Source organism: Chenopodium quinoa, unplaced genomic scaffold, assembly GCF_001683475.1.
Source record: "Chenopodium quinoa cultivar QQ74 unplaced genomic scaffold, ASM168347v1, whole genome shotgun sequence".
Taxonomy (NCBI): Eukaryota; Viridiplantae; Streptophyta; class Magnoliopsida; order Caryophyllales; family Amaranthaceae; genus Chenopodium; species Chenopodium quinoa.
This window is the reverse complement of record NW_018742441.1, coordinates 3,910-75,998: the sequence shown is the minus strand read 5'-3', so window position 1 is coordinate 75,998 and position 72,089 is coordinate 3,910. Positions and strand designations below refer to the sequence as shown.

The 72,089-nt window shown below is 36.4% G+C and overlaps 3 protein-coding genes and 1 pseudogene across 4 annotated transcripts in view; 3 read left to right on the top strand and 1 right to left on the bottom strand.

Annotated features, from left to right (window-relative positions):
- LOC110716168 (F-box protein At3g54460-like) overlaps positions 1 to 6,497 on the top strand; it is a 7,616-nt gene extending 1,119 nt beyond the window's left edge. Inside the window, exons 2-9 of one of the 2 annotated variants that reach the window (XM_021894795.1) lie at positions 651 to 3,194; positions 3,281 to 3,494; positions 3,619 to 3,876; positions 3,964 to 4,023; positions 4,170 to 4,300; positions 5,337 to 5,451; positions 5,811 to 5,953; positions 6,222 to 6,497. In XM_021894795.1, coding sequence (XP_021750487.1) covers positions 651 to 3,194; positions 3,281 to 3,494; positions 3,619 to 3,876; positions 3,964 to 4,023; positions 4,170 to 4,300; positions 5,337 to 5,451; positions 5,811 to 5,951 — 3,463 coding nt within the window. In that variant the 3' untranslated portion in view covers positions 5,952 to 5,953; positions 6,222 to 6,497. Of the gene's footprint in view, positions 1 to 650; positions 3,195 to 3,280; positions 3,495 to 3,618; positions 3,877 to 3,963; positions 4,024 to 4,169; positions 4,301 to 5,336; positions 5,452 to 5,810; positions 5,958 to 6,221 lie in introns of both variants that reach the window. The other variant, XM_021894797.1, reaches the window with a different exon arrangement.
- A 5,418-nt stretch (positions 6,498 to 11,915) lies between these two features.
- LOC110716160 lies at positions 11,916 to 26,004 on the top strand (annotated as a pseudogene).
- Positions 26,005 to 39,638: 13,634 nt separating this feature from the next.
- On the top strand, positions 39,639 to 41,457 carry LOC110716140 (two-component response regulator ORR9-like). Its single transcript, XM_021894773.1, has 5 exons — positions 39,639 to 39,813; positions 40,050 to 40,123; positions 40,212 to 40,289; positions 40,435 to 40,505; positions 40,907 to 41,457. Exons 1-5 carry the CDS (start codon positions 39,717 to 39,719, stop codon positions 41,118 to 41,120), a joined length of 534 nt encoding a protein of 177 aa, XP_021750465.1. The 5' UTR covers positions 39,639 to 39,716; the 3' UTR covers positions 41,121 to 41,457.
- Positions 41,458 to 49,866: 8,409 nt separating this feature from the next.
- On the bottom strand, positions 49,867 to 51,448 carry LOC110716149 (two-component response regulator ORR9-like). The gene is made up of 5 exons (XM_021894783.1): positions 51,060 to 51,448; positions 50,690 to 50,745; positions 50,509 to 50,586; positions 50,342 to 50,412; positions 49,867 to 50,161 (listed from the first exon to the last, which is right to left on the bottom strand). Exons 1-5 carry the CDS (start codon positions 51,154 to 51,156, stop codon positions 49,966 to 49,968), a joined length of 498 nt encoding a protein of 165 aa, XP_021750475.1. The 5' UTR covers positions 51,157 to 51,448; the 3' UTR covers positions 49,867 to 49,965.
- Positions 51,449 to 72,089: the final 20,641 nt, after the last annotated feature.

Genomic DNA, 72,089 nt, shown 5'->3' with positions numbered 1-72,089 from the left:
TTTGATCACGAGTTTCAAGTACTACTGTAATATCCGAAGACTTTAACCAAATAAGCTACTTGTTCATTTTATATATTGATTATTTTTATTAGATAATTAGTTTCTTGATGATTATTGCTGATTAATTTGAAGGGTTATAGGACGCTCATAATTGCTTGATCGAGTGTACTTTCGAGTTTCGTGGTGTTCGTCTGGTGCTTGTATGACACTTACCATGGCTTGGTGATATTGTTTATTTACGTTTTCACTCAATATTGGACTTTGTATTGAAGTGTATTTACGTATTATGTTTATTTACGTTTTCTAAGCTCGGATTTTGTTTTTGTTTTGAGGTATTTCTTCTTAATTGTACCGTGCTTGTTGAGTAATCTTAAATCTGTATGTTTCTTACAATACTCGATGCACAGATTGTTTTACGCTTTTACTTTTTTTTATTGACTGTTATTTTGAGTTTCAAGACCGTACCATGATTGTTGAGTAGCCTTAATTCTGAATGGCTAAGCTATATGAATCTTTTCTTTGACTGGAAAATTGAATAAATTTACATTTTCACTGGCTAGATGATGTAAAATTGTGCTGAATTTCAACATTTTAACTTTTAAGCACCTGTTTTTTTGGGAGGTATACTTAAGTTAGTTATCTTTTTGTAGTTGTGATTGGCGGGAACGGACTTTGATTTTAAAGGATGGATATTGTAATGATGTGGTTGGAGACGATAAGGGTTTATGGAATCTATCTGACTGTCAAATTCTTGGATGTAAGCAGCATTCTGACATTTCTGATTCTTCTAAGAAAAAGGGATTTGAGTTTCATGAGATATTTAAGAGCTTGCCTAGTTTGTCTGGTGACGTGAAAACATATTCTTCAAGAATAATGCCTGAGGATATGGCATCTGCATCTGGAATTTGGGATCTAACTGATGATATTGTGGAAAAGATTATCTCTCTTCTGCGTCCGATAGATATTGTGAGGGTTTCTGCTACATGTCGTCATTTGAGGATCTTGTCTGTATCGATTATGCCATGTATAAAGCTCAAGCTTTTTCCACATCAGCAAGCTGCTGTTGAGTGGATGGTGCAACGTGAGCGGAAAGTTGCTACTTTACGTCATCCTCTGTATTTGGAGTTCTTAACTGAAGATGGTTTTGCGTTTTACATTAATATTGTGTCTGGTGAAATAGTCACGGGATTTGCTCCAACAATAAAGGATTTCCGTGGCGGAATGTTTTGTGATGAACCTGGACTTGGTAAAACTATTACTGCTCTCTCTCTTATTTTGAAGACCCAAGGAACACTGGCTGATCCACCTGAAGGTACTGAAACAATTTGGTGCTCACATAATGGTGATCAGAAATATGGCTACTATGAGTGCAGTACTGGTAGTAGATACACTAATGTAGTTGTTCCATCCTCAGAACAAAAAAGTGCGAGTCAGGGTGATCGAAGAGGCCAGTTTTCTCCTGATGAACTTATTCCAAAGAATCAATTTACTCCAAAGAGGGCTAGTTCTGGTGGGCTGAGTACATCATCCATGGCTCAAACATCATCTGTGCTTTCACCCTCGACACTGACGACTTGCTTTGTTCCCTGCACCAGGAGCTTGAATCGTGTTAAGAGAAATCTTATGCATACATATGAAAAAACTTCCTCTTATCCTGTAGATAATAATACAGGTTCAGGCAAAAGACATAGAACTTCATATCCTTCTCCAATTGCTAGCAAGAGGCGGAGGAAAGTTTCGGAGGATCAGTCTGTGATATCTAATGAAACTTGGATTCAGTGTGATGCTTGTCAGAAATGGCGTAAACTCTCTGATGAAAGTTTAGCTGATTCCACAACTGCATGGTTTTGTAGTTTGAACTCTGACTTTTTGTATCAGAGTTGTGATGCTCCTGAAGAGTCATGGGATTACCAGCAACCTGTTACTTATTTGCCTGGATTTTACGGCAAAGATTCTACTGGAGAATTGCCTCAAAATGTGGCGTTCTTCACTAGTGTGTTGAAGAAGCATTATGCTTTACTCAATTGTCAGACCAAGAAGTCTTTAAAATGGCTTGCTAAACTTCCATATGACAAACTCTTGGAAATGGAAACCGTTGGATTGGCTGATCATGGTCAGCTGAGTTCAAAACATAATAATGTATTCATTAAAATATTTCTAGAATTTGGTCTTGTGAGGAGGGTGGTGCAGGGTGCTTATCGGTGGTTTTACCCCAAAGCCCTAAAAAATTTGGTCTTTGATTTGCCTGCTCTCCGAATTGCTCTTTGTGAGCGGTTAGACTCATTCAGAATGTACTTGTCACGGGCTACACTCATTATCGTTCCATCAAATTTGGTTGATCACTGGAATTCGCAGATTCAGAAGCATGTGAAACCCGGGCAATTGCGAGTATATGCCTGGACAGATCTTAAGGAAAAGAAGCCTTCTGTTCACAACCTTGCATGGGATTATGATGTTGTCATAACAACCTTTAGCCGGCTCAGTGCTGAGTGGAAACCGAGTAAGAGAAGTGTCTTGATGCAAATTCATTGGATGAGGATCATACTGGATGAGGGACACACTCTGGGAAGCATAAACTTGACCAATAAAATGCAAATGGCTGTTTCCCTGTGTGCTTCAAATCGTTGGATATTAACGGGAACTCCTACTCCAAATACTCCCAGTGGTCAGATTTCTCATATTCAATCTATGTTGAAATTTCTTCATGATGAAGTATATGGAGAAAGTTGCAAGAACTGGGAAGCTGGTATCCTGAAGCCTTTTGAGGCACAGATGGAGGAGGGTAAATTGCGTTTATTGCAACTATTGGAAAGGTGTATGATTAGTGCTCGTAAAGCGGACTTACGATGCATCCCTCCTTGTATTAAGAAAACAACTTTTCTTGAATTTACAGAGGAACATGCAAAAACTTATAATGAACTCGTTGTTACAGTTCGGCGAAACATTTTAATGGCAGATTGGAATGATCCTTCTCATGTTCAAAGTTTGCTGAACCCGAAGCATTGGAAATCAAGGACTAAAACTATAAGAAATGTTAGGCTTTCTTGTTGCGTGGCTGGGCATATGAAAGTATCACATGCTGGTCATGATATTCAAGAAACAATGGATATCTTAGTGCAAAATGGTCTTGATCTTCTTTCAGAGGAATATTCTCGTATACGATACAACCTTTCATATGGTGGTAACTGCCAGAGGTAACAGTTTGCTTTTGATCTGTATTGATATTAAAATTTTAAGTTATATTCAGTCTGATATATATTTTAATTGTTTCTCCGTGTAGATGCAATGAATGGTGCCGCCTGCCTATTGTTACACCATGTAGGCATCTTTTATGCCTTGATTGTGTTGGTTTGGATAGTGAAAGATGTGCTTTCCCTGGTTGTGGCTATTTGTATGAGATGGAGAGTCCTGAGATACGAAGTAGACAAGAAAACCCAAATCCAAAATGGCCTGTCCCAAAAGATCTCATTGAGTTACAACCTTCATATAAGCAGGCAAGTATTAAAATATTTAAAGTCTATGATCATTGAAATTTCAAGTGAATCTTGTTTGAAATATCGTCACTTCTCTTTGTATTTCAATTGGATCTTATTAGAAGTCATGCTTCTCTTTGTGCAGGATAGCTGGGATCCAGACTGGGAATCAACTTCTAGTAGTAAAGTCACATACCTTGTTCAGAGGCTTAAAGAAATTCAAGGTGCTAATAGACAAAAGGATAGATCCATGACTGAGGAAAATTATGCAGAAAGACCTTGTGACTTCATTATATCTCAAGGACCGTGTTGCAAACCAAGCATTGGTTCTTCTGAGGCTCCTTCTGAGAAAGTTATTGTATTTTCCCAGTTTCTTGAGCACATAAATGTAATTGAACACCAGGTATAAGTTGTGATATGTGTGCATCTTGTGTAGTTTATGATTTGATGAATAAAGATGATCATTTTACCCTTTTTTCTTTGGTGTCAGCTGGCTATCGCCGATATCAAATTTGTAGGATTGTATAATCCTTTGAATCTCTTTAAAAAGGTAATTAATATTCATCTTTTACTGTTACCTTAGTCCCAAAACATTGTCAAATTGTGCATTTTGTATCCCTTTGAGTCTATTATATTGGGATAAGTAAAGGATGGTGTCCTAAATGTTTTCATATATTTTTTTTTATTTAATTGCAGAAGAAGGCACTCACCAGCTTTCAATATGATCCAAACTGTACGGTGCTTGTGATGGATGGAAGTGCTGCACTTGGTCTAGATTTTAGCTTTGTTACCCATGTGTTTCTAATGGAGCCAATTTGGGATCTAAGGTAAATTTCTTTTTGCGTAAAAAAGGCTGTTTGGTTAAGTCTTCAGAATCAAGCAGTTAGTTTTATACTTTTGTCTGTTACTTGTATTTCTATTAACTTTTACAAGCATCATTGGCTAATGCTCTTCTTTTTTTTTTCAATTATTTTGTTATTGTTATTGTTATGATTATGGTTATTGTTATGGTTATGGTTATTGGTCTTGGTCTTGGTCTTGGTCTTGGTCTTTGTTGTTCTGCCTTATTTTTATTATTTATACTCCGTAGCCTTTTCGGTTTGCTTATCTCAATGTTCAGCTGCTATGTACACATTTGATTTATCTCGTTAGGCTATAATAGGCTTAGTGATACGAGATGGGGGAGGGTGGGAAGAGAAATTGGTAGTGGAAGAAGGGAAGTTGAGAGGGAAATGAACGTAATCTTTAATGTCTTATGGGTTTGGTTGATCTTGAATTTGTCCAATCCATCAGAGGTATTAAAGGATTTCAACATGTTTTACTCATGTCTTGATTGATCTTTTTAATCACTTTGGGCATAGATTTCACTCTTAAGTAGCTTTATAGAGTTAACTTTGTGCATTGATGGCACAGAGTGAAAGTCACAGATTGCCAATGTGCATGTTCATTTTGAAGGAAGAGCCATTTTAACTAGCTATTTGTAGATGTGCTGTTATGGTACTTAGTGAAAGTTGCAGATTGCCAAAGAGTACAGTCAATTTGGAGTGTGCAAAATAGAAAGTAGGCCTATTTTTCTTGAACTGGGGGTGTGATTTTTATTATTTTGTGCATTATCTCAACCGTAAATCTTGTAACTTAAGGAGTAGCTGTTTAGGTAGGTCAAGCTTTACAAAAGTGCCGAACTCCTTACGGGAAATTTTCTTGATTTTTTAATTGAGTAAAGCATAGACCCTGAAATTCTCGATACATGCCCATTTACAGTCAGGATTGTCTTTTATTATTATTATTTTTTTATTGGATATTTGTTATTGTTTATCCCATTTCTTGGTGCAATTAATAGTCTTCATTGCATATTTGTTGCAGTATGGAGGATCAAGTGATTAGTCGCGCTCATCGTATGGGTGCAGTGCGTCCTATTCATGTTGAGACCTTAGTGATGCGTGGTACTATCGAAGAGCAAATGCTGGAGTTCTTGCAGGTCAATACCCTCACCCCTTTCTAGGAAGCACCTTCACTGTTCAATCTAGGTTTCCATTCTCTAAATGGTCATTGTGTTGGCATTAGTTTGATGTTGTTCATACTACCAACATGCAACTTTAATTTGCTTAACTATCTTGCATAAGTAATTAAGTACAGCTTTCTTTCCCTAGAATTTCAATATTACAGATCAGAGTTTGTGTATGTTGTTTGTAGCCTTTGTGCACTTCTTTTTTTTTACCTAGAATTTCCTCCCATAATGCAATAGCCTTTCATAAGCATATATTTTTAAGGGTTGTCCATCATAGATGATACTTCATTGTTCAATGAACTTACCTAATTTGCTTAACTATCTTGCAGAATGCTGATGAGTGTAGAAAATTATTGAAGGAAGACCATGAGAAAACTGAACATGAAGGAGCTCGAGCACACCGATCAGTACATAATTTTGCGGAGAACACTTATTTGGTTCGCCTGAGCATGGTGCGAACAAAGGATTAAATGTAAGTACGTATATCTATTGCCACTATTGGTCTTCTCTTTGTTCCTTCATGCCTTTATCATTGTTATTGGATTTCGTTTTGCTCACATTGTACTTCTCCAAAGCTGAAATCTTAATTGTATGATTGTTATAATCAAAGCTAAAAAAAACACATGAATTAAGAGAGAACTAAATTCTTGATTATGTAGAGAGAGAGAGAGAGAGAGAGGGGGGGGGGGGGGTAAGCCGTAAACGTATACACTAACGTTGTACTCTTCCATTCATGGTAGGTTCTCATGCCCAAGAAGGAGAAAGGAGCTTGGCGATTGTTCCTGATGTAATTGAATTTTTTTCGGATTTTATTTTTAATTTTTGTAGAGTTTTGATTCTTTTCAGAGCATAATGAAATACTCTTTTCACTCTGATAATTTGATTTATCGAATATCGATTTGTCTTGTAAGATTTTGGTAGTTTGAGAATAATTTTGTATATAAGATGGTTCCCTGCCTTATGGCTTTAGGTAGGATGAAATTCTGATATTTTGTAGATAAGATTCCCCTCTGTTATTATATACTTCATCCGTTTTCTTTTAGATGTAACACACACTTTTACACGGTATTTAAGAAATGTGGGTTCCATGATATAATACACTTTAAAATGGGATGAGTGGTTGTTAGGAGTGTAATTTAGTGGGCCATGTGCTTTAAATAAGGGAAATAATATAGTTTTCCCTAAAGTAACTTTCCTTTTACAGTGTGTTGCAAGGATTGTGACATTTCCTTTTTAGGGAAGTGTTGCAAGTAAAAGAAAACAGAGGAAATACTAGTATAGAATCCATGCAATTGCACAACTTCAAAAGTTCAAATACTAAATCTTTCAAAATTTAAAACTATAGTTATTAATTTAATCCACGATAGTAAAAGCCTATATTATTCATTTACTTTAAAGCAATAATGTGTATTCATTTATCACAATATTCAAGGAAAAATTGATAAAAATAATACTTTTAGTCTTTCGTTCAAAATAATCTTAACTTTGAATTATTGTTAAATAATTTGAACCTATTGGATAACTTTGATCAAAATTCTGATTAAATGAGGTATGTAGTTAAAATTTCAAAAAGAAGGTTATCGACTTAACATTATTGTTACAACGCACTTTACATAAAGTGTAAACTTGACACTTTTCTTTTTATATGACTCCTATTACCAATGGTGTGTATGCCTAATGGTGGATAGATGAATTAAAAAACGACAATTCAACTAATAAGTTATGTTGACTTGATTGATTAGTAGATTGTATGAAAATTCTTTGGGTCTTTAACCCTATTGTTTCAAGTTCTCCAAAATTTAAACAAAAACCATGTGTTGTAAAACAGAAAAGGTATTTGTTGTCGACTACTAAGCATATTTTAAGTATGATTTTCTCCGTTTGCTCGTTCAAATTGAATGCACAAGTTCAAGAAATAAATTTTTTTAAAAAAAAATAGAGAGAATTTAAAGAGATGATATAGTCAATTTGTTACAAAGACAACATAAAAAACAACGCTTTTGTGGTGTTGCGTTTTCCGGCAAACTCACATACACCAAAGACACTGACCATGTAACTCATGATTAACTGAGTAATCCTTGATTGATCGAGTAGCCTTAACGATCGAGTAAATCCTGGGTGAGTAACCTTGACTAACCGTGTGACAATGAATCAATTATATATATTGTTTTATCTTATCTAGTTCGGTTTTTTTTTTATTATTATATATATTTCTTTTTTATTATTATTGGCTTAATTAAGTCATAAATCCAAATTAGAGTATCACATGACACCAACAAACATGCTAACATCACAAATAGGGATGTCAACGGGATTGGACGGGCGGGGCGGGGTGGGGCGGATGTTAGCCTTCCCATCCCCATCCCCAACAAACATTTTCATCCTCATTCCCATCCCCACAGCGGGTCCAAAATTCATCTCCATCCCCGCCTCGGCGGGTACAATCCAAAAACCATCCCCACCCACCCCCACTTAGATATACACCCCCATCTAATCCCACCAGAGACCCGCCTAATCCCCATCCAAGACCCACCTAATCTCCTGTCTTCGCCTCTCAAATACACAAATAACACAATCCTACATAATTAATATAAGGCAGTGTTTGGGAATCAATATTTGATTTCAAATTATTCATTTCAATTCTTGGATTTGAAATTCTAGTATTTAATTCCAAATATGGTGTTTGGAAAATTACTGGAATTTTAATTCTAGAATTTCAAATTCATTATATTATTTGGATAGACTTGAATATAAATTTCACAAATCCGTCAAAAAAAAATTACAATTGTAGTTTTAATTGATTTTTTAAACAGTAAAAAAAATCTAAATGATAACAATGCAACTCTGTCGTACTGTTGCCGCCCCTTTCAAGAACTCCAACGACAGTTCAACAATGGTGATCGACAATGCGAACTCAAATGCAATACTGAGAGCTCCAATAGCACTTCAATAATGGCGACAAAGTGTTGTATGATTTTTTTTTTTTATAATTGAAAAAAAAGGAAATCTAATTTCAATTGAACTCCAATAATGGCGCTAAGACAAGCAACAATCTCTTCTTTTTCTTTAATGCATCATCATCGTCTTCTTCGGTGAAATTTAAGTTAAAGGTTCATCTCATCATTGCTTCGTCGGAAAGTGGAAATCCTAGTTTGTTCCGACAACGAAGGTTGAAGCGATCAAGCGATGGAGCTATGAAGGAGATCGTTCATATGGTAGAAGAGAGGGGAGAGAAGTTGAAAGTGAATAGACAGACATCACTTGAAATTGAAATGACATATTTTAAAGATGGATTTCAAATTCTTTGGTGTTGGCTATTTTTGATAAGCATGTGGAATTGATTCAAATTCAATTCCAAATGATTCCAATTAGCTTAATTGGGACAATTCCAAGATTTGAAATGAAGTGACAATTCCCAAACAGTGTAAGGAAATTTTGATTTTTACCACCTCTAAAAAAACGACTTATTGACTTTTACCACCTACATAAAAAAAGTTTTGGGTTTTTCTAAGTTATACCCCCAAGTTTTTCGTTTTCTATGTTGTATCCATACATTTTAAAAGTTATAAGTTGTGTCTTTCACCTCACGATATTTGTCAACAATACCCTTTGACAGCCATATTCGTTAATGAAAGTTAAGTTATTTTATCAACAATGGTGTCATAGCATTATTAATTTGACACGTGTCCCACTGTCTCGTTCTAATTGGTTAACACTTTTAAATTTTTTAAAAAATCAGAAAATAAAATAACAAAAAATGTTTATTGCTAACGTCAAAGGTTATTGTTAATAAAAATTAGTGAGGTTGAGGGCACACTTAGACGTTTGAAAAGGCATGGACACAGCTTAGAAACTGAAAAAGTTTGGGGGCATAACTTAGTAAAACCCAAAAGTTTTATTTTACCACCAACAAAATTTCCAAAAATTAGATTTTACCACCAACTAACGGATTTCGCCCATAAATTCGTTAGTAGGGCCCACCTTTTTGACGTTTCTTCTTCATCTTCCCCGATCTTCTATGTCAACCAACTGGCAATGAAATCAACTTACCTTGGTTGGTCGGAATTTCGTGTGGGGCTAAGGAGGTGCCGGAATTTGGTGTGTGGGCTAGGGAGGTGGTCGGAATTAGGTGGTGGCTAAGGTTTTAGGAGTGCGATATTTGGTGGTGGCTAGGGTTTTAAGAGTGGTCGAAATTAGGAGGGGGCTTTTATGGGTGGTCGGAATTCGGTGGCTAGGGTTTTGAGGTCGAAAATTGGTGGAAAGGGGGTCGAAATTTGGTTGGTGGTGGATGTGCGGTGGCCGTTGTGTGGCGAATAGGTGGTGCGACTGATAGTGGTTTGGTGGTGGGGCTGGTAGCCGGTTCGGTGATGGGGTAGTAGCCGGTTCGATGGTGGGGTCCTGACGGGGGCAACAACCGCCGGTTGATGGTTGGGTTTTTTTAATTATTTTTTGTTTTGTTTTGTTTTGTTTTTTTTATAATTATCTTTTTTTTTTAAAAAAAGTTACCCAATAATTTGGTGAGGCGTGTCAAGGTAGGCCCCACTAACGGATTTATGGACATAATCCGTTACTTGGAGGTGATTGGTGGTAAAAGCCAACTTTTTTTTTATTTTTTTTATATTTTTTTATGTGGTGGTAAAATAAAACTTTTTTTTTTTATGTAGGTGGTCAAATTAAATAAGTCATTTTTTGGAAGTGGTAAAAGTCAAAATTTTCTTAATATAATTACAATTAAAAAAAAAAGACATTCCTAATATTACACATTTTTTTTGTTTATGATATAAGTGTATTACAAAGTATTATAATTAATATTTTATATAATTATTTTATAATATAGTACAAAAGTATATTATTTTGTTTTTAAAGATATGTAGATGAATACGGGTATGAGGTGGGAATGGAGCGGGTACGAAGTGGAGCGGATAGGGTGGGGCGGGGATGGGGCTAGGTTGTTCGCTCCAAATCCGATTCAATCTGAAATATAATTCAGTTTTCAATTGTCCAATCTGATCCGCTCTGAATTTCCCCCAGTCCAATTCGAATTAAACTTCGGTTATTTGGATCAGATCCAAAAATCTGAATTATAATATATTTTTTTTAGCATCTAATACAATTATAAAAATTAAGCTTTAATATAAATACAAGTCTTCAAAATTATGATTAAAATGAATAGCTCAACATCAAGTCATTAATTAAATAAGACAAAGTCTTCCTAATTAATTTTATTTAGTAGTTAGTATTTGAGCTAAACTTCAAAAAACAAAGAAATCCATATTTATACAAGATGGGGGTTTGTTTGGCATCACTGCGGTTTTCTGTTTTTTTTTTTTGTTTTTTTTGTTTTTTTTTTTTTTAAAAATTTTAAATCATATGATATATGTTATATAATGAATCAAAAATTAATCAAACTTATTAAAATCATGATAATTTTGAAAACTGACAAAAGAAAAGTGAAACACACATTTTCCTTGTTTCCTAAAAAATTGAAAACTGAAAACAAAAAAAAATGCCAAACAAGCATTTAATTTTACAACTCGGTTTTTGGTTTGGATATGATCCAATTAGAGTCAATCCGATCCAATCAAAAATCAGAATTTTCAAAAGTTCTCATTCCTATCCAATCCTCTTTAAAGTTTGGATCCAATCCAAATTGATAATTCGATTTGGATAGGATTTCGATTTTAATCCATATTATGGACACCCCTAGATGGGGCAGGTATAACCTAACATCCACCCTCGCCCCATCTCCCATGGCGGGTATGGTTTTCTTCCCCATCCCCGCCTCTACCCGCCCTACTAGGATGCGATAGGGCGGGTCTCCTACTTGACTTGCCCCACTGACATCCCTAATCACAAAAGTCCTTCTTTATATTTGGTAATATGACATATTTTTTTTTCGCAACAACAAACACAAGATAAGAAAATCATTATGTATTTGGTTTAAAAACAGTGAAACTAAGTTTACAAACATTATCATGTGCACAATGGTGTATGATCTCAATCAACCTTGAGTAGAACACATTATTGGAAGAATAGGCTAATTTTTCTTATGTCCTAAAATTTCCCATTCTAGTCTTCTTCCCATTTTCTTCAATTATCCATTCGTTTATTCATCATGCAAATTAGTTGATTAGGTGCTTTAGCTATTGCAAAGAGGGGACTAGTGATTGCTGCTAGGTGAGACGGGTATTCAAGAGTAAAATTGTTATTTAACCATATCAAACTTACTAAAAATACCTTAATTACAACTTACAAGTAACAAGAGATTTCCATTTTAGGAAAATATAACAATTAAAATAAAACGACGAAATTATAAGTATAATTCTACCAAGTATAAGATCACATACCCTACACATAACAAGCTTGCAACAAACTTTTAAGTAAAACCCTTCAAAATAATTAACTATAAACAGAATCAAAATAATAACTAAAATAACTAAATCAACTAGTATTAGTCTAATCTAATTGACTATTATTAGTTTATTACTACTACTAATACTAATTATACTTAGCTGAATCACCTCGTTCTTTTTCTCTCTTTCTCTCTCCTCCCAACATTTTTTTGACTCCTTCCAGTAGCTCAAGGACCCATCTCTTTTAACTCACTGTTGATACTTCAAAAAAAAAAAAAAAAAAAAAAAATTCTCTTTTCTTGTTCTTTTTCCTTTTCTTTCTCTCTCCTCTCAATTCTTCCCCAAATTCTTTGATACTCTCCACTTGCCTCGAATTTCTTCGCTTACGAAACCCTAACTTCATTCATCATATTCTCTTCTTCAGCTTCATCGATCGAATTTTAGCCCTAATTTTCTGCTTTTTGGTGTAAATTTGTACTATTCATTTTTGATTTTTTTCCAGTGATTCTTTTTTTTTTTGCGAATTTCTCCATTTTTGAGCTGTAATTTGAATGAATCTGAAGCTCAGTGAACTGTTTGTAGCACAAAATGTGAGTGTTTTGATGACTGATTTTGAGTAGAAAAACTATGGCGGAATTTGCGGTTTTAGAGAGAGAAAGTGGTCGGTGAATGGTGATTACTGTTGTTGGAGGTAGACTACCATGAATGCCGATCAAGCTAGAGCTGGACCTGTGGAGAGAGATATTGAGTTGGTAATTTCACTTTTTTATTATTTGATTTTAATTTTTTATATTATTTTTGATTTTTTTGGATGATTTTTCATGCATTATTTGGTACGGATTTCTGCGTACTAGATTCTCAATCATATTGCAATTATTCTGATAATTTTTTTGATATAATATTAGTATTATTTTTGTATGAGAAGAATTATTCGTTGTATTTGAAGAAATTATTTGTTTCTATATATATATTTCTGCTAAATTTGGGCGTACTAAACGACATCTAGATGCTGGCACGTTTACTTGTGATTTTGAAAATGTTTATAATTTGAATATTTACATTCTCAATTATTGTCTTCAATTTGCCACGGTTAACACGTTATAATGCTTTCTTATGGTTGTTTGTTTGAAACTGGAGGCATTTGGAGCAGTCATTTAACTGTTTTACTAAATTCGAGCCGCGGCATCTCGTGAGGTCGTTGTTTGATGTAATATCAGAGTGAATGATTTGGAATATCTGGAAAATGAACCTCGATGATTATAACCCTATGTGAAAAGACATAGTTATGATTGCTGACTCTAGTTTCCGTAAAAAATGGTTCACATTTGTAGCATGAGGATGATTTAGGATTTTAGCTAATCTAGATTGTCATCATATCATTTCAATATCATATATGATGTTCTTAGAATCTTAGGAACATATTTGTATTATGTAGCTTTATCATACTGCTGATGTTCACCTTTTGGACCGCCTACCTTATGGATCAACTAAAATTGTGGAAAATTTGAACCTCATGACATCAAATGGCTGGAGGATATGGATGAGTTTGTGGAAATCAATTTAGTCTCGTATTGACATTGTGCCCACAAGTACCCATACCACCCAGACCTTGCATGAGCTTGTTCATGTTTTAACTCATTCCACCAAATGTAACTGATGGACAGCAATTAGCAAATGATGGAGGTTAGTGCATCTTAGGGGATGGTTTGCGTCAATAGTATTATTCTCTTCGGTCGGTTTGATCTTATACATTTTCTTCTTTGCGTCTGCTGTTCATACGAGGACCAACAATAGCAAAGAGGTCATTTTTGTAACAGGGGATGCCCTGGTGGGATATAATCCATCAAAAGTATGTTATACAGTGTTAATTTCGTTTCTACGTGTCACTACTCACCGTTAGTAAAATAAATGATTTGTTTCTATAACTGCCAGTAAGAAAAAGATTGCTAAAATGCATTCTTGTATTGATGTGTTAAAAAATGAGGGCAACCAATAATGGATGATTTGTGTTTGCTAGCTTAGAGAGTTGACATTTCCTAATCTTGAAAACTTGAAGACTGTCTAACCGGAGTAACTTTATTTTTCATTTTTTTTTAATAAATTTTTAAGCATTCATTCATTGGTAATGTTAAGCTCTTGTTCTGCACTGATCCTTTTCTCCTTGCTAAATTTCCAAGTTTCTAAAGAAAGCCACTTTACTTGTTTATCTATTGTAGGCAATCACTGCTCTGAAGAAGGGAACAAATTTACTGAAGTACGGGCGTAGAGGAAAGCCGAAGTTCTGCCCTTTCAGATTGTCTAATGTAAGCTAATTATATAGAACTTCTGTAAATTTAGTTCATTTCTACATCTTATTGGATGGTTAATATTTTCTTTGTTATGAATTGCAAATCTTCACTTTCACATTTTCATTTTCTTGCACTATGTATGATGTATATCTTGGTACAATGGATGCATACATTTCTTGAACATAGGTTGTTTATGAACTGATACATTTTGCTTATCGTTTTCTATACAAAATTTCTGCAGTTTCTTATTTAATTTTATGTGTTTTGACTTTGTATCTTAATTGAAATTATCTTATCATTTTATCAATAATTATTTGTTCTCTTGTGATTCTCATAGAATATTTTCTTTCCTTTTATTTTAGCTAGTTTATTTTTAGATAATTCAAAGAGACATGATTTCATATACAATCTTTGTGATGGTTTGGAAAACCACATGTTATTTTTACGCATTAGAGTGCCGCTTAAACTTGTGAGCACGTACAGAATCAGCATGGCAGCATGAATGGCCTTGGGCCTTTTGATGAATACTTTCCTGTAATTCTGGTGGTGGTAATGGAAATCTCGATTCACAAATTGCTGCTTATACTTTATGGAGTGCCCTTCCTTTTACTTCTGAGCATGTAAATGCAGAATCAACATTAGTAGCCTTAAACGTTAAACCTTTTGATGGATACTTCCCCTGTTAACTAAGGTAAGCCCAACACTGTGACAACTGACAAGCTCGGGAAGATGGGGAATTGGGACACATAGTGGGTTTGAATTTTTACTTTGTAGTTAAGAGTCATGATAGAGATTGTAGGTAATTGATAATATTTGACAAACATGAGTTACACATCTGCGCACAAAATGGCTAGTCCTTGTGAAGGCTTCTTGAGGCAAACAAGAGCTACTGCTTGTGATTTGAAGGCCCGCATGTTTGGTGCAAGTTTCTGCATGTCAGTGCAGATGCTACTGGCTTCATGATGTGTTTTACTTTGCGGTTTTGTGGTATGCTTGCAAGTTGCAAATTTCTCAGTTCTGATTGCATTGGGAACTAGATGATTTCCTTATAATAAATTGATTAGGATACAGTTTTATGTTCTAATATATATATTATACTAGATATTTTTAGATGCTGGAATAGTTTCCAAAGTTGATTAATGGTCTAGGATTTCCATCCTCTAATTAAAGACTAAAGAGGGATTGGAGATCTTTTTCTTGTGTGCCTATCTAGAAGAAAACAATTTTACTCTAAAATCGGTGTGAATTACAAATACCATGAGATAGGGAATTGTAATTGTGGGCGAGCTGTGAGAGGTCCCTAAAGGGAGTTACTCCTCAAAAGTTGATGGTTTTTCCTCTCTTTTGGCAAGGGGAGGCTTTTTTCATGTAAAATTGCATTGTTGTGTACTTGTTCGCACTTTTGATTGTTCATATCTTATTTATTGTTGGTTTTGCTTCCACTAATCCTTACATTCACTGAAATACTAGTGGTACTGATGTCATTACATTATAGAAGAATATTTCTTTTTTTTTTTTTGAAGGGAATGCTTTTCCTTATACACGTGGACATGATTTAATCACTAAAATCTATTATTAATTAACATATAACATAAAGTGTCAATTCAAGATGCTGCAAAGGTTAAGATTTAGGCTCTATTATATTCCCTGCACTACCTTTCCCCCAATTTCTCATTTTTGGCATTGTTTGGTGCAGCTGCATCTCCCATGTGAATAAATAGTCGTATAAACACCAGTGAGAAATGTTGCAATGATTTCTACAAGAGCTTCCATATCTTATAGATTAAGCATTTCATGTGTGAAAGTAGAATTTTGTGCTTGAAAATTTCAATGGTTCAATTAATTGAAAGTCCTTGTGATTTAAAATTATTTGCTGAGGCCTGAAGGTCCTGATGGTGTTTTCTCTAATCCTCCTTTTGTGCACGAATGCTGCTGTACTTTTTGGAAAATATGTTATCTTCATAGTCATTTTTAATCTTTACATGATCTGTCTTTTGTGGATTGTGTAGCTCAGTAACATGGGTAATCGTTCTGTTATATGATTTAATTTCTTTCTTTTTGTTTCCCTCATCAATTGATTTGTGTTGCATTTGTCGGTGAACTGAAGAATAGTAAAGAGCATTGTGTAACTTTTGTAGAAGAAGGCAAAATGTAAAATTCATCAGTACATTTAATCCTTATGACTAATATATCTGTTCTCATACAGTTTCTCCTTTAACCTAAATCCTTATACAACAAAATAATATACATTTCTCACGTGTTTTACCTTTCAAATTAAATGCTATCCTGATTTTGAGCTGTAGAAAGATGAATCTTTTGTATGTCTAATGCTGTTGTTACATGATTTATAATCTTGTATATTTCAGGATGAATCTGTTCTAGTATGGTACTCTGGGAATGAGGAGAAACATCTAAAGCTCAGTCATGTATCCAGAATAATTCCTGGACAGCGCACAGTAAGCAATTTGTCACCTTGTCATCATCTTGAATGTTATGGCCTACTTTGTGCTGTTGTTTGCAAATTATCAATGCTTTAGTGGTACTGGTTAACCTCAAGGTAGTACATTTTTTTTAACTAGTGCAGTATTGCTTCATTCTAAAAAAGTTTCTCATGTATATATGCCATTGACTTTTACGGAATACCTCAAGCACAAATAAATGGATACTGTGTAAAATGGGGTGGGTTAAAGCTAATTTGTGATAGATCATTGAACTTTAGGATGAACTGACTCTCAAATTTGAATAATACGTAAGTGGCTAAGTCGTTTCTAATTGCTGAAGATATTACCGATGTTATTGTGTTATCTGCAATCTGCTTTATTGTCCCAGCCCTGGACACTTACTTGGATTCATGCTTTGTAGAGATATTGTTGCGTATTTGTATCTAGCTTCTGTAAAGTATTGTCCAAAAAATTTTATGCTCATAAACACATTGGTGTTAGGAAAAGGAAAGGAGAAGGGTTTGAGGGAGTTTTCAGCATCAATATTTAATACTTATGCATCTTTCAACCAATAGGTGTAGAGTTTTTATTCCCCCCTATTCTTGCTTGCTTACTGGAAAACAGTGTGCTGGGTTAACAGTATGTCAGACTATATATCACACTTTATCTTGCGATTTGGGAGGTTTTCTATCCTCCCTTACCACCATCTATAATTTTTACTTGGCTGGATGTCAAGACAAGACACATGTATTGATTATTTCATGAATATATTACAGATTTAAGCTTATACTGATAAAAGCTCTGTTATGCAGCCTATTTTTCAGAGATATCCTCGACCTGAGAAGGAATATCAGTCATTTTCTCTTATATACAGTGATCGTTCTTTGGATGTGGTGAGTTATCTCCATTAATTCTGTCTTTGACCTTTTGTTTTAGATGAAAGCAACCAAATTACTGAACTCCTTGAGTGGTCATATACATTTGTCTAATTCAATCTGCCTGTCAATCCTATGTAACTTGGTAATTAATAAAGAAACCAATAATTTTTTTTTATTTTATTTTTAATTTATTTTTTATTTATTTATTTTTTTTTTTTTTTTTGGGGGGGGGGGTGTGGTGAGGAAAGGGAACATTAAAAGAGAGATTGGGAAGAGAGAAGCAAACATAAACATAAATAATCTATCCTATGTAACTTGGTAACTAATAAAGAAACCTATACATTTTTTATTTTTAATTTGGGGGGGGGGGGTGGTTGTGGTGGGGAAGGGGAACATTAAAAGAGAGCTTGGGAAGAGAGAAGCAAACAAAAACATAAATAATCTTCTGATCCTATAACCCGGGACCTCTGGAAAATCCTGCTTTATTTCTACTCTTTGAACATGCCACACATTGATCTAAACCAAGTTATATAAACAATTTTTTTTACCCCTTCACAGCCTGGTAGGGGCTACCTTTCTTCCCCCTCCACCTTTTTTCGTGCCTTAACATTGTAAATGTACTGTGAAAAATCAAGATATGTTGAAACTCAAACTCCAATATTTTTTGGAGTGCTTTCCAGAAATTTGGGCATGTAGGATTTTCAGCAGCTTAATATTGAGAAATATTGATGCTGGACATCAGTAGTCATCACAAGGTTCTTCCAGGATGAAGTTGTGGATCAAATAACTTTAATGGGTACTTAATTTCTGCATCTTGCACAAAGTTATTTTCCGTCGTTAAAATTTAAGACAAGAAGCTGGGATGGTTAAAGGAGAAACCCAACTGTGTTTAGGAGTTTCATCTGTATTTGGTCTGATTTACCCAAATGTTTTTTTTGTAACGTAAGGTAGAAAAATAAAGCAGTTAAGTTGTGACTAGTTGCATCCAGGTGTCTATGGTACCTGTTAGAGTTGTTACGGGCCTTTGATCTGTTCTACTATATGGATGGAATGGTTCTATCTCTAATCTGCATCTTTCTATCTGCAATACTGCGTTGATTTTTTGATGTATTTTGCTGGCTGCTTGAAGAGTTGGTATGGTGGCACCACTGGCATCAGCTCTATTCCACTCTTCTGGGACCATGCACTGTTGTCATAGCCTCTAGTTGAGGAGGCTGGTTCCGGCTTCCTCTTACCTTTTATGTAGGTTGAAGAACAAAGAATAAAAAATATGGTATGTTCATTTGCAGATTTGTAAGGATAAAGATGAAGCTGAAGTCTGGTTTACTGGCCTAAAAGCACTAATATCACGTTATCATCGAAGACCAAGAGTAGATCCAAGAAGTGGACTTTCGTCTGAAGCAAATAGTCCAAAAGTTCAAACCCAGAGGAGTTCTCCCTTAAGTTCTCCCTTTGGTAGTGGTGATGGTTCACAAAAGGTGGTCTTTTGCAGTTTCCTAATTGCTGATCACCTAATTGAATTTTGACTATCTGGTGATAATAACGAGATCCGTTTTTTTTTTTTTTTTTTTTTTTTTTTGTTATTTATTTATCAGGATGGATTGGATCCCCTTTATCCCTACGAGAGTCCTCAAAAAAAATGGCTTGGAGACTGCACTGTCAGATGCAATTTTGTATACAGTACCTGCAAAAAGTTTTATGCCCCCAGAATCGGCATCTAGCTCTGTCCATTCCTTTTCTTCTGGAGGTTTTGATGGCTTAAATGGACGCAGCAAATGTAATGGTGCTGATACTTTTCGTGTGAGTCTTTCAAGTGCTGTTAGCTCATCGAGCCATGGCTCTGGTCATGATGATGGTGATGCTCTAGGAGATGTTTACATTTGGGGGAAGGCTCCGGAGATGGTATTCTTGGTGGTGGAGCCTATAGAATTGAAAGTTCTTTGGGTGTGAAGTTGGACTCATGTAGGCCTAAAACATTGGACTCGGCTGTACTTCTTGATGTTCAGAATATAGCATGCGGTGGAAGGCATGCTGCCTTGGTGACAAAACAAGGAGAAGTTTTCACATGGGGAGAAGAATCAGGAGGCAGACTTGGTCATGGTGTGGATTCTGATGTCTCACATCCAAAGCTTGTCGATGCTCTTAAGAGCACCAATGTTGAACTTGTCGCTTGTGGAGAAAATCATTCCTGTGCTGTATCACTTTCTGGTGATTTGTACATATGGGGTGGCAGAAAATACAGTTTTGGTCTTTCTGGACAAGGTGATGAAATGAGTCATTGGATCCCGAAGAGGTTGATTGGACCATTGGAAGGCATACATGTCTCTTCAATTTCCTGTGGACCTTGGCATACTGCCATCGTAACCTCAGCTGGACAGCTGTTCACTTTTGGTGATGGAACCTTCGGTGTCCTTGGCCATGGGGATCGTAAAAGTTTTTCTGCTCCAAGAGAAGTTGAATCTCTAAAGGGCTTGCGAACGGTACGTGCAGCTTGTGGTGTGTGGCATACTGCTGCAGTTGTTGAAGTTATGGTGGGAAATTCAAGTTCAAGCAATTGCTCCTCAGGCAAATTGTTCACTTGGGGTGATGGGGATAAGGGTCGCCTTGGACATGGGGATAAGGAAGCAAAACTTGTGCCTACCTGTGTTGCAGCCCTGGTTGATCCCAATTTTTGTCAGGTTGCCTGCGGCCATAGCTTGACTGTCGCACTTACAACCACTGGCCAGGTTTACACAATGGGTAGCCCTGTCTATGGTCAATTAGGAAATCCTCAAGCAGACGGGAAGCTACCTGTTCGAGTAGATGGAAAGCTTGTAAAAAGCTTTGTCGAGGAGATCTCTTGTGGGGCTTATCATGTTGCTGCTTTAACTTCAAGAACTGAAGTTTACACCTGGGGAAAGGGCGCAAATGGTAGATTAGGTCATGGGGACACAGATGACAAAAATAGCCCGACATTAGTTGAAGCATTGAAAGACAAACAAGTCAAAAGTATTGCATGTGGAACAAATTTTACTGCAGCTGTTTGTCTTCACAAGTGGGTATCAGGTGTTGATCAGTCTCTGTGCTCTGGATGCCGAGTAGCTTTCAATTTCAAGAAAAAAAGACACAACTGCTACAATTGTGGCCTTGTGTTTTGTCACTCATGCAGCAGCAGAAAGTCCCTTAAGGCTTCAATGGCACCTAATCCTAATAAACCTTATCGTGTCTGTGATAATTGCTTTGGAAAACTAAGGAAATCTATAGAAAATGACTCATCTTCTATCTCTTCTTTGAGTAGGAGAGGAAGTATGAATCAGCGAGGTAACCAGAACTTTGACAATGAGGACAAAAATGGTCCACAGGCCCTTGTGCCGCTAGGTAAGTATTCTCCAATGGACTCCTTCAAGGAAACAGAAAGTGTGTCTTTCAAGAGAAACAAGAAATTAGAATTCAACAGCAGTCGTGTGTCCCCCCTTCCAAATGGATTCACTCATTGGGGTGCACTTAGCACTTCCAAATCTGGGTCATCAAAGAAATTTTTTTCTGCCTCTCTTCCTGGGTCACGCATAGTTTCTCGAGCAACTTCACCAACATCAAGACGTTCTAGCCCTCCTCGAGCTGCGACACCAAGTCCAACTATGGTAGTACTTTCTTCACCAAACAAAGTTTTGGATGATGCTAAGAGGACCAATGATCATCTCAGTCAAGAAGTTCTGAAACTTAGAGCTCAGGTACACGTGATTATTAATTCTCACTTAAACTGCTGTTATGATTCTTCAGCATGCAGCCGATGCAGGCCATTTCTTTTTTCTTTGCCCCTTTTAAGGTCAAATGACCTTTGAGAGAATGTAGTTTCCCAACTAAAATGAATCTCCCCCCCCCCCCCTGCCCCTTTAAACATAGCATAGGCATGCAATACACGTGTCATGAGAAATTTGGTTTGAGTATTACATGCCCATTTTGTTAGATACAAAGTTTATTGTAAAAATTGGTAAAAAGTTTTATTTACTTTACTATGGGAAGGTCAACTTATATAAATCTTTGCTGTACACAAATAATTTTCCAAGGGGAATGTATTCCTGAGCCTTTTCTCTTCCTCTTTCTCTGTTGTGAGTTGAGACTCTGAATGCCAGATGTTGTATTTTCTGTTAAAAAATCTAGCTTATATGAAGTAACATTTACTCTTATCTCACAATGAATTTCTCCTATCGTTATATTTTTGACTTTTTTCTTTTTACATTTTCAATATCTAGTATGTCAGAGGTATTAGCTATTCGGAGAGCACCAGATTGCATCCTTGAAAGTATTGGGACTCTGGAACTTGTATTGTAGTCTGTGGAACCTACAACTTGATGTGGCTGTGTTGTAGGAAAATTAGGTGACCTAGATGCAACTTGGTTTATAGGCCTCTTTAAGGGGCCCAAGTTTGGGATCTTTGGTTTTAATGATTAGCTATTTGGTGTTGGGAGTTCTTTTGGTGGTTTCCTACAGAACCTTATCCCCTTAGTTGATAGATAAAGATCCAGCAAAGGAGCCCGTTGTTTTGGTCGGAAGCACACCCTTCTAATAGTTGCACAGATGTTCTGGTGAATGAAGAAAGCTTAGGCTGCTTTGCCCTATTGTTATCTTGGTCATTTCCAGATTATTGTGTTGACTTGTAGGAGGAATGAGTTTGAACCTCTTTGGAGGTGCTTCTTGGGGAATTATGTGGATTTTTGTAGTTTACAAAGAATGACCTTAGGTTTGCATAAATGACTACATTTTTTGCTACTTGGAATTCGATAGTTTTCCCACTTATCTTGGGAAACTTTTTTTTTTTTGGATATCTTGAGATATTCTTTCAATGTGGATGGTATGCTCTTTCATCTTAAGGATTTATGTTGAGATGACTCTGGGTCTCTCTTGTGACAATTTTTTTTTTTTTTTTTTTTGTGTACTGATTGCATCCATTTTGACATTTGCCAGAATTCACTTGTCTAACTTTGTCCAATTTTTCTACTAATATATATTTCCTATGTTCTTTTTTAATGCAGTATTTGGAATTTTACACTCTTTTTTATCGTCTTTTATGATTTATACGTCTGAAATAATGTAGTCATGTGGGATCTTATTAAATTCGTTTCGATATATACTTTCAAAATATTACCTTATAAGTTGTACTAATGTATAATTTAAGATTTTAATAGAATTTGCATTGCAAGTGTGAAGTCCCCAACATTGCGATTGAAAACATAGGGTTTGTCCGTATATTTTCAACGTGTCTAATTTCTATTTACCGATGATTTCATATATAAAGGGTCAAAGTCTTGCATTGGCAAATGTGTAGGTCAAAATGGTGCAACTATTTTGAAACAAAGGAGAATATTGCAGCAATGCAATCATATTCTAATATAAAATGTTGCATTTTTTAATCACCTTTTCTGATTCATAATGCAGGTTGAAGAACTTACACGGAAAACACAACTTCAAGATGTTGAGCTGGAGAAAACTTCAGAACAGTTGACGGAAGCTATAGCAATAGCAGGAGAAGAGACTGCAAAGTGCAAAGCTGCAAAGGAAGTAATCAAGTCACTTACAGCACAAGTAAGGATTATACCATCTAAATGCAAAAATGCAATTTATACATTATCTATCTATCTAAGAAAAAACAGCTGCCTTTTTCTATTACTCATAGTGCATAAAAATATGATATATGTTTTCTGACATGGTTATTGATTGATGGATGTTTATAAATTTAGCAACATCTTCAATTTATATAATGCAAAGTTTCCGAATAATTGATAATAATCTAAAATAAACAGTGCTACTCCTTCTGTATCCCAGTAAGTTAATGTCATTGTTGTTGTCAGATTATTCATGTACTTGATCATATATGTATGCAATTAATTGATAGGGTTGAATTATACACCATCAGCTGCCCTTTATCGGTTGATGGTTCTACGGGGGGTTCATGCTGGAATCTCAAGTAACAGCTTAGAACTATTACATCTAAACCAGCACCGTACCTTTGATGCTGGGCTTTTTACTGACTATATTGGACCATTAATATTCTGCAGATGATAATAATCTAAAATAAACAGTGCTACTCCGTCCGTTACCCGACAAGTGCATCAGTTATAACCTAAAAATGACCGTACCTATATAAGTACATCACTTTCTTATATGTGGATAAATCTCTCTGTATTTATTATGTCTCTTACCTCCCACTACCCCACTTGTATTCTTTATCATTTCTCTTTCTTCCGATGGTCCCTGCACATACTCACATTATCATTTTTTAATATAACACTCTCCCACTCATCTTTTATTAACATATATAATTCTCAACTTCACCCACTTACCCATTAAAAATACTCACTTTAGTTTACTTGCATAAAACTTTCTCCACAATCTAGTGATGCACTTAAATAGATGTGGAGGGGAGTGTCTATTTAGTGCTTCTTCTGTTTAAGATTATGTGGCTAATTAATATTTCATCAATTACAAAGGATTATCTATAGTTTGGCTCAAGATTTGACAGGAGAGTTAAGTACAAATAATGCCTCAGTTTGATGAGCCCAGCTGATGAGGTCTGTATGATCAAAACAGAAAATGCAAAAGCAAGACAAGCCAGATTAGACGCTGGAATTACTGTATATAAGTAAAACTAGTGAGATGAGAAATTATCATTTCCCGTCCTATTCATATCATAATTTGTAACACCCCCCCAATCAAAAAAAAAAAAAAAATTTTTTTTTTTGGGGGGGGGGGGTTGTAGGATTATTTATACTACTACTCTGATCATTTTTTGCTTTCTCTGGTTTATTTATTCTATTTTGATCAATTTTGCTTTTCTCTGGTTTTAGTTGAAGGAAATGGCTGAGAGGTTGCCTCTTGGAGCAGTAAGAAACAGCAAGGCGTCTGTACCAGGTTCCCCAGGGCCAAATCTGTCAAATGATGTTTCTAATGTAATGGATCGACTTAACAGTCCAGTAGCTGTACATGAAATTGGTTTGAATTGGTCAAATCGTCATGATTCTTCAAATGGATCGACTACTCCCAGCAGTCGTGCCTCAAATAACCTTGTAACAGGTCAGTTAGAGGCTTCATGCAAAAATAAGAACAGAACATCTGATAGCGAAGCGAATTATGGATCTGAATGGGTTGAGCAAGATGAGCCTGGTGTGTACATCACCCTTGTGTCAATGCCTGACGGTATTAAAGATTTAAAACGCGTCCGCTTCAGGTAATTTGTTGATCGAAATATTCTTATATGTGGAACAGCTAATTTTCTTGATTAAGAATCTAAGTTAATCCAGTGTTAGGTATATATGCACTTAATGTACAATTGTACAAATAAACTTATTTTGCTGTCTGATTGGTATTATCATAAAACTTCCTTCTGTTGCACCATCTCTGTGTGTGTGCGCGCGCGCGCATGCATTATGAATTTCACTTGTGTTGACCTGATATCTGCTGGCTTGCTACAATGAACAGTAATGTTGATCAACTCTGATTATAAAGGTTCTTAGAGTGTTTGTTTTTGTTTGTGGAGCTCTCTAGTAAATATTTAGGTATTAACAAGAAGGCTAGGTTCTATACTTGCAGTGCTCATTTGTTGCAGACATCTTCCAACCATTTGTTTCGCTACCTTAGTGTTACGTTTAATGCTTCCAGATTAATTACACTGTCTGAAAATTTAATGTGCAGTAATCAATAGACAAAAAAATACAGTGCTTCAATTTAATCATCTTAGGCTCGTTGAAAGTTCCAACCTGTTTATTTTATATTCTGTGAGTTTTCTTTCCCCTAATTTACAAAGCTATTTTTCCTTGCTGTAACGCAGTCGAAAGAGGTTTAGTGAAAAGGAAGCAGAGCAATGGTGGGCTGCTAACCGAGCTCGAATATATCAGCAGTATGATGTTCCCATGGTTGACAAGGCTGGTATTGGCATTGGAAGGGAAGGCATAGCACATTGATATAGAGGAAAGCTCCGCTTAACCTTGACCCCATATGGCTGAAAATTGGCAGATCATATATCCTATGAAAACAAGGATTAAAGCTTCAGGAACGGTTTGTGGTAACAAATTTAGATTTAGAAATTTTATATTAGTAGAGCAATTGGTCGACCATGCTTAATCCTTGTCATTTGCCCTTTTCATTTTTGCTCATAACAAAGTGTGCTTTCCTTCCTCTTTCTTCTTTTCTAGAGGGAGTTCAGAGTTGCTCATCTTAATGTTAGAAGGTAGAAATTGTATATACTCGAGAGTAGGCTGTCAGTTTCGAATATGGGATGCTATTCTTGTATATTCATTAGCCAAATCATATTCGAATTGTACATCTAATGTTGAAGATTGAATCAAGTTTCCGAGCTCCATTGTTCTTACCATTGTCTCCATCACATTCTTGAGGCTGCGATACTTGTTCTGCTGCATAGTACTGCTGATGGATTATTGACAGCAACGTTGTGATTCCAATTAACTAGTTTTTGTAACAGCTAACCCAGATCATATATTGTTCAAAATTTGTTGTCCAAGAATATGTTTCAACACAATATGATATGGGAAGGCAACTCTTAATACTAGTATTTGTTTTGATGTTTTAACACAGTTCAATACTAACATCTATATTTCTGAACTACTACTATGATAAAATACTTTGTATAATTTCTTGTAGATTCCGCAACCTATTTCAATCTAAAAAGATCGGATCAATACATAAACCTTTTCACTTTCTATTCAAAAACAAGTCATACCTGAACAAATAACTACTATGAACATTTGCGTGTTTGTTAACTACATCCTGGGTAATCTAAAGTTCAGCCAAAATTAGAGCAACTGCATAAAGGAGAGTATCCCGAGTCTTGTTAGAATGAGATGATTATTTGCCAAGTGATATCATCCATAGATAAGCTTGTAACCAATGCAGGCAATGTTGAGAAGTATTAGAATCCATCGAAAACACTGAAGGCTGAAAGCAAGACGTGTAAATCGCTTCTTTAATGTGTTCGCCGATTCAACTGAATCTGCATAGCTCCATCCTCTTGGAGCAAGAAAACGGTCTTCATTTAATACCGCCACTGCATTTGCAAGCAACAATATGCCCTGAGATAACCTTATAACTGACCCTACAACGCCCATTCCTGCATAGTTCCAAACTCACAAATGTAAAATTGGACAAATATCTGGACATCACTATATCAGTAGTATCACATCCATTTTGAAACAAGAAAACCGAGCATCACTGCTTAGAATATTCATCACTAATTCATCTATCAATATACCTTGGCGAAACAAAATAATTTTTTTGATAAATTGCTCTTTGTAATCAAAATAATTTTTTGATAAAACAATCATTCGCGACATCAAACTAATTCAAGAAAATAATGCACGAACACATAAGCTTAAGCTCGGGTCAAGATTGAATCGAGCTTTTCTTTCCCTTTAACGACTTAATACCAATTAAACTCAAAGTAAAGATTTCAAAATTATGTTTTACAACTTGTGAATGACCCTAAATTCACATAAGCTTAATTTCATGGCTCGGGCCCGTTCCCGAGCCAGGGCAGGAGGGGCAGCCGCCCAGGAGAAAAGGTCCAGTATCATAGTTCCATTCTAGCGTTAAAGGGTTCAACAACACATTAGCAACCGATGCAATTATCAAATTTGGCTCCAAAAATTACATGATTTTAGGTAAAAAAAAAAAAAAAAAAAAGTTCTGATATAATAGTTTCATTCTAACATTAAAGGGTTCTGCAACAATTTAGCAACCAAACTTGATTCAATTATCAGATTAGGTTCAAAAAATCACATGATTTTAGGTTGAAAAGGCCCAATTTCATAGTTCCATCCTAAGATTAAAGGCAAAGTTGATTCAATTATCAAATCAGACTAAAAAAATCACATAGTATTCTTATCTAGCAACAAAATCGCTAGTTATAATCTTCATAACCTTCGTATTATTATATTATAAACACTAGTTCAAGAATCAATCAAGTTCAATAATCAGCAATAGAATAACCCTAAATTGAGTACACTAACAATAAAATTAACAATAAAACCTACATTGTTAAATTGATATTTGATGAATACAAAAAAGAAACATCATCTTACCTCAGAAACTGCTGGGGTTTCTGAGTCGCCTCAATAAAGAACGTGGAGCACGCTTCAATGAGAAACCGAGAGAGAGAGAGAGCAGAAAATTGAGGACAAGTAGGTTTACGTTCTTAATTTTTTATTTAATCATACGTTCTTAAGTTTTAAATTACCCTTTGTAATTTTTTTTTTTTGTTAAACTTACCACCAATAAACGCAAGTACTAAACAATTGGTTATCCTAATATACTCGTTCTTCTTTCAAAAAAAAAAGAAGTTATTCTAATATTTAGTAGCACCCATCTACAATAGGTGGTGGGTAGCAATATTAAACATATTTAGTAGCAATTGAATTAAAAAAAAAAAAAATGCAAAGTCACTAAAGTTTGGTCCAACAAAGGTCCTTAATGTCGGTTTGATGTTAGCTGAATACTTTCCAGTTTGAGGTGGATAATTGGTAATCAAATGCATCCCAATATATTCCTATTTTAGGTTGTGCAACCTAAAAAATAATTATACATGCTAATCAAATCCGAAATATAAATTAACCTATCATATTTTTGACCCATTCTAAAAGTCAACTTTTAACACTATTCATTAAGCGGATTGAGCTCCTTCCATGGACATAGAGTTGGGCCTTATAAGCCCACCTTTTGTAATTACATTATTAATTTTTAGTGAACCATAAGGACGTAAAAGTAATTTTAAAGATGGAAAGCAAAAAATCACTAGCTCTCTATTATCTCTCTCTTCCATGAAGAAGTGAATGAATCATTGATTAAATGATAAAAGGAATTATAATTTCAAGAAGATAAGGTATTGTGTCAGTTCGGACTGACAAAATGCAAATTTTTTATATCCTCAATTGGCGGGATGATATCCTCTATTGGTTGGATGATATCTACTACTAATTGGATGATATCCTTTATTGTCTATAATATCCTTTATTGGTTGGATGATATTTCTACTGGCTGTATGATATCCTCTATTGACTGGATGATATTTCTATTGACGGGATGATATCCTCCATTGACTGGATGATATTCTCTATTTTGCTGGATGATATCTTTTATTGGCTATATAATATCATTTATAGACTATATAATATCCTTTATTGGCTGGATGATATCCTCTATTGGCTGGATGATATCCTCTATTGGTTATATGATATTGTTATATTAATATCATATAACCAATAGAGGATATCATCCAACCAATAAAAGGATATCATAGACACAATCATAAATTATATCATATAGTTAATAGAGGATATTATTGAGCCATGATATCATATAGCCAATATATAATATCATCCAACCAATTTATATGTATAACTTGTTTGAGGATATGTATAATTTTTTTTGATAAAATGTATAACAATGGTGAAACTCCATTGAAGTGCTTGTTCTAAAGGTCATGAGTATAACATAACTTTCTCAACCAAAATACATGCATGTGTTATCAAAATACTTACAATTCAACATACAACGATCATATGGGACAATCAATTTCAACAATTATACATCACATAAGAAAACCCAATTCGATTTTTGGGCTTTTTAAAAAAAAAAACCGAGAATCTCAAGCTTTATCTCTCTTCCGCCATGGATGACCTTGCTCCTCTCCTTCGCCGTAACCACTACCAACTTGTCATCGGGTTGAAACTTGTTCTTCATCACAAGAAGATAACAATGATTTGATACTTTCTCGAGGCTCGACTGACGAAACATTGGGTGCGGCCCGCACCCAATATTTGGTTTTTCAAGAAAAAATACAAATTTTATCCTACACCCCCTTGTAGGTACAACTGCTTACACCCCCCTTCCCACCATATCTCCCTACACTTCATCGCACTACATCCTTTCCTTAACAATCAAATTTATGTCATTTTAAACTGCTTATAATTTCTCTCTCCTCCTTTCTCTCTCCAAAACCCTAGCCTCCATTGTTGAATTTTGAAGGGGCTTCCATCGATTTTAATCGGTGGAAAGCCCCAATCATTGTTTCTTTATTGTTTTTTTAGGTTTATAATAATACTTCCTCCTTTTGGGAGGAACTTTTCTCCCTCGAAAGAAAGGGTTTCCGATCTCCTTCGAAAGACAAGGGTTTTTCGACCTCCTTCGAAAGACAAGGTTATCTCCTCTTTTCGAGGGAGAAATTTCTTAGTTTTGAATCCATGGTAGCAGATCTAATGGATTGTCGTGAAATTATTTCGTTGGTGAAAAAGTTATCAAGTTTTCGAATACGAACAGATGAATCAGAAGGAAATCATCCTCACGGCTACAAAGGATCGTTAGATTGTCTCTCCAACAAGGCTGTAATTTTCAGCGATATAAGCGGGAGATGCTCCGCAGTGCAAGATCTACTCGACGATCGTAGTTTTTATGAAGGGAAATTTTATTTGATTCAATACCTTATGTATCTGTTAACGTCGAATCTCTATTGTAGATGTCGTATGACTTTTAATTAATGAAATATTTTTGCTATTCAAAAAAAAAAAAAAAAAACTGCTTATAATTTTTTTTTTCCTTTTTTTTTACTTCTTTTTCTGTTACATATGATTTTAAAGCCTGAATTTCTTTCTCTTTCAATTAATTTTCCCATTTTCTCTCTCCTAACATTTTTTCTCCTAATTTCTTTGATTTTATCGTCATTATTAATCAACTATTTTTTTTCTCTCATTTCAATTCTTTTAGTTGTGTTGCTTTAACAGATAATACTTTGATTTCCGATTTTGATTATGATTATGAAGTTGTGTTTCTATCTAGAATTGAAATTGTAGTTTCAATTGTTCATCAATGTGAGACATTATGTTCTTATCTTTGATTTTTTATGATTTTTTTTTCTTTAGCTTTTAATCTTTGCTTTATGATTTTGATCCTAATCGCAGTAATTATAATTCACAGGCAAAATGCAAATTTGTTGTTATATTGTGGTGGCTGCGATGAAGGCGAGATAACATAGATTTTTGTGGCAGAGGTGGTAGTCTATATTTTGTGGCAGCGACGGTGGTCGATATTTTGTGGTAGCGGCGATTGGTTCTTTTGGTTGGAGTTGAGGTTGGGTTAAAGGAGACAAATGAAAATGATTGAGAAGGAGAAAGAAAATGGTAAAGAATGAAGTTTAAACCACCACTGATAAAACTTGCTTATGATTTTAATGAGAAATTTATAATTTTAAAATTTTTTTTATAAGCAGACTCGTATAAATTTATAATTGAACATATAATATTTTTAAAATGAACATATTTATTTAATAGCTGTAAATGAATATACAATTATTTATAATAGAACAATAAAATGTAATATTTCCAAAATGAACATATTTATTTAATGGTTGTAAATGAACATACAATTATTTATAATTAAACATATAATATTTCAAAAAGGAATATGTTTATTTAATATTTGTAAATAAATATACAATTATATATTTGTGAATGAATATACACTTATTTATGATTGGACATATAATATTTTAAAAACGAAAATATTTATTTAATAGTTGTAAATGAACATACAATTATTTATAATTGAACATTTAATTAAGAAGCATTATTATAGATGAAAAATGTATAAAATTTATAATTTTTGTACTTGTTATTGAAAATTTGAAGGTAGCACGCACTCCTTATTGTAATGTAAGTCTCATTTCCCTAACATCTACAATGTAGCACACACTCTTATTGAAAATCCTTATTAAATTTGTAAAAATAACCACTTCATGATGTAATTGAGTGCTTTAATTAGTAGTATAGAAATGAACTTTTAAGTATATGTACATTTTCATTTTAAAATCAATGCATTTACTTGTTAAAAATAAAATGATCATGAATAAGAATGAAAATGAACATTTATCAATATGTTAATTAACATTTAAATATAATAAAAATTAATTTATCTTTTGAAATTAATAAGCATACAAAACGTATACTATGTAAAGAGGGGGGGTTGATATATGTTAATTTTCATCTTATTACACATTCAATAGTTAAGATGTGTAATAACTAATAATGTACAGTAAAAGCAGTATCAGATCCAATATATCACTTGATGAAGATATTCATCTTATTGCTAAGGTGTTTTTTTCCTATTCCTTTGCATTAATAAATATAAACTTCTCGATCATTCAAATTTGAAGAATTCAAGCACGTGTTATTTGTTCATATTGCTTGGCGATTCCATGCCTTCTTTATTTTTGCCGTCTTACTTTTTTCCTTGCCATTGTGTGGTTTAACTCATTATATCTAGGATTCTTTGTTTAACTAACCGACAAAAAAAATATAAATTACATTATTAGATTTGAGCAAGAATAAGTGTTAGAATGAACCAATTTTCATATGAATATGAACATGGATGAGTTTAACAATTGACATGATTGATATGGAAATGAACATCTATCAATATAAATGAACATGTATTAATATATAAATGAATTGAACATATATTAGTGTAGAAATGACTATCTATTAATATGAAAATCAAAACCTATTAATACATAAATGAACATATTTACGTAATTCAATATGGAAATGAATATCTATTAATATATAATTGAACATTTATTAGTTTGAAAATATGAAAGATAACAATCGATGAACATGAAAAATACACTTAATAATTAAACTCTTGAATCTATTAATGTTTGATTAACCATATATCCATATATATAAAAAAAACATATATTGAAATTCAAAATTGAAATGAACGTGAATATTTGAAGAGAATGACTAAAATATGAATATTTATCAAAATTCGAATAATTGTATAATTATATGTGAAATTGTGAATGATCATATACTTATATATGATTAAATATCTACCAAAATAAATGTGAACATTCATCAAAATAATATTCCAATCTAAACTATGAAAAAGGACGAATATTATTACATAAATGACTATGTACTAATATATAAATGAACATATATATATTTACTAAAATGTGAATGACGTTATACTAATATATAAATGAACATTTAACAAAATGAAAATGAACATTCAAAAAAAAAAAAAAACTGCGAAATATAATCTTTGTTTTTCTTCTCTGAAACAGTTTCCTTTTCTTTACAAACAAAACTGAAGAATGTAATGATATAATTTACTAGTTTTTCAATAAAAATTACTAAGATTATAGTATAACACTTACGTTGATATACATTTTTCATGGTTGATGTTTTGATTACATTTTCGAAATACATCACAACAAAAAATTAGTAAAACCTAGGGTTTACTCTCTTTTTCATTCCAAATTTAAACAAAATAACATTTTTTTTTTCAGATTTCATGCCTTGTTTTATTGAATTTCATAGTGCTTGAAGATTTTTTGTGATAATTTAAAACAATTTTGCAATTAAAGTTTTTGATGAGAGAGAAACTTGTAGAAAAATGGGTGTGGAGAGAGAAAATGTAAAAAAAGGGTGAGGAGAGATAAAATGAAAGTTAGTGGGGGTGTGGATAGTACTCTTCACGGCGTGTTTAGATGGGGTGTAGATGTCCTACCTACACTAGGGTCTAGTGTTCACTAATTAAAGAAAATAGATCTTACGAATAACAAACCAATACTCTATGTTGGCCCAAAGAAACATGGTCCAACAAGTCCAACCACAAAGTAAGCCTACGCATGAGCCAGCGTTTCGGTCTTTCTAATACATACTGTTTGACGTTTGTCAAAAATAAAATAAAAAATAAAAAACAAACAAACAAACTATGTTATCATATTTTAGTACTTACTAAGTAGTAGATTAGTAACCGTGCGTTGTACGGTGGTTGATTAGTAATTTTTCTATAATTATTTATCTTTTGTTGTTGATAACTTTCCAATATAATTATTATTTTTTTAAAAAATTTGATATATATATATAACATGTACTTAAAAAAAAATTATAAAATGCTGCATCATAATGTAATATTTACTATGTTATTAAAAATATATTAAAATGATGGTTATATTAAATATATTAATGTTGTATAAATGTATAACTCATTAAGCTTATACGTTTAGAGTAGAAGCTAAATAAATGTGTATTTACTATTAAATTTTTTTTAAAAAAATGTGTATTAATTTGTTCAAAAAAAATGTGTATAATTAGCTACTAATATCTATGTCTATTTAATACTGTTGTATTATGAATACCCACAAAAAGTAGTGTGGAGTATATACAACAATATTGATGTCAAATTCAAATTTCATACCTAATTGGTCCTAGTTTCTAGTTAGAAAAGACACAAAAAAAAAAAAAAAAATGATGACATCATAGGTAAAATTTGGAGGGAAATTTTTTTATGAAAGTTTGACACGTAAGCACTTTAAGAAATCGATGACATCATCAATGTTTTGTTTTAGTAATAGTTAATAGATTAGTTACTCTGTATTAGGTACTACTGAAAAAAAAATATTTATATAAATACGCATATTTACTTTTGTTTTATTAAGTTGACGTGTTTTGAATTTTTAAGAGTAAAGACTAAGGGCCTGTTCATATATACTGAACTGAGCTGAACTGAACTAAACTGAACTGAACTGATTAGAGCTGAACTGAACTGAACTAAATTGAACTGAACTAAACTGAACTGATTGGAGCTGAATTGAACTGAACTGAACTGAACTAAGTTGAAATGAATATTTTATGAGAGAGGGAAATTAAGAGCTGAACTGAACTGATTGGAGCTGAACTGAACTGAAAATAAGTAAATATGAACAGGCCCTAAATACGATCCCTAAACTATTGTATTTGTGCCGTTTTAGTCCCTCTAAACTATTTTGTGCCCTTTTAGTCCCTCAACCACCTTCTTTGGTGTTTGTCAGCTAGAAAATTAGGGATCTAGCCTAGTCAGCAAAAGTTGAGGGACCATGACTCATTTTTTTTTATAAATTTTTTTTTTCTTGAGAATTTATTAAAAAATGAATCTTTTAATTATTTGTTTAAAAATTAATAATAAAAAACCAGCCATCCTTAAAAAAGCCCAGCCACCCTCCCCCTACTCCTGCGGGAAGCCGGCGCCGGCGACAGCGACTACACCTACTCCCTTTCCCCCACCTACCAGCCACACTCCACTAATCAAAACCCCTAATTTATCACAAAATCATGAATTCAACCCAAACTATTCAACAAATTGGGCAAAATCATAACATTTTCGCCAATTCTGCAAGCCACCACAAATCATAATTAAAAAATTATTTTTCGCCAAAATCATACCAGCAGCAACACTATCCAAATAATTAAAAAAAAATCCCCACCCTAACCCTAAACCCGCCTAAGCCTACACTCTACAGCCACCACAAACCCAGCCTAAGCCACGCACCACCACCACCACCACCACCATCACACACGCACAGCCACACCCACCACACGCACCACTAGCACCATCACTACCCAAAAAATTAAAAAATAATTTCCTCTACGTACCTTATGAAATCTTCAACGTTTGGTTTATATGGTTAAATTCGACCTAAAAAACCATTAAGTGATAGTGGTCGAATCCGATCAAAAGCCCTGGGGGTGGGTGGCGCTGGACTTCAAAAACCAAGGAGAGAGAATGAGAAGGGAGGAGGGAGGCAGAGATTAGAGAGAAAGAGGGAGGAGGGAGGTGGAGGTGATAGAGAGGAGAGAGAATGAGAAGAGCAGGCTGGGTTTTTAAAAAATAATTAAAAGATTCATTTTTTAAATAAATTCTTAAGAAAAAAAAAGAGTCATGGTCCCTAAACTCTTGCTTAGTCATCAAAGTCCCTCAACTTTTGACTGACAAACACTAAAGAAGGTTGTTGAGGGACTAAAAGGGCACAAAATAGTTTAGAGGGATTAAAACGGCACAAATACGATAGTTTAGGGACCGTATTTAGTCTTTACTCGAATTTTTAAGCTATTGACATACATTCTACTTTGATTAGTTTTTGTGATTTATAGTTACGATAAATCATATTCATGTGGGATTTTAAATAAACGTATTGCTTTTAAATAATATGGAGACACTTGTATTACAATTAATAAAATATGTCAACTAACAATTGGCTTGACATTGAGAGGGAGGGATAGTTCAAGTGGTTTGAGCTTCCCTCCCGGTTCCAAGATATGCTGGGATCGATTCTCACCCCCGCCCTTGGGGCTCTCTAAACACCCAAAAAAAAGAAAAAAAAAACCCAATTGGCTTGACATTTGATTACATGGGGTACTCTAACATAAATTGAGTCCAAGTGACCATAAACTCTAAGATAGAGAATCATAAAAATCGTATATTAGAATGGATAAGATCCATGAAAATGGAGACAAATTAGAGTTGATTCGAATAATACAAGACATGTGGGCAAGGCAATAAGTAACAGAATACATGAAAATGTGGGCATATACCCATGCATTTTGATTCGCCTGCTCCTTTAATTGATTATATCATTTATTTTCTGTAAGAAATTAGTGACTTAAATTCGGAAATACAGCTAACAACATCAAATTTATTATTTGCTGTATCACTCATCATATCCATATATAGTACTTTATTCCACATTTGGGTAGCCGTTGGTCCAATCGTGATCTATAAAATCTTCCCAAAATAATGCCTCATGTACTACTATTTTTTCAAAAAAAAAACAAATTATTATACATTCATTATAAAGATAGCCTAAAGTGATTTAAAATTTACCCTTAAAATGAATCTTGGCCCTGCCCCCTCACTAAAAAATTCTGGCTCCGTCACTGCCTATGCAAACAATGAGACTGGGTGTGTTATATACGAGTCTGGGTTGCATTTGTCATCAAGAGAGAGAGTCCACTTCACAAGATTTCATCCCAAAATCATATGCTAATAGGAGAAGTCTTTTAACCTTATAAAGTGTTTAACTCTCTTAATTATTAATAATTTAGGACACATATAATTATTTTGAAAGACTATGCATCAACATGTATGGTGACTTGTTAGTAGGGTCATTTTCCTAATCTATCTATCTATCTATATGACTTTAACTAAAGTAATTATAGTTGATATCATTACTGTCCACATGTCAATATCTCATAAAAAAGTTTTCTAGCTAAAACTTGACATTATTTTTTTAAAGATAAATAGAGTTTTGAAAATGTTAAATTAATTATACATTTTTTTTAAAAGATTTTTTATATTTAAATTGACTAACTACACAATTTTTAATAGAGTAAAAAAAAGATGGTTGTACTATTTCATTTTTCTCTAAACATTTTCTTTCCTCCTACTCCGTATATTTTGTATATATAGATTGTATGAATTTGGGGTTTTCATCACTATTTTTTTTGGTGTTTAGAGAGCCACAAGGGCAGGGGTGAGAATCGATTCCAAGATCTCTTGGAATCGGGAGGGAAGCTCTAACCACTTGAGCTATCCCTCACTCTTTATTAATTCATCAATTTATTATATTTTACTCAATTATTTATACTGTAATTGCGTATTACACGTAAATAAGACAAAAAAATTATTGTTAAAATCGTGCATTGTACCAGCCTAACTAACCTATAACTACTTACCAAAACAATTGTGTGTACATGACTGATATGAGTGCTTGTAGGTGTAAGCATATATGACTATTACCGTCAACTATTTGTAGTCTTTTTACAAGTAAGGCCCCGTTCACTTCACCTTATTTTTGCTAAACTAAAATTATTTTTACTGAAACAAAATTATATTTGTTGAATTTAAATTATTTGTTACTGAACTTAAATTGATTTTACTAATCTGAAATTATTTTTACTGATTTTCTATTATAATTCTTCTTTAAGATAACTGAATTTTACTTAAATGAACTTATTTTTACTGAACTGAACTTATTTTTACTGAATTGAAGTTATTTTTACTGATTTAAAATTATTTTTACTTAATACGGAGTATTTTTTTTAAGGTGAAGTGAAAGCGCCTAACACTTTTTTTTTTTAAGAAGAAACTTCCACTTCTAAAGTGATGCGCTACCCTTTCCTTCATTTGGTCCTCAATACCCATTTAGGGTCTGTTCACATTTACTTAATTTCAGTTCACTTCAGTTCAGTTCAGCTCCAATCAGTTCAGTTCAGTTCAGTTCAGCTCCAATCAGTTCAGCTCCAATCAGTTCAGTTCAGTTCAGCTCTTAATTTCCCTCTCTCATAAAATATTTATTTCAGCTCAATTCAATTCAGTTCAGTTTAGTTCAGCTCTAATCAGTTCAGTTCAGTTCAGTTCAGCTCAGTTCAATAAATGTGAACAGGCCCTGAGTGCTTATTGGGTTGCGTTGAAAACTTGGAAATTAAATTCCCTTGTTAATTTACATTTTATATAAAGTAACTTCTTGCATGTATTTCCTAGGAATTTGCAAAACTTATTTGGTTAACATGAGAAAATTTGCATTATTTCATGTGAATTGTGATTGATAGGTAACTAACTTCCCAGGATAGGTTGAACTCAAAATTCTAAGGAAGTTGCATGCAATATCTCCATTTTGCAAATGTCATGTTAACCAAACAACAAGGAATCTAAGCATTTTCTATGAATTTCTATTGCTTATGTCAAATAAGTCGCAACCAAACAAGCTCTGAAATTGTTTATCAATACTCCCTCCATTTCATAATGTTAGGCTCTGTTCTATTCATCTTAAAAAATAATATTAAATAAAAATAATTTTAGTTTAGTAAAAATAAGTTTAGTTCAGTAAAATTAATTTCAGTTTAGTAAAATTAATTTCAGTTCAGTAAAAATAATTTCAGTTCAGTAAAATTCAGTTTTTTTTAAAGAAGAATTATAATAGAAAATCAGTAAAAATAATTTCAGTTCAGTAAAATTCAGTTTTTTTAAAGAAGAATTATAATAGAAAATCAGTAAAAATAATTTCAGTTCAGTAAATTAATTTAAGTTCAGTAAAAATAATTTAAGTTCAGCAAAAATAATTTCAGTTCAGTAAAAATAATTTCAATTCAGCAAAATAAAGGTGAAGAGAATAGGGCCTTAGTCCCATATACTATTTTGGGCGTTTTAAAAAGATCTACCTATGTTCTATTTTTAAATTATTTTTTTGGAATTAATTTGTTGTGAATTGATGACATGATTCTAAGTAAGGAAATCTCTTCCTTGAATTATGCATTATGACTTGTGCTTTCCCAAAAGAAAAATCAAAAACTTAAATAAGGTAAACTAATTATGAGTTATTTTGTACTTTGATGTTAGATTCAAAATATTCTTTTTATCTTATTTTATGTGATTGATTCCATACGAGACTATGGAGGGGTATCTTTTTCGGCATTCATACATTTTTTTTTATTTACAAATTACTCAATATAATTTATCTTATTTGACATCCTAATATTAATTTTTCCAACAAAATACACTAACTAAGCATCCAATATAACTATATAATCCTTAAACTTCATGTGCCACATAACACATAAGGAAAAATAATTGGAGTAAATTCAAAGAAATTATATATTATACTCCGTAATAGAATTTGAGTACATAGTGAAAACTTAAATTTATGATTTATTACTATTTCATATTTAAAATATAAATATATAAATAAATAAATAAAATTCTGAATTCGAAATTTCATTATTTTATTCACTCACTTCGATTTTTGCTATCTTCAATTTCCAATCCAAAATAAATAAAAAAAAAAAAAAAAATCCCAAATCTTTGGAAATCCGATTTTAGGATCTTGTTTAGGGATTGTTGAAATTATTTCATCACCTTTTTCTCTTAAAAAGGTTGGATAATTGTAAGTTGTAACATGCACGTGCAAATGGAGTGCACCCCACTTCAACTTACCCTAATTTATTGGTACCCAAATCACCCCTTAACATAATATTCCTATAACTTTATATTATACAAATATATTAAGTACAAAACCTTTGGCTTAATCTTCAGTCAAGGGTCAATAAATTTTACATTTATATATCACACTATATAATAACATAATAATAATAATATACTGAATCATATAAACATAAGATATTCTTGTTCTTAATTTTTATATATTTTTTTTCACTAAAATCAAAGTTGATTCTGAAGATACCGTATCATATAATGTCTGATGGATATCATTTTCGTCAAATTGTTAAGATTTATGAGATTACATATCATGCATTATACATGTATATATATATATATATATATATCTTTTATTTTCTAATGGAATTTTATAAATACTCATCACTAGTAGATGAACTATTTGCCAATTATTTGTTTTAATTAGTGTTTTCAAACTTTTAAAATTTTTATTCTAAGTTTTTTCTTTATCTCATTACAATGGCTTTGGATGCACAATTTCATGTTCTTGCGGTTGATGATAGCATCATTGATCGAAAATTGATTGAAAGACTCCTCAAATCATCTTCATTTGAAGGTATGTAATTATGTGGTTTTTTTTTTTTTTTCGTGTATTGTCGTGTTCGTGTTACGTGTTATTTTTATTTTTAAGTAACTACACATGATTTTCTCTAGTTACTCGACCATAAATTTAATAAGAAACAGAATTTTCAAAGAAAGGAAAACTTGTTTTTATTTTTTTTTTAATTATTTTATTTTATTTTTATTTTTATCACTAACTAACTATATATTGGTTTATAATTTTTGTTGCAGTGACAGTGGTAGATTCAGGCAATAAAGCTCTGGAATTTCTGGGTTTGCAAGAAGAGACTAACAATGATCATCATGTATGTATTCTTTTATTGTATATATTTTTATTTAATTTGTTTATTAAAATATATGTTTATTTATTCTAATTAATTTTTTTTTATATAGGATATTGAGATTAATTTGATCATAACTGATTACTGCATGCCTGGGATTACTGGTTATGATCTGCTCAAGAAAATCAAGGTATATATAATTTAATAATTGCATTTTAAGCCGTAATTTTATTGTTTTATAATGAAAATCTTTTTATTTTTTCCCTTCTAATTAGCAAAAATAATGTAGGTACTTTATTTACTTCGTATATAATTTGTTACTTTTTTTTTTTCAGGAATCAAAAAATCTGAAAGACATTCCAGTGGTGATCATGTCTTCTGAGAATATTCCTGCAAGAATTAACAGGTAAACATAAATATTTCACAAATTTTTTTAATGTTTTTATATTTTTATTTTTTTTAACCAATTTTTGTATGAATTAATAAAAGTCATACTTATTTTCGGGAAAAAAGTATCATATCAGCTAATTTATAGGTAGTGTAATTTTTAATTTACATCAAAGTATTTCTTATAATTTTGAAAATAGTCATATAAATTAGGGTCTGTTCTCATTGACTGAATTGAGCTGAACTGAACTGAATTGAACTGAACTGAACTGAATTGAGCTGAACTGTACTGAAATGAACATTTTATAAGAGAAGGAAATTAGGAGCTGAGCTGAACTGAACTGAACTGAATTTCAACAAAAGAGAACAGACCCTTAATCTATATATTTCTAATATATTGTACTTGAATTTCCTATTTAGGTGTTTGGAAGAAGGAGCAGAAGAATTTTTTCTAAAACCTGTTCAATTAGCTGATGTTGACAAACTTAAACCACATATCACAAGGTGCAAATCTAAGGAACGTGACTACAACATTAACAAGAGAAAGAGAAACGATGATTGTGTTTCTCCAAACAAGTCAAGGATGAAAATGACTAATAATGATCATGAATTACCTTCTTTCGTTTTAATATGAAGCACTATGTAGATTATCGATCTCTACTTATCTATCATAGTTTAGCTGTCACATTACTAGTTTATTACATATTCACCACGACAGTTGATTTCGAACAAAGAAATAACTTTTTACTTTGAAAATATAAATCATCTTTGGATAGATCTAAATTGATTAATTTATTTAATTTTTCATGTAAGGAAATCTTTTAATTAGGCTTTAAGCGAAAGAGATAAAATATTATGAGATCTTTGGGTCGATGAAGGCGTAATTAGATTGCGGCACATACATGTAATACTTGTATAGAGCTACTTAGCTGGATCAATGTACAAATTACACAATTCTTGCAAGCTTAATGTTTTTTATGTACCGTTACGACTTAATATCTCAAAAACAAAGATTTTCCTTTGATTTTATATACTACCTCCTTAATTATTATCTGCAACTTTGGAATAATTTAAATCTCTCAAATAATACCCCAAAGTTGCAGATAACAATTAACGGAGGTAGTATATGTTGGAGTACCTTTTTTTTTTTTTTTTTTTTTAATATGTCCTATTTTCCAAGAGTGTTTGAAAGATAACAATACAATTACTACTCCGTATTATTTATTTTTTGGATCAAATTAATTACACAAAGTCTTATATTCGGTGTGGCCATCAAGTTAGGGATGACAATCCAGTCCGGATCCGACCCTACTTCGCCCCGATTTGGGGTAAAAAAATTCGCTCCGAGTCCGAGAAAAAAGTAATCCGAGTTCGACTTCGTTAAAATAATCCGACTCCGATTTGAAGGAGGGTCGGAGTCGGATCCTAAATAAAATCCGAGAATAAATCTGACTCTGACAAATGTCCAATTCTGACAGATTATTCGACTTCGACTCCAATAGATAGTGGATTTTTGTGTGGGTCATGGTGTCATTGGGTGTGAGTTGTAAAGGCCCAAATAGCCCAATTTCTCAAAGTATATTGAATAACGAAAAAAAAAATCGGAGTCGGAGTCGGAGTCGGATTTAGCCTCCGACTTCCTGTCTGGTCGGAGTCGGAGTTGGATTTAGCATAATCCGCTCCGAGTCCGACTCGTTGCCATCCCTACATCCAGTATATGGGTTACTTCGTTAGTGTAATAGGGGTTACTTGGTCAGTTTTAAAGAGATAGGTTACTTCACTAATGTTATACTTCGTAGGAGTTAGGCCCTATTCTCTTCACCTTAATTTTGCTGAACTGAAATTATTTTTACTGAACTGAAATTATTTTTGCTGAACTAAAATTATTTTTACTGAAGTTAAATTATTTTTATTGAACTGAAATTATTTTTACTGATTTTCTATTATAATACTTCTTTAAGAAAACTGAATTTTACTGAACTGAAATTAATTTTATTGAACTTAACTTATTTTTAATGAACTGAAATTATTTTTACTTAATATTATTTTTTTAAGGTGAATAGAACAGAGCCTTATTCGGTCATTGTTATAGGGGTTACTTTATTCGTTTATAAGTGGTCACACGATGTGGTCAGCCATACACAAGACGGACTAAATTAATTAATTATAATTTTCATTGGGAATAATCTCCATAAATAAAAAGAATACCTAACCATAATTATCGGATATAATTTATTAGCCTAGGAGTTGTGGAGGACTTAGCTAGACTCCACAAAACAAATGATGTACGTACTTTTTTTTGGCCAAATTAGATGAACTTTTTCATATTATAATAAGTTGTACCTTGCACCGTACCAAGATGCCACCAATGACAATTTTATAATATTCTTAGCAGCTTCTAGGTTTAATTATTAAAGGCAACCACACTCCAAATAATTAAACATAGGCAATTTTTAGATCTATTATGACCATAAATTTCTCCTTGCTTCTATTTCATCTTGATTAACCCTTAGCGCATAGCTCCTATGGATTTAGCAAATATATAGGATGAAAAATGAACCATTACAAGTATATTACTCCGTAGGTGATAGATGGTAATATTTTAGGAAAAAATATTCAACGTATATAATGGTAAAAAGTACCACTGCATGCATAATAGTACACAAAAAGTATTATTCAAACAATTTATATAATAATAGTACATTATATATGCATAATGGTACATTATAATGTACCACTGTAGAATCAACTTTTTCCAAAAGCTTATCAAATTTACAATTTTGCTCTCCTATATGTTTTGTAAACATATAGGAGTTATGCGCCTAGTTGCACTCTTTCATCTTCTTCAACAATCGTAAATGTATAAGAAATTATCGGCTTTGCCATTTTTTACTACGGTTTCCTTGATTTGGTTACGTGTTTATTGACGTTAATAATAAGTTGCTATCTTTAATTTTAATTCTTCTTAGGGGTTATGTTAATAGAAGTGTCTCATGTGTGACAAATGAAACAACTGTTTTTTTTATTGACTATTTAGGGTCTATTCACATTTATTACATACTGAACAGAGCTGAACTGAATTGAACTGAACTAAAGTGATTGAAGCTGAACTGAACTAAGTTGAAATGAATATTTTGTAAGAAAAGGAAATTAAGAGCTGAACTGACCTGAACTGAAATTAAGCTGAAGTGAACAAGACCCTTAGCTTGTTCATTTGATGATGATGATTAAAGAAGATGGAATGAAAAGAACTATGTGTACAATTGAATTAGCTGGAAGCTTGACACTCACTTTATATTAATTGATAACTTTTATATTACTACAAGACTATAACAAATTGATGTTCAAAATTGGCCATGAAAAAACCCTTTTCAAATTAAAGCAATAAAACTTTTACATTCCTAATTGTTAGGAACTAGCCATATATAACCTTCATAATCCTATCATAACATTCTTAATTTTATATCATATTAAAGAATGAATGAAGAAGAACTATCTACCATACGTCACCTCTAGTAAGCAGCTTGTCGGTACATACTAAAACTATATTCTTTGAAACAAATAAGAGGTGTCCACTAATACTGTGTGGGCATAATGCATGTCTACAAAATCATGATGCACTCTATTATGAAAGCGATCAACCCAAGATCATATTAGATCATCCATATAATAATGTCGAATGTTGTTAATTAGTCTATTTGTGTGATAGAGGGACCTTTAGAATCGTGTTTATAATTATTTAATGCCGACTAGACTTGATCTAAAAAGAGGGTCGACTCTTATGATGGATGTTGGCTAATTGAGCTCCACCAACTCATATACTCGTGCGTTTGTAACTAATTAGAGCCACAAAAGCCTACAAAAAAAGGTGAGTTGAGGGAACATAAAGAGGGTCCAACATTAGAGTGGGATAAAATATGTTGTGAGAATTATATTGCATGTTAATGATGATAGAATTGAGTTTTGGCATTTGGAGAAAATATATCTAACAAAGACAATTTTATGCAAGGATGACATAACTATTGATTTCTTGTAAAGTAGGGGACCTATATATCATATGGTATGATTCACGTGCTATACTAATATATAGGCCCCTTAAGCATGCATATATGTGCATGGTCATGATAGAGTATAGAACATATTATCGGACTTCAATCATTAGTTTAATTAATCTTTTTGTTGAATTGATCCTCTAACGTAATATCAGAGCCAACGTGATAAAAAAAAAAAAAAAAAGTCACGGGTGTAAATCTTATCGACTCCTCGCTTTCAAGTGAAATATTTCGCGCAGGGTATTTTGATTGAGTTACTCCTCTAATAATGGATTACCGGCCTGTATGTCCTAACTTCTTATGCACTTTTCCTTAAACAAAACATGTATATGTCTAGGCTAGATAGCCATGCTTGGTTTTCAGATATAATGTCAATACACAATTTATGACTTATTGTTGAGCATTTTGAGTCATGTTTTCACAAATGGGTATTTAGCTCATTTGCACAAACGAGAAATTGTGCAAGCTAAGTAAGAAAATTTAAATAAGTTAATTTGCTCATTTTATGCAAATAAATAAGCAAATATGATAACTTGTTTTATTTTACAAGGAGCAAAAGATTGAGTAATAAAAGTTGACAATGTGAGATTTTAGTAAGAAATATTGAGAGACATAAATTATTAGTACTCAAAAAGTCTATATCCGAACACAAAGACAAATTAGATGTCAATTTACAGCTATTTGTCCCCAACCTTTAATCCATGGCAAGGAATAAGCCAACTTATGAGCTACATACTACATTATTACACGTCCAACTAGAAAAACACCACAAAACACTAGCAACAGCCTTATAAACGTGAAAAATATCATCAAACAAATGGTGAGAACTACTCTAGCTTTTCTTGTCAAAAAAAATCAAAAAAATTTGTGTTTATCTTAATAAATCAGCCACTTTTTTTTTAATGACTTATCTGTTCATAGTTTCACATGCTATGAAACTATCTTTTCTATACAATGGTTGAAGAATTGCTACAAATTCACAATGCGAATGCACCCTTACAAACCTCACTTCTCAAATGATAATGCTTAATCCAAAACCATTTGGAAAAATTGACAAGAATAATCCCAACTTTGCTCGATTCACTCAAAATAATCTCAACTTTCAATTATTTTTATTAAAAATTGCTCTCATTAATCTGAACTTTGTCTCGTCCGCCCAAATTAATCCGAACTTTTGATTATTATCTATCACTCCCAACTTTAGGGGGTATTAATTTCTATTGCATCCAACACGTCACCCAACCTGATGTAGCAGGTTACCTAGACACGTGTTAGCATTGATTCGCTTAAAAAATAAAAATAAAAATAAAAATAAATAAATAAAGTTAAAAAAAAATTAAATAAAAAAAACACCTTCTTTCTCCCTTCTCCCCCTTCCCTCTCTGCTTCCTCCCCCCATCCCTTCCCTCACGGCCACCAGCAATTAGACGGCGCCAGCACTACCTCCCCTTCCCTTACCTCCGTATCGCCGCCTCCCAGCCCACCTCCCCGCTTCCCCTTCCCCTTGCGCACTTCACACACGTACTCCACCAACCTCCCTGCTTCCCTTTCCCTACAACTCCACCAACTTCCTGTTGCAACCACGACCACCAGCAACAACCTTGCAAACCACCTCCCCTTTCCTCTTTGATCACCTTGCAAACCACTCAAAATCCCCCAAATCTTAACCCTTAACCCTAACATTCAAAACACTACAAAAACGGCGATGAAATCAGCCACCAACGGCCGAAATCGGCCGATAAAAGGTTGAAATCAACCATTCAACCACACTATCGACTGATTTCGGCCATTTGTGGCCAATTTTGGTGGTCGATTTTGGGGAGGGGGGTTGTTTTATGGTGGGGAAACAGTCGTGTAGTGGGTGTGGTGGCTGGCCAATTTCGGCCATTGTGGTGGTCGATTTGGTGAGGGGGTTGTGATGGGTTTTCGGTTGTGGTGGGCAAAGGGAGTGCGTGTGGTGGCTGGTGGCGAAGGGAGTGCGTGTGGTGGCTGGCTGCTGGGTTGCGTGAGGGGAGAGTGTGCGCTGGTGGTGGTGGTGCGGTGGTGGAGGTGGGGCAAGTGCTGGATTAGTTTTAGGAAATTAATTTTTTTTTTGTTTTCATTTTTCTTTTTTTTATTTTATTTTCTTTTCTTTTCCAACCAATTACATATTGGCACGTGTGCAAAAAAATTTAATTCACAAATGTTAACCTTATTAACCGGTTTCAGGTAAATTGGGTGCAATAGAAATTAATACCCCCTAAAGTTGGGAGTGATAGATAATAATCCAAAGTTCGTATTAATTTCGGCGGATGAGGCAAAGTTCAGATTAATAGGAGCAATTTTTCCTTATTTTTAAATAATCCGAACTTTAATGTGATTTTGCTTCTAATGGTCCCAAGTGACCTTTAACCTATTGAATAGGTAAATTTTTTTAAAAATAGATTTAATTATATGTGTCACAAACTGATTAGTCAAAAATAAATTTTAATTTTAATTTTTTTAAAGAAAATAATTAATTATTAATTAACATCTAACTAACAATTTTAAAACTAAATTTTTTAAAAAATAATTACAAAAAAATAAGTAATTTCTATAAAAAATCAATCTCCACTACCAGCAGCAGCAACTCGAGCCATCCCCCGCCCTGACGACCGGCCACGCCGCACCCAACTTCACCATTTCCAGTTTCCACCGTCGCCGGCCACCCTCACTTTCCCCATACCCTACGCCCACGGCCATTGCCGCTGGCCCGCTGCTCAATCTCCCTTTCCAACGCACCGATTTGTTTCTAAATCATCACCGTCGCAGCAGCCACGCACACACCGAGTATCATCTTCGCAGCTTAGCATCCCTCGCACCAGCATCCACGGCTCCACGCACAGCATCGCAGCTCGAGGGGAGCTATTCATGGTGGGTATTAAGGGGTTAGGGGTTGGTTGGGTGGTCGCGCAGCGAGGATAGGTCGATAGGAGAGGTTCGGGTAAAGGGAAAAGGGTGGAAATGGATCTCTGCCGGCGTTGGAGGTTGGGGAGGCTGGTCGCTGGCGTTGGAGGTTGGGGAGGCTGGTCGCTGGTGTGGCCGGTCGCCGGCAGGGGTGGCGGCGAGAAGTGAGGTATGGCTGGTCGAAAGAGGGGTGGTGCAGTGGTTTTATTTTCTTAATAATTAATTTTTAATTGTTTTTATCCTTAAATTTTGTTTAATTTTTTTTGAACCAGTCACATGCTGACACGTGTCATGTGACTTGTGAAAACAAGTTATTTAACCAGTTGGGTCCATTAGAAGCAAACTCACATTAAAGTTCGGATTATTAAAAAATAATTGAAAGTTGGAATTATTTTGGGCGAATAGAGCAAAGTTGGGATTATTCTTGTCAATTTTTCCAGACCATTTTAACCGCGATTCCTCTCAGATGCTACGACAAGCACAACACTAATATGTTAATGTTAGGAAGTCAAGTGTCATATTCTAACTATAATTATAGCTAATTTCACATTCAATATTGTCTTTTCATGATTGTAATTATTAGAAATTTTTTTTTTTTAAAAAAACAATTTATCTCACTATCTCTTATATTATGGAATTAAACACACTTAATTGGTATGTAAATGAGAAGGCGAGTATTAAAATAAGGGTAAGTTGATCTATGGTATAAACTATGTATTGATAATACTCTATACATAGTCTACCAATCATGACTTTTTTATTTTTAATTTATTTTATATAAGTATAACTGGTAATCAAAATCCTATTAGATTCCAACTAATTTGATTTTGAGCTAAGTCAAGCCTCAACTGGGGCAAAAACTTTCCTACAAATGCATTAGCATTCCCAAGTCTTGAATTTAAAAACCTTAATTAAGCTAAATCAATCCCTTACTAGCTGATTCAAAGCTAAAATCAATCCCTTACTAGCTGATTCAAGTATTTGTTGGCTTTGCAATGCCGAATTATTATTTGTTAATATAATATCATGAATTTTCATTGCATTTTATACAAGAAATTAAGTGTAACTAATATGTTATTAGCAGTCAAGTGTTATTGTCAATTACGTACATTTCTTAACTTAATCTCACAATATTAAAACTTTTCTATTAAATAATTAAAAAATTAAATAAAAATAATAATAATAAAAATTGATCTTCCATGAAGATCGGAGGCCAAAGCACAACCTTATGTATAAAATTGCCCTATACTTATACTTATAACTAGGATTATTATATTTTTGATGTTAAAGTATATTACATTATTATGATTATTATGAGGTGTTTTATATAATTATATTTGCCTCTTCATTCATAGGATGACTAATAGCAATATTTTAGTGTTATAAAAGGGTCACCGAAATTTGTAGGTCTTTGATAGGTCACATAAAACGATGGTACCACGAAACAAACTATGCCCTTTGACTTACCAACATTGCTTTATAATTGGAGACAAAATCTTATCTTCACTAAACTATCATTATTATTTATTTGTAATCAAACTATTATGGAAGAAGTCATAACTAGTACGCAGTATGCTTATTATGATTTTGACTAGAAAATACTTGGTTTTTAATTTGTGTAAGCATGTCAAACCATAAAATATTGTGGGGGTCATAATATATCTTGGAAAATCTTTCTTACCCTATAGAAAAATTTATAGATTATAAATTTGAATTATCCTTCGAGGTTCATTGTAACCATTTTTTTATTTTTTTTATTTTTTTTTTGAAGAAAAGGTTCATTGTAAATTTGTAACCCTTGAAGAAAAGCAATGCCAAGAACTAACATGAATTGCGTTTGTACATTGTAATGCAAAGAAAACTTCTACATTGCTTATAATTTCCTTTTTTAGAATTTGTTTTTTTTTTGTTGGGTGAAATGAAAAGATAAAATTTCCTTATCAACATGCAATTTTTTTTGGGAGTTTATCAATAGGCAAAATAGCCATCTTTAAAACATAAATCATACGATTGTTGTACTAACATAGAAATGTTATACATATTTGTTGTTGGAAAAAAAAAAAAAAAAGGTTATTTGTTTTATATGTAGCTGTGAACATGTAAATTTTGTATCCTTAGACAAATTTGTCATCAAAATTATGTAAGTTTTTAATTTTAAATTAAATTGCTCAATTACATACAGAAAATGTTTAAGCATGAATTATTTCAATGTTAATTTGATTAATTTCATTATATGGAGTACATCCTTTTGTTCCTATGTACTTGATCTGTTCTTGTCATCGCTAGTAAAAATATAATACATTTTTATTTAAAAATATAATACATTTTTTTAAAATAAAAATATAATAAACCAAACAAAGAATATAATGAAAATTGATTCTATAATAATACTAAAGGTTAGATATTATGAATTTCAATAACAAGTACATCATGTAATTTTTTCTTGAAAAGGACATGACATAATCATGATCTTGATATTGTTCTAAATAAAAAACTTCTTCTTCATAGTTTGATATCTTGTTGTCCAATAAATATTGAACCTTTGATTTGCTCCTCTTGAGTCTTATAGTTTGATTTCTGGTTGTCTAGTGAATATTGGTCCCTTGATTTGTTCCTCATTAAGTGTGGTTTTAGCTTATCGACATCTGATGACCTAACCGGCTTTAGGAAAAATTCATTTGCACCCTCCTCTAAGCACCTGCACCATACATTATTAGTCGATTTTCGTGCTAACGCACAATTAGAAGTTAAGAAATTATTTGGTGTGATAAATAAATTATTTTGGCGAATAAAAAAAAATCTCCTTTTTTTTTTTTTTTTTTTTTTTTTAGTGGTATTTCTTGGAAAGGAAATGAAAGTGTACATGTCTATACATTACCTATTTATTCTATCCGGAATATTTTCAGAGGACATAATCACCACTGGAATATCTTTAAGATTTTCAGACTCCTACAAAATCAAATCAAAAATATATATTACAATCAACTTAAGTATATCAAGAAAATAAAATCATGCAAAAGGATTATAAAAATCTTCAATATTCACCTTGATTTTCCTAAGGAGATCATATCCAGTCATTCCAGGCATACAATAATCAGTGATTATCAAATTCACCTGCAATTCCTAGTCAAAATCAACCACAATTAAAATTAATTACAATAACATAAAATTTATAATTAGTTAAAAAAATAAATAAATTAGGGAGTATTTGTTCGTTGTAACGTACATTTCCTTGCAAACCCAACAACTCTAATGCTTTGGTGCCTGAATCCACTGCGGTTACTGCATGCAAACAACAAGAGTAACTTGACATTTTAGTATTTTACCATACTTTTATAGGGTTTTAAATTAAATGGTACGTACAATTTTTGACATAAAATTAAACAATGGTAATAATTAATGTAGGCGAAATTTAATTTTAACTAAAATCGAGTAAATAATTGATGCATAGGAATACTTGTATTTCAAAATAAAATAACTCAAAATTCGTTTGAATTTTTTTTAAATGTACGGACCATCTAGTTGCTAGAGAGAATCTCAACCCATTTTCGAAGGATTGAATTTGACAAAAAGAATGCAAATTACAAGTAACTAACCTTGGAAAGAGGATGTGGTAAGGAGCCTTTGAATGAGCATTCTATCAATGTTGCTATCATCAACGGCTAGGACATGAAATTGAGTATCGATAGCCATACTCGACGACTACAACTTTAAGAAAACAATGTATGGTAAAGAAGAAAAACACGACAATTCGATCGATTGGTATATAGGTAGGAAGATGCACACTCTTGTGGTTGATAACTTTGAAGAAGGGGTGACTAGTAGTGTTTATATATACATGTTAACGTGTGATATGGCTAATAAAAGCTTGTATAGGATCTTTACAGTTTGGAGGAGATATGGGACAAAATAATATTATTGATATGAATCACTATCTTCTGATCTTTTCTTATTGATTTTGATATTATGCTGATAGTATACAAAGAACAAAGAAGTTTCTTGCTATGTTTCCAATTTGAATTTTATTATAATATTAATATTATGATCTCTTTTTTTACTTGGTGATGCTTTGACTGTTAGAAGGAAGATTTAGGCCATAGTAGATAGCTTAATTATGCTCTTAAGGGCTTATTAAGGGTTAATTAAGATATATTATCCTCTAATTTTGGGCTATATAATCATGGATAATCAACAAGAACATCTCCTCTTGATCCTCTTGGTTTGATTCCTAAAATTGTTGATTTCCTAGCAAGATCATGATTGACCATTTCTGGTTTATAAGTTTCATAGAGATCTCACCAGTGAGAGTCAAGTTTTGTATCACACTTTTATTGTATAAATTATTATTTGCACCAAAAAAAAAAAAATCATGTACTTACTGATTAGGGGATTTTTATCCACCAAGCGCCGTTTGACAAGTGGACCAACCAGGTTCCGCCACGCGTCCTCCACGGACCACTTAAGACACGCCACGTGTCCACCCATGCCAAATGGGACAACCGGCCATCAAGGCCCATTTCAGTCTAGAAGCCCGTTCGGCCCTAGGTTTACCTTAAACCTCGAGAGTTGCACGCTTCCCAAGGCTATAAATACTCGATTAATCCTCATTAATCGAGGGACCGAATAATTAACGGAACGGAGGAGAAACATTACGGAACACACTAATAACCGGCTGATCTCGCTAGCAAAGCAGATTACCTACATTAAATACTCTCACCTAGAGAGACCTTATTACTTTAATTTCTGTATTAATTACTCCTTAATCAGGTACTAACTTGACCGTTGGAGGCGGAGCTCTCAGGAGTCTCCGTTATTTTGCAGGTACAGGCGTCCGGTTCCAGTCTCGGAATTGTAGCTCTCCCGCAGGACATCAGAAAACCCCGAAACATTTGGCGCCGTCTGTGGGGAGAGTACTTCAGAGATGGCATCCAAGTCTGTACCGACCCCAGAAGAGAGGCGTCCCCTAGACGACCCTCAAGTTCAGTCGGACCATGATACCGAAAGTGAATTTGAAGTTGAAACTCATACAGCTCCAGACGGGACCCTAAGGGCCCGCCGTACCCGTCATACTGAAATAAGGGAACGGGAGTATCTTCAAACAGGAAGCGAGCCAGCAGGCGCACCGCTTGCTCGGCAACAGCCGACTGATGGGTCTGCTCCCATCACAAGGAACGAACTCATGACCTTCATGAGGGGATTCAAGGGAGAGATCCAAGAGTTGATCAACAAAAAAACCGCCTGCTTCAGTCAAAGAGCAGGCGGCCAAAAAACCTTCCACTTCACTGAAGAGGAAGCCAGTTCAAGGGCGAGAGGCGACTCCCCATCCTAAATCTAAGAAGCGGGAGCCGTCTGCTCTTGATTTCACAAAACTCCGTTATTCTACGGGAAATAGGAAACCGGTTCGTCATATTCAGGCGGATGGGTCAAAGCAAACGTTCACAGATGCTCGGCACCTGCTAGAGCAGAAGAAGAGTGACCGATTATCAGAGTCGGCTTCTACTTCAAATTTTCAGGACAGTTTGCGAAATGCCTCGATGAGGCCAACTCAGTCGTACCATGAGAGTCAGTCAGGCGGCACCTCCCGTCAGTCTGGCTTTCATAGTGCGCAGGCGGTACCAAATTTGCCATTTGTGCCGCAACAACAATATTTTATGCAGCCACCTCCATTTGGTGGACCTGCAGCAAAAAACGTCCAACCTATGGACTGGCAGCTACGGCTGCTTAGACTTGGTGAACAGCCGTCGGCCTTCTCCAAGGAAATTACTGAAGCCGCTCAGCCGGCCAAAGTAAAAAATGTTTTAGTAGGCGCCTATGATGGCACTACTAACCCGGAAGACCATCTGATGGCATTCACCAACCTGATGTACCTTCAAGGGTTGGATGATCCCACTTGGTGCAAGTGTTTTCCCAGCAACTCTCAAGGGAATTGCACAGCAATGGTTCGGCAACCTGCCGACTGGTTGTGTAAACAGTTTCAGGACGCTTGCTTACTTATTTGCCTCCAACTTTGCAATGAACATCCCTGCGAAGAAAACGACCCTTGATTTGGGAACAATTCAGCAGGGTGAAAAGGAGGGGCTTCGTTCCTACATCAGGCGGTTCAACCTGATGAGAATACAGATTCAAGGGTTACCGGATGAGGTAGCTTATACTGACTTTTTTAGAGGTCTCAAAGACGGGTCTACCTTCAAATTTGATTTAGTTCGAAAAAGGGTGGCGACTCTTCAAGAGGCCTTGATTGAAGCAGAAGCCTATATACAGGCGACTGATCTGTGTACAATGAAACAGTCGGACGGGAAGAGGTTCGACAATAGAGAAGGACGACAGAAACAGTCGTCCAACAAAGATGAAAAAAGAAAAGGGGTCTGGGCGGCTGATTCCTCTAAACAGCCGGCCAAGAAGAAAAAGGAATTCAAACCATACTCCCCAAAGTATGTGTTTAACAAGGATAACCAGTTTATCCTAAAAGAAATAAAGGGACGGCTCTCAATTGAGAAACCGCTCCCCATGAAGGGTTCTGCGAGCAACCGGAACCAAGACAAAATCTGTGCTTATCATGATGACATTGGTCATCACACCAACGACTGCATTAGTCTCATGCGGTACCTAGACCGCTTGGCTGATCAAGGTGATCTTGACACTTATGTCAAGAAATCTACGGGGAATACTTCCTCAAAAAAGCAGTCGGCCAAAAAGAATCAACAGGCCGACAGTTCCGATACAGATGATGCAGTCGTCTACACCATTGCAGGCGGCTTCTCAGGAGGCGGCCCCACTATTAGGGGCAACAAAGATAATATAAGGCGGTTAGATGTAAATTCCGTTCACCAAGAACGACCGTCCAAATATACATTTCCTGAGATTGTCATCACTGAAGAGGATCTAGGAGGAATAAGGGGGCCGCATGACGACCCTCTCGTTATTGAATGTAAAGTGGCCAACCAGAGAGTTGGTCGAATCCTCATAGATACTGGGAGCTCTTCAGATCTCATCAGCAGCAAATGTCTGTCAAAACTGAAATATCAGACGGACTGCATACATCCGGCCTCCCACCCTTTAATAGGGTTTGGAGGAGGAGTCGTCCACCCACTGGGACGAGTTGATCTACCCGTCCGCCTGGGCGAAAAAGGGGAAGGACGACACATGGTAGTCCGATTCCTAGTTGTAGAGGAACTCTCTGCCTACAACATGATTCTGGGTCGCCCAACCCTGAATAGTGCCAAGGCTGTTATAATCCCGTCACTTATGCTGCTTAAGTTTGAAAGGGACAATGGAACAGTCGGCTCCCTAAGGGAGATCAGAGGATGGCCCGAGAGTGCTATCTCTCGGATGTCAAACCCACTGCTAAGGCCACTGGCTCAAGTGGAGAAAAAACAGACCTTGACAATGTCAAGGAAAGTGCGCCTGTTCAAGAAACAAGCGACAGAAAAAGAAAGGCGTCCCAGACAGAGTCCGCCAGAAAGGCAAGAAAATAGCAATCATTGGCAGAGGACCGGCCGGATGAGTTCCGCCCTCAGCCGGCTGGTGAGCATACGGACCTGATATTAGACGACTCCCGCCCTGTCCGAACAGTCAAAGTTGGGACGACTGCTCTGAGAAACCTTGGTGATGACTTTCACAACCTGTTGAAAGAAACAAGGACATCTTTGCATTTGAAGTCCATGAAATGCCAGGCATTAGTCCTGATCTGGCAGTACACAAACTCGCTGTGGATCCGAAAAAGAAGCCGTACGGCAAAAGAAGCGGAACCATGGTGAAGAAAGAGGTCAGGCGGCCGCCGCCGAAGTCAAAAGATTACTTGATGCAGGGTTCATTCGGCAATGTTACTTCCCAGATTGGGTTGCAAATGTGGTACTTGTTAAAAAGCCGAATGGCACCTGGCGAATGTGTGTAGACTACACAGACTTGAACAAGGCGTGCCCCAAAGACAGTTACCCTCTGCCAAAAATTGATAACCTGGTCGACTCAACAGCCGGCCATGCCTTGATGAGTTTTATGGACGCCTATTCTGGTTTTCATCAAATTCCTTTGTGGAAGAAAGATCAGGAGAAGACGGCCTTCGTCACTGATCAGGGATTATACTGCTATACGGTCATGCCGTTTGGTCTTAAGAATGCCCCGGCTACATTCCAACGAATGATAAACACAGTGTTCTTTGATCAGATTGGGAGAAACGTCGAGGCATACATTGATGATATGATTGTTAAGACTAAACTTCAGAAAGATCATCTGACGGACCTCCGAGAAACTTTCGCCACACTCAGGCGGCACCATGTCATGCTCAATCCCAAGAAATGTGTATTTGGAGTTGAGTCTGGGAAATTTCTCGGATTCCTTATCAACCAGAGAGGAATAGAGGCGAACCCTGAGAAGGTACAGGCGGTCATTGACATGCAGTCGCCTCGTACCGTCCGAGAGGTTCAGAAGTTAACAGGTTGTCTGGCGGCCTTGGGAAGATTTCTAAGCCGATCAGGCGACAAATGCCTATACTTTTTCCAGGCAATTAAGAAAAAGGCAAGGTTTGAATGGGGGCCGGATGCTGAGGCCGCCTTCCAGAAATTAAAGGTTCACTTGCATTCCTTGCCAAGGCTGGTCAGCCCTTTGCCCAAAGAAAATCTCTACATGTACCTGGCCGTCTCTGATCATGCGTTAAGCGCGGTGCTCCTTGCTGAAAGGGACGGCTGTCAACTTCCGGTCTACTTTGTCAGTCACGTACTGAAAAATGCCGAGTTGAGGTATCCCCTAGTGGAGAAATTTGGTCTTGCACTCTTCATGGCTGTTAAAAAATTGAAGCCCTACTTTCTGGCACATGCAGTCGTCGTGTATACCGACCAACCGATCAAGCGGCCCCTTACCACCATGGAGTCCTCCGGACGAATGATCAAATGGGCCATAGAAATGCAGAGTCTCGAAGTTACTTTCGAGCCTAGAAAAGCAGTGAAGGGCAAGCCTTTGCTGACTTTATTGTAGAGATGACTCGTCCTCCTGACTCTCAAGTTCCAGACCAAGTCTGGAAGGTATATGTGGACGGAAGCTCTACTTCAAACGGTTGTGGAGCAGGCGTCGTATGTCAATCTCCAGAGGGCGACAGGTTCGAGTATGCTCTACGCTTCAGTTTCCAGGCTTCAAACAATGAGGCAGAATATGAAGCTTTACTAGCCGGGATCCGCATGTGTAAGGCGGCCGGGGCAAGGAAAATAGACGCCTGTTCTGATTCACAACTGATAGTGAGTCAGTACAATGGCGAATACGAAGCAACACATCCGGCCATGATCAAATATTTACAGGCGGTCCGACAAGCAGTCGGCTCCCTTGAGGATTTCCATCTGATCCAAGTACCGAGATCAGAAAACAACCAGGCAGATGCACTCTCGAAATTAGCATCATCCGCCTCCTCCGATACTCTCGAACTGTGTTTTGGGAAGTAATGGAGAAGAGAAGCATCGAGAAAATCCTATTGGAATCTAGACAGAAGCTCAACCTGGATGGATTCAATCAGGGCATATCTGACAAACGGTACACTGCCGGATGATCCTCAACAGCGGCATCACTGAAAAAACGAGCCTCCTGTTTTGAAATGATACAGGGGGAACTGCACAAGAGGGGGCACCTTCAACCCTTCTTAAAGTGTGTTACTCCTGAAAAGGGACGAGAGATACTAGATGATCTTCACTCTGGTTTCTGTGCTTCCCATATAGGTGGTAGGATGCTTGCTCAAAGGGCAAGGCGGCAGGGCTACTTTTGGCCTACTTTGGAAGCAGATGCAATAGAGATGGTGAAAAAATGTGACAAGTGCCAAAGGTTTGGCAAATTAATTCACCGTCCGGCTACTGACCTCACTACCATTCACAGCCCACTACCGTTTGCTAAGTGGGGCATGGACATTCTGGGTCCATATACGCCTGCTACAGGCGGCAGAAGGTATATACTTGTTGCCGTTGACTACTTCACTAAATGGGTAGAGGCGGAGGCTGTAAAGGGAATCAAGACGAAAGATGTAATTTCATTCATTTGGAAAAAACGTCATCACTCGGTTCGGGGTTCCCATGTCTATGGTTTTTGATAATGGTCCCCAATTTGAGACGCCTGTTCTCAAAAGCTGGTTGGGAGACCAAGGAATTGGACATTACTTTGCATCTGTCGGCCGTCCACAAGCAAACGGCCAGGTAGAAGCCTTTAATAAAATCATCTCAGACGGTCTCAAGAAAAAAGTTGAACGAGCAGGCGGCCTATGGGCAGATGAACTACCACATGTTCTTTGGGCCATTAGGACGACTGAAAAAGGGGCGACTGGAGAAACTCCATTCCTCCTAACTTATGGTGCAGAAGCTGTTCTTCCAATAGAACACTACGAGCCGACTCTTCGAGTAATGCTATATGACGAAGAGGCAAACTGGGAAGCTATGCGCCTGGCATTAGACTCACTTCCTGAAAAGAGGGGCAATGCTGTTTTGCGCCATGAAATCTACCGCCTGAGAATGACTAGATCATACAACAAAAAAGTGCACAGGCGTCCACTCAAAGTAGGGGACTTTGTACTTAGAAAAATGGAAGCAGTTGGTAGGGCTAACGAGTCTGGCAAAACTAACTCCCAACTGGGAAGGACCCTACCGAATCTATGCGGAAGTCAGGGACGGTACCTACCGTCTGGAAACACCAGACGGACAACCGTTGCCTCGAACTTGGAATATAGATAACCTTAAGAAATATTTCTTTTGAATGATGTAAAGTAAAGAGCTACTTAATAAAGTTGGCACTTACTATTCAATTTTGTATTACGAGGGGCATGCCGTCTGTACCTTTACAGTCGGCTACTCTCCATTGAGTTTCACTCTTTATCTTTACAGGGGCATGCCGTCTGTTCCATTACAGTCGGCTACTCTCCCTCGAGTATTTTACTCACAATACTTAGCTAAAAAGTTTAGGGCCTGGCCGATCCTGTAACTAACAGGCGGCTACCCTTCTTTTACTTAGCACATACGTTCACCAAGAACATACCAAGGCCACTGGCCGAATGATCAGACCAGGCGCCTAGTCAACTGATCTAACTTTTAAAAACTAATCCGACCTGTCCCAACATTATAGCAGGCGTCCGGCGGCATCCATTCGGATGAAATTCGTCGCAGAGAGCAGCTCCCTTTTGGGTGGAACATTGTTCTATAAACTAATTACACGGCACCTATACGACTGTCCCAAAGGGCAACCACGTAGCCGTTTTTGAGACAAGGATAACTCTATCACTAACCAAACCAGTGGTAGCAGTTGACATCTGAGTCAGATGACCGCCTGTATTACTTGGGATAAATGCAGGGGGTACCTATTGAGTTAATAGCCAACAAACATTGGCGAATCAAGGGGTCTAGCCGGTCTACGCCGTCTGGTACCTCTACTTCTCAAACAAAAGTGACGGCGACTGAGTAACTCCAAAGTTAACTCATAGTCACTCCTTCAAATTTGGTATGGAACCTAAAAAGTTTGAGTCGTCCGCCTGTTTTATACAAACAAGGGCACTCGAACCCCTATTCCTACTGGATAACCTATTGAGTAAATAGCCAACAAACATTGGTGAATCAAGGGGTCTAGCCGGCCTACGCCGCCTGATACCTTTACTACTCAATCAAGATTGTGACGAAGACTAAGTAACTCCTATGTTAACTTAATAGTCACTCAAACTTAGTACTGAGCCTAAAAGGTACGAGTCGTCCACTTGTTTTTAATAAACAAAGGCTCTCAACCAATACTCTTGCTAGGTTAACAAATAACAAATTAGAGGCCAACATTGGCAATGAAGGGAAACAACCGGTACCCGCCGCTTGTTTTCCTACTTAAATTCCTTGGCTACTTGGTAATTCTATTTACTTGGTCAAATTGAATAAAGAGTTCGAATACCGATTGATTAAATGGCCGACTGATCATCTATCCTGGAAACAGACAACCAGTCGTCCAGGGGCATAGGCGGCATACTTACTATTTGTACCTGTCTTAACGTTCGGCCATACACAACAGTCTGTCTAGTGAGCAAATTTCAAATACTTAGACAAATTTGAACAAAAACAAAAAAATTTGATTAACATGAGCCGGCCATAAAAGACCAGCAGAATATTCAAAACCCCGGCCCCCTGGCCGGGTAATTACAAAGCAAACGGCACGCAGGCCGTGAAAAAAAAAAATATACTTAAAGCTTAAGAAGGGGGCAGTTCAGTATCAGCAGCAGCCGCCTGGTCAGCACTCTTCTTGCTGGACTCGGCCTTAGCTGCATCATCTTTTGATGCCTTACTCCCAAGTGGCACAAGCGCCACAACCGGCTCTTCCTCCTCCAACGCAACGTCCATCGCCTCTTCTTCAGCAGCCGCCAGGATCTGTTGATTATATATTTCCGAACACTGGCGGTACGTTCTTTCCCATGAGGCAAAGTCGGCACTGGGGAACAGTCGTTCCCAGGTCATGCGTTGGATTTGGGCGGAGTCTTCCACCATCTCCCGGACGAGCTCTTGTTTCTCTTGCTCGGCCTTGTCCGAGAGCTCTTGGGTAAGACTCTTCTCCTGGTTCACCAGGCGTTCTTTTACGTTAGCCAAAGATTTCTCCATGGCTTCGTAAGAGTGCATTTTCTGACGAAGGGGCTTCAGCTCGGCTTTAAGTTTGGTGACGGTCCCCTCAAGCTCGTCAACCTTCTTTTGGGCCGCCTCTAGCTGAGCCCGAACAGCGGCGGTCGCCTGCGCCTGATAATAAAGAAGATCAATGGTCAGTACTTCATTTTGGGCAATTTGAAACATTGCTTTATCACAGCTGGAGGCGGCCATAGCCTTTGCGGCCTTTACCTCTTTGTTTTTCCGATCAATCGGCTTGCGAAGGCTGTTGACTCGGAGCAGGGCCTAAGTACAAAGAAAAACAGGCGTCAGTTTCCAATCAAAAGGGTTAACAGGCGTCCTGGAACTTCAAAAGGGTATACCTCAGCTAGGATCCCCGAAATTCCATCGAGGTCAAGGGTGCCGGCACCCTTGACCGCCTCCCTGTCAGAGGGAGGAACTACTTTAACCATTGACTTGGCTACCTCAACCAAGTCAAGTCCCTGGGGGCCGGCTGCATTAAGCAAAAGGAAAAACAAGTTAGACCTAATCAAGAAGGAAGCAAGAGTGAGTTTTTACAAGCAAGTGTCCATACATCTAGGCGGCCCCGCCTGGGTTTTTGAAGAAGTGGCCGGCTGCTTCTCAGCCGCCACTGTTTTCCTGGAAGACCCAGGAGAGCTTGCAACAGTCGTTCTCCGGGCCTTGGGGTCCGGCTGTTGCGAGGAAGAAGCCCTTGGAGTGCCAGACTGAAAACAAAAAGAGTTAGTATATGCATAATACAACTTAAAGGGGAAGAGTTTTCAAAGCTTACCAAGGGTGCCTCCTTGCTGGGGGAGTCGGCGTACGACTGCTTCATTAGCGAAACCCGCAGCATGGCCGCCGCAGTCTTAGATGCTGTTATTTTACTCATGGCGTCGGCTGAAAGAAATAAACAGCAAAGTTAGTAAAAATCCCAAGTAAACAAGGCGTGAGAAAACAGAGTATTCGTCAGGCCGGCTACCTCTAGAGCACCGACTGCCGAGGCCACAGGCGGCCAAGAAGTACTCATCATAGAGCCACTTGAAGCTCGGGACGCAGTGTAGGGGTACTTGCTCTCGTACCCCTGAAGTAGAGTTCACCCTAGTCTCTACTTTGAAGAGTCCTTTGTCTAGGATCTCTCTTTTAGCCTTTGGGGGAACAGGCGGCATGCTGCGGCCGCCTGCAAGAAGAGGCGGATCCCTGTTCCACTTGTTAAATCGTTTGTTCAGCTCCGTGTCTGAACTCTCGATAATAAGGAAGGTGTTCCGCCAATCCTTCCATTTGTTTGCCTTACCTCTCGTCATGAGGTAACCCCTGTGGCTTGTTAGTTGATACCAGCCGGTACCTCCCGACTTAGGGGTCCGGCTGAGATAGTTCATGTGGGCGAAAGCCTCAAAACTTGGCTCCACCCCGTTCAGTTCGCACCCGGCCACATAGCCGAGTACGTTTACCCAAGAGTTGGGGGCTAACTGCCATAACCCCAGATCATACCCATCTAAAATCCGCTGAACAGCCGGATGTAATGGGAAGCGCAGACCAGCTTTGATGGCCGCCACATAGCAGCCAAAACAGCCGTCACCATAGCTGGTACCAGCCGGCCAGACGACAGTATCTTCTGGATCCGGCACAAACAGTAAATACTCCGGGCTCATTTTGTGGTTAGCAATAAAGCTCGCCACGTTGTCTCGCATGGTTGCGATCCGGCCCCGGGGCACCCTGCAGTAGTAGGGGGTGTTTTCCTCTCTGTAAGAGGCGGACGGCTCTGCCCAATTATCCCCCTTCTCCACTGCATGGGAACTTCTCGCCTCTTGTAGGCGGTTATGTTTTTTCTTCTGAGTCAGAAGAACTATGGTCAGAAGAGCTGGAATCGGACTCGTCCCCTGACGAGTCCGAAGAGGACGACTCCTCCCCTCTCCTAGAGGGGCCCGCCTCCTCTCCCTTAGAAGGAGCAGAAGGTAAATTGGACATGTCCACGGTTAGATGAGAAGGGAACACCTTGGTCCCTCTCTCAGAACTGTCAGCTTGACAGTCGCCTCGTTCCACATCTGGCGCCTGGTCAGATGTTTCGCTAAGGAGTACCCTTTGGGAGGAGCCGTCTGAGTTTGATATTCTAGCAGTCTTTTTTGTTCTGGCCATCACGTTCTGCATAGACACAGATTCAGTCGGACTTTGTATAAAGGGCAAAGATGGGTCCAGAAAAGGGCAGGCGGCACTCCTAGTCCTAGATTCAGCCGTCCCCGGTGACCGGCTGATCACTAACTTAGGGCGTGTCGTGTGCTTCCATGGTGCCATTTCAAAAAATAAAAAGAAAATTAAGAGTAAGAGAACTGAGTTACCTGAACGGATGACAGTTGATGAAGTCCTGAAAGTTCGGGTCAGTCGGCTTGTCAGAACAGGCGGTAGGCAGAAGAAGTCCGAAAATGTCAGAGCAAGTTCAGGGGTCCGAATGTTCTCGCAAAAATTCTCAAATGTGAAAATGACCGAAGTCAGCACTTCCTTTTATAGGCAAAATGAGAAGGCGAAGGGTCGCCTCCGAATTCAAATTTGGGCGGGAGAGTCTCCCGGCCGTCTGCAAGGTGACACCTGTAACGGGCCGTCGCCTGACACCGTGCGACACCTGTCACAGGCGACACGTGACCAGTCGCGTGCCACCTGTGAGGGGCAAATGATTAGGGGATTTTTATCCACCAAGCGCCGTTTGACAAGTGGACCAACCAGGTTCCGCCACGCGTCCTCCACGGACCACTTAAGACACGCCACGTGTCCACCCATGCCAAATGGGACAACCGGCCATCAAGGCCCATTTCAGTCTAGAAGCCCGATCGGCCCTAGGTTTACCTTAAACCTAGAGAGTTGCACGCTTCCCAAGGCTATAAATACTCGATTAATCCTCATTAATCAAGGGATCGAATACATTAACGGAACACACTAATAACCGGCTGATCTCGCTAGCAAAGCAGATTACCTACATTAAATACTCTCATCTAGAGAGACCTTATTACTTTAATTTCTGTATTAATTACTCCTTAATCAGGTACTAACTTGACCGTTGGAGGCGGAGCTCTCAGGAGTCTCCGTTATTTTGCAGGTACAGGCGTCCGGTTCCAGTCTCGGAATTGTAACTCTCCCGCAGGACATCAGAAAACCCCGAAACAATTTAAATACTTTATTAAATAATATTGTAAATATATATATATATATATATATATATATATATATATACAGGGTATTACAGACTACCCCTTAGAAAAAGTTTCGTCCTGAAACTTGGGTAACAAAAATTCAACCTTTTTCCTCACCTTATATAATATTGTTGTACTCTTTTGACATACTTTTACCTTTAATGTCTCCTTGAAACCAAAAGTACTCAAAATAACCGCTAAAAAATATTTTAAAAGCACTAAAATAACTGAAAATATAAGGAATTTACCCCCTTTAAAGAAAACGAGTTATTTCCCCGTAACTCAACATACCTCAAACAACTCAGGATATTTCTTTTTCATTCATCCTCAGCTTCCCAAGTTTCTTCCTCATATTCTTGGTTAGACCGCCTTAACAATCGTAACTTTCTTATTGCTTGTACTACACACTTTACTGTCAAGGATCTTGACAATTGTTTCTTCATAAGTTAAGCTTTGATCTAAATCAATTGTTTCGGGTTGTAGCACATGCGACTTATCAGGTATATACCTTCTTAACTGAGACACATGAAATACATCATGCACCTTACTTAGCTCCATAGGTAGGGCCAACCTATAAGCCACTTTGCCTATCCTTTGTAATATCTCATATGGACCAATATACTTTGGGCTAAGTTTTCCTTTCTTCCCAAATATCATTACACCTTTCATTGGTGACACTTTCAACAACACTTTGTCACCAACCTCAAACTCTTCCTCCCTACGTTTCAAATCTGCATAACTCTTTTAACGATCTTGTGCAGCTTAAATCTTAGCTTGAATCTCTTTTACCTGCTTAACTGTATCTTTGATCATTTGAGGCCCTAAGATCATTGTTTCACTTATGTCGTTCCAACATACAAGACTACGACACTTCCTTCCATATAATGCCTCAAATGGAGCCATACCAATGCTCGCATGATAACTGTTGTTATAAGAGAATTCAATTAAGTCCAAGCTATCTTCCCATCCCCTTGGAAGTCTATGACACAAGCTCTCTACATATCTTCCAAGGTTTGGATAGTTCTCTCAGTTTGACCATCTGTGGCATGGTGAAATGTTGTACTCATCTTAAGTGTTCTACCAAAGTTTTCTTGAACACTCTTCCAGAACTTTGAAAGAAACCTAGAATATTTATAAAACACAATATCCTTTGGAACTCCATGTGACCTCACAACATTTTTGATGTAAGCTTTTTCAAGTTGCTCCATCTTCTAGGTCTCTTTCTTTGGTATGAGCACTGCAGATTTAGTAAGTCTATCCACCACGACCCAAATGGTGTCGTTTTCACTCTTTGACTTTGGGAGTGAAAGGAATAGTATCCTTCGAACAAGTATATTATTCCGATAGAGGGTTCAAAATTAATTAGGAAAGCTAATTATTCAATGAGGTCAAGTGATCGGAATGTCTAGCTGGAGGCCGCTTCTGATCAGTAATATTAATGTATAATTAATATTACAACTTGCTCTTGTCTGAACCCTTCGGGTCACAACCAATCATGTAACCGAACCAAGACGATGAATAATCTGGACGATTAAATAACTCGATAGAGTTTTTACGAACTAAGATGTTGGATTTCGAGCTTAGAGCGTCAAAGCCGAGCGTTGACGTCGAGTCAATTTATGCAATCGACGAGATGAGAAATTAGTCAAACAATAAATCAATGCACACCAAAGTCCTAGCCTCGCAGTGGCCTAGCCATTGCGAGGGCTAGGCGGGCTAGGAAGCCTAGACGGGCTGCTGCCGCATGGCGCATGCTTGGCTGCAAGCCTAGCAAGCATCGCATTGCTTGGCTGGGCGTGTGCTACCGAGCGAGTGCATGTGGGCTAGCAGTGTGAGCAACGCCCAATGCTAGCAGCCCGCGCTGCGGCATGGGCTGGCTGGCAGGTCCAGCCGAGGGACCAGGCGCCAGCGGGCAGCCTTGGTGCCCAAGGCAGGCCGCGAACTGGCGCCACACCATTGCACCCGGTTTTGTGAGGTGGTTTGGCTTGGGTAGCAAGGGAGGTGTGGTTCTCTCTTGTGGTCCTCACCTAACCTTTTTTCTCCTTGTGACACTTGTTGTTTGCTAATTGATCAATTGTTATTTAATTTAATTTAGAACTAAATTAATTCATTCTTTTTCTCATTTCAAAAACTCTCCCACATGAAAAGTTGATTGAAACTTTTGAGAGCATTTCCCTATAAATACCCACCTTGGGTAATGGGATTAGTCACTTGAGTAGAACTCAAAAGGTATGTCCCAAGAGAGTGAGAAAGCCTTAAGTTCGTAAAACTCTAGTTTTATTAGGTCTAGCCTTGTCTAAGATGCAAGGTACGTAGGTCCGGGTCGCGAGGGTGTGAGACGTTGGAGGGCTTGCACTTGCAAGTCTCAAGGTTTTCTAAGTCCGAGCTCGTGATACGAGCGAAGCACGCGTCAAGGGTGAGTTAGTCTTATCCTTACTTTCTCTCTCTTCCCTTTATGTGTTTATGCTTTAAATATTTGTATTTCTTTTGTTTAGTTGTAATTATTATGCATGCGATCCTTGTGCGGGTTTTGTTTTTCGTGCGATGTTGGACACTGCAAAACCCTATAGCGGTATAAGAGCCTCTTGCATTTAATTTTTACAACTAAAAATTAATTAAGGTTATTTCAAATGGATTTATATTTTTGGATTAACAATCTAATTAGAAGGACTTCGTTTTTAATTGGATTAAAATCGTATTATTGCTAATTTTGGACTATGTAGCCAAATTTTGACCCAAAAATAGTGTTTTTTTAGGTTAAATTGACGTTCTAAATCATATTTTACCCATGAAGCATCACTAGCAAAGTTTAGGTCTATAACATATATACCTGATCCAGAAGTAACAATGTTGTTCTTCTTATCCTCCTTGAACTTGAGGCAATCCGTTACCAATGCCCCTTCTTCTTGCAGTAGAAGCATTTGGAGTTGGATTGAGAAGTGGCTACCTTCTTCTTCTTGTCACTTTTGGTAGCGTTTGGCTTAGGCGGAGAGGTCTTCTTACCCTTCCCCTTATAGCCCTTTTTCTTGCTCGATCGCTTAAATGGCTTTCCCTTCTTGACCATAAGCATTTCATGCTTTCCCTCATCCTTGAGCGTTTGTTTGGCTTGCTTCAACATCCCGTGAAGCTCGGTGAGGGTTTTCCCCATGTTATGCATGTTATAGTTCATCTTGAACTGATCATAACCTTTGTGCAACGAGTGGAGAATGATGTCAATTGTCATCTCGTTCGAGTATCCCGTATCAAGCCTCTCCATGTTCTCGAATAATCCAATCATTTTAAGCACATGAGGGCTGACGGGCTCTCCTTTCTTGAACTTGCTCTCAAGGATTTGCCTATGGGTCTCAAACCTCTCAGTTCGGGCCTGCTCTTGGAACATGTTCTGAAGTTAAAAAATGATTTCAAAAGTCATCTCCTTCTCAAAGAAAGTTTTTTGGAGATCCGGAGACATTGTGGCCAACATGATGCATTTGACATCCCGATTGGCAGTGTGCCATCAGTTTAGGGCAGCCTGTGTGACCTCCTCATTGGGAGCGTCGGGCATTTCCTCGTCAAGGACGTAATCCTTTTGCTCTTGTAAGAGAACTATACGCAAGTTCCTTTTCCAATCAAGGAAGTTTGGCCCACTCAATTTATCCTTATCGAGAATTGAGCGTAATGAAAACTAGCTGTTGTTTGGTGTTAGTTACAGGCATCTTGCTACAAATGAAAAACTTTGCAATGGAAAACCATTCATAAACCAATAAGAAAGAAATTTAAAGCATACATGCAAACTTTCAATCTTATTAAGCGTTTTATCCACACGGTTAAAATTTGTCCCTTTTAGGGGAGAATGAAATGATTCCAAGACCCCAAAAATCAAAAAGTGATTAAGCACGCTTTGGCTTGTCTTAACAGTTAATATTTTAAGGTAAGCAGTCAAATTGCTAAATAGCTCTAAGCTATTCTTGGTTCGATAAAACGTCGCATCTATTGGTTTTCTTAACGTTTATCTCAATTGCTATGACATCTAAGGACTTCTTACCGATATCGTTGAGTTTAACCAAAACTAACGTGTATACCTAGTATACCTTACTTCTCTAGGAAAGTGGTAATGCCTTGCTTTAGTATATCCCATTACCTACTTTTAAAGTTTCGGTAAGTGTTATTTTGGAATGGTAAAATTTTAACTCAATTTTATAGGGACCTAGGGTTTCTATGCTGGTTGATTTAAGTGAACTAAACTAATAATTCAACATTCGAAATCCTAAACATGCATCTGATATCGCAATTATATATATATAAGTAAAATATGTAAGGCATAAATAAAGATGCATTGGAAAACTAGCATGAACCCCTTGAAACTTGAACCATCCAATCTTCAAAGGCCTTCATTGATTCTTTTTGGCTTCGTCTTCTTAGAAACGTCGTCTTGAGACATGACCACCAATTATGCAACTACTAGAAAAACTAAGACTAATCTAAACAGCTTAAGTACAAAAAATACTTAACGCGCGTAGTCCTTATTTAGATTTACAAAACTACAAAACGGAATGCAGTCCGTATTTACTATCCTAGCCGGGCCATACTAGTTGCCATTTTGTAAAACCTGCATTAGAACATCAACATTATCCATCCATCCATTCACTTCTAAAGTGAATGGCCCATGCATTTTACAAATAATTCAAACAGCAATACAAAACATTGTATCAAATCAAGCGCATACTAGTTACTAACTTAGGTGGTTAATCTGATTAACACGCCTAATTAAAACTAGTCAAGTTGTTTATCCGGTTATGTGAACTAACGCAATAACAAAAGCACAAACAAGGCTTAATAAAGCTCAAAACGATTAATGAAGCTCCCACTAAATTCCACATCCAACTTAATTAAAATTAATTAAGCAGATTAAAAAAAAAATTTGTCAAAATAATTTTGCAAGTACATGGAAAAACCGAGGCCCTAGCCTTGTTTTAACAAAAATGCAAAATACCAAAAACGAGCCAAGTGCCTAGCATCCAATGCTAAGCCTAGGGGCTGCTAGGCTCCATGACTAGCATTGTTGCACGACCCTAGCTGCGCGCCAAGGCAGGTGCTGGCCTTGCGGCTGCCCAGCCATCGGAGCGTGCTAGCCGATGGCACCATGGTGCTGCTATGCAGCCGTAGTCTAGCGCATGGTGCTAGGCTGGTAGTAGCTCACGCCCGCCGCACAGCCGAGCTTGCCATGGCAGTGCCTAACTGCGTTTGCGCGCAGGCTGGGTACTGCCGACCACCAGCGTGCACGCGCACGGCTTGTGCTAGCCCTCCCTGCATCAGCTTGCACACACTCGCACGCACACACGCACCAAGCCTCGGCAGAAACATGCCGAGCTGTGCTAGCAGCCCATGCTAGCTGAGCTTGGTGCTCGCAGATCAAGGCTTCAATTTTTGTGCTCGTGCTTCGGAATTTCATTCCGATTTGTGTGTGACTTTAAAATTAATTCTAAATTTGATTTTAGAACTAATATTTGAGCAAATTTGAAATTAAACAAGTATAACTTAATTAAATTCAATTTTAGTGCACAAACCAAAATTAATTCAAGAACCAATCTTTTAATTAATTTTTGGCTCAACTTGATGCAACAAAATTGTCGGCTAGTTGCATAATGAATTAATAATGAGATTTGACAAAAATAGTTGAATAAATAACAATCATCCAATGAAATAATTTATCCAACACTTACTTATGCACATTTGAATATTACAACCTTCCAATATGAAGAATAATAATAGTTCAAGCACAAGTATGAACATTTGTGATTTTAATCAACTTCCAAAATGATTAAAACCAAAATTTGTTCATTGTGGATTTTAGCAAGTTAGGATTCAACCATGTAAACCATTAAAGATTGAATCTTTAACATTATTAAGGGCTTCAAAAATCATATTCACCATAAACTTTCACACTTCAAGCAATTTATTTGCAAGAATGTGAAATTCCAAGTTTATGTGAAATTAAGAGCTCTCTAAATTAAGCAAACAATTTACATCATAAATATGCTTAAAAAGGAATGAAATTGCAGAAAATTAATGGTATAATCAAACACATAATCTAACAATTGCATGCCATAATTAATCAAGGTTTAAAGATTTTAAAAAAATTCATTTCAAAACCCTTTGAAAAACACTTTTTAGGTGGATTTTGGCTTATGGAAGCCATTTTTACCCCAAAGTGGATAAAGTATGATTTAGAACGTAGATTCCACCCAAAAAACACTATTTTTGGGTCAAAATCTGGGTTTTTAGTCCAAAATTAGCAATTATACGATTTTAATCCAATTAAAAACGAAGCCCTAATCTAATTATATTGCTAATCCAAAAATTTAAATACATTTTAAATCACTTAATTAATTTTTAGTTGTAAGAATTAAATGCAAGAGGCTCTTATACCTAGGGGTGTACAAAAATTGGCCCGGACCTGAAACCGGACCTGAACCGACCTGAACCGGACCGGACCTGACCCGGACCTGTTGATTCAGGTCCGGTCCCGGTTCTTAAAAATCCAGGTTCCCGGTCCCGGTCCGGACCCGGTCCAAACTCGGGGTTTTCAGGTCCGGACCTGAAACCCGGGAAAATCGTAATTAAAAAAAAAAAAAAAAAGAAGAAAACCAAACTCTGAAAAATTGAAACTGAGTTTTCGTGGACTTATTTGTATTTTCGGTGGACTCATTTGTATTTTTGGTGTTTGAGAATCGGGACTTTATAGACTTTATGTAGTTTTGTAATTGATAATTTTGGTTTGTATGTAATTATTAAATTATGCAATAGGTCTAAAAATCACAAAACAGGTCCCCGGTCCAAACAGGTCCGGTCCAGGTCCGGTCCGGTTTTGGACCGGTGTACACCCCTACTTATACCACTGTAGGGTTTTGCGACCGCGCGGAAACATAACCTGCAAAAAGGATCGCATGCATAATAATTACAACATAACAAAATAGCATGCAATTAAGGAAAATATAAACACATAACGAGAAAAGAGAGAAAGAAGCTCACCCTTGACGCGTGTTTCGCTCGTAACTCGCAAATGCAAGACCTCCAACTTTTCACACCCTCGAACACCGAACCGGCCCCTACCCCGTAGCTTAGATGAGGCTAGACAAGAATTACTAAAGTCTTACAAACTTAAGGCTTTCTCACACTTTAGGAGATTCCTTTTGAGTTCTACTCAAGTGAGAAATCCCATTAGCCAAGGTGTGTATTTATAGGGAAATGTTCCCAAAAGTTTCCATCAACTTTCCATTTGAGAAAGTTGTTGAAATGTGAAAATGAATGAATTAATTTAATTCCAAATTAAATTAAAATAACAATTCAATTAGCAAACAACAAATGTTATAAGGAGAGCAAGAGTAGGTGAGGACCACATGGACTCCTTGCTCCCCATGCAAGACAATTCCCAAACTGGGTCCAATGAGCTACGGCCAGCTGGCGGCTTGGTGCTCGGCTGGGCCTGCCAGACAATCCACCTACACACGCGGCCCAGCCAGCAAGCCTCGCACGCAATGCGGGCTGCTGCGCTAGGCGTTGCATATGCCAGCGAGGCCCAACACGTCTTGCTTGCTGCTGGCCTTACTGGCACGCCATACCCGAATGCACGCTCGGCCATGTTGGCCTGCCTTGCCCGCATGGCTGCTTAGCCAGCTCGCCCAGCCAAGGCATGCGATGCATGTTGGGCTTGCGGCCAAGCCGTGCCTTTGCGGCAAGGACCTCGGCTAGTCATGCTAGCCCACCTAGCCCTCGTATGGCTAGGCCATTGTGAGGCTAGGATTTTCGCGCGCGTTGACTTTTTGTTTGACTGATTTCTTGTCTCGTCAATGACGTAAATTGACTCGACGTTCGACACTCGGCTTCGACGCTCTAAGCTCGAAATTCGACGTCTTGGTTCGTAAAATCTCTATCGACTTATTTAATCCTCCGGATTAATTCATCGCCTTGGTTCGGTTACACGATTGGGTGTGACCCAAATGGTTCAGTCAAGAGCAAGCAGTAGTATTAATTATACATTAATATTACTGATCGAAAGTGGCCTCTAGCTAGGCATTCCGATCATTTGACCTCACTGAATAATTAGCTTTCTTAATTAGTTCTGAACCCTCTATCGGAATAATACACTTGTTCGAAGGACACACATTCCTTTCAGCTTTTGGTTCACCGCTAGATGCTTGTGGTTCACCACAAGATGATGAAAATTTTTCCCTATTGCTGTTTGTCTAAAACAGCACTCTAGTCCTTAATTGGGCCATCATCGCCTTTTATCTTCTTCTTGTCAGGACCTTGACTCGTCGGAGGGGAAGGTATATGATCACGAGGTGGTGATTACTCTAATGACATCAGGCTTGAAGCAGCAATTTTTCTAAGAGATCTGGAATGTTTGTTGTGTTCCCCAGCATTTCTTCATCACTGTCAATCAAAACAGGGTACAAGAAGCTTGGACAAATTATATAAACTTTCGTTTTTTTTAGTGGTGGGAGCCAAACCTGACATGAAGGAAATCATAGTGAGTAACAAGGTACAAGAAGCTTGGACAAATTAGAGTTAATGCACTTACTGGTAAGAGAGATATCAGTAGTTTCTAGCTCTGGTTTTGTTTTGAATGCAGATTGAGACCTTGTGCTAGGACTTGACATGGGGATGTTCCTATGCCTATTACTCCTTGATTTCTGTAAGGAACCTAGGGTCAAAAGAGAATTAATCTTTCTCAATCCAACTCTGTCAGTGTGGGAATGAATGATAATTCTGAATGAATCATCTATGGTCGTGGGTTCATAAATGAACTCTGCAGCAATCTTAGTTGAGCGATCAATTTGATGATAAGTAAACTTGCGTTTCATCTTGATCGAAGATA

Bases quoted from the DNA above. Each gene is read 5' to 3' on its own strand.
- LOC110716140 (XM_021894773.1), top strand. From the start codon at position 39,717: ATGGCTTTGGATGCACAATTTCATGTTCTTGCGGTTGATGATAGCATC. The intron at 39,814-40,049 runs GTATGTAATTAT...TTTTTGTTGCAG, and splicing joins CAAATCATCTTCATTTGAAG to TGACAGTGGTAGATTCAGGC. The intron at 40,506-40,906 runs GTAAACATAAAT...TTTCCTATTTAG, and splicing joins ATTCCTGCAAGAATTAACAG to GTGTTTGGAAGAAGGAGCAG.
- LOC110716149 (XM_021894783.1), bottom strand. From the start codon at position 51,156: ATGGCTATCGATACTCAATTTCATGTCCTAGCCGTTGATGATAGCAAC. The intron at 50,587-50,689 runs GTACGTTACAAC...GATTTTGACTAG, and splicing joins TGTTGGGTTTGCAAGGAAAT to GAATTGCAGGTGAATTTGAT. The intron at 50,413-50,508 runs GTGAATATTGAA...TTGATTTTGTAG, and splicing joins ATCTCCTTAGGAAAATCAAG to GAGTCTGAAAATCTTAAAGA.